This window comes from Triticum aestivum, chromosome 4D, assembly GCF_018294505.1.
Source record: "Triticum aestivum cultivar Chinese Spring chromosome 4D, IWGSC CS RefSeq v2.1, whole genome shotgun sequence".
In the NCBI taxonomy this organism is placed as follows: Eukaryota; Viridiplantae; Streptophyta; class Magnoliopsida; order Poales; family Poaceae; genus Triticum; species Triticum aestivum.
In genome coordinates this window covers 491529536-491601624 of record NC_057805.1, presented here as the reverse complement: position 1 = coordinate 491601624, position 72089 = coordinate 491529536, and the positions used below count along the sequence as shown (strand labels likewise).

Genomic DNA, 72089 nt, shown 5'->3' with positions numbered 1-72089 from the left:
GCAGTATGACTGAGGCGGTGAAGGAGGTGGCAATAGCCATCAGGGAGTGCAAGCCCCTCAACGTCCACCCTGACTTGTATGGCGCTGTCATGACCCAGGGTGGCTTTAGCGATGAGGCTCTCATGGCAGCTCTCAGCCACTAGCTTGACAACAAGGCCCAGGGTGTTGGGTTCGTTTCCATGGCAGGCGCTCACAGGGTGTTGTGGCTCAGGAGCTGGCTGGGCAAGCACTACTACTAGAGTAGTGCTGCCTGTGAGCGTGCGTGATCCCCGACGGTGATGGCGGTGGTGACGACGACGACGATGACGATGATGACGTACATTTTGTGTAGCTAGGGCTGAAAAACAATTTGATGGTCTGTATATTTTGGTGAGCTGGTATATACTAACCCCTCACGCTGATTGTGAACTTGCGGTGGTAGGACGACACCCTCTTTTGGATGTGGTGGTAGGTTAACACCAAGGTAGTGCTAGGTAGAACTTGCTATGCTGTATGATCATGCATGCTTTACTTCTTCTCTTCTGCTCCATTGTTGTTTGTGTGCTACTTTGCTTGCTACTTGTGTGCTCCATTGATTTGCCGCTTCAACTCTTGCTCTTGTGCATTGCTAGGGCAAGTGGTATGCCATGTTCATCGGTAAGGCTCCAGGGGTTTATAGTTCATGGGAAGAAGCCAGTGCACAAGTGGCATCGTATAGCAACAGCAGACAGAGAGGGTTCAAGACTAGGCAGGCAGCAGAACAAGCTTACTCCGACTAGGTGCGAAAGCACGGAGGCAGCAGTGTTGGCAGTGGCAAGGTTGGAGGTGTCAAGGTGGATCGTCAGTTTGGGCTAAAGCTGAAGAACTTCATCATCTTTGCCCAGTTCATCGCCATTGTTGTGTTGTGGCGTTGGTGTGCTAGATGTGATCATTGTGGGTAAGCTCACCAACTAGGGTACAAGGTAAGCACAACATGTACGTCGTATGCAACCAAACGCCGTGTTCATGTGCCGCTTGGGCCAATGCAGGCACCCAAACAAAGTACACTTGCGTATTACCTAATGCAGGGACACTAGATGCAGGCAACCAAACAACTTGCAGATGGCGTATTAGGGCCTGTTTTAGCTCAACTAGGCTGGGTTGAGAAGTGTATGCGATGCAGGAACTGTTCACAACGGCAACCAAACACGCCCCATGCGATGCGATACTCCAGGATGGCCATCGGTATCCTTGGCGTGGTCATCAGGTCTGGAATCATGTTGTATATCTATGGTCCAACCCTGTTCAGCACCAACGTACTTACCACGTACGTAGAGGTCAACCTACACTTCGTCATAGATCATGTAGCGCTCGGTGCGGTGAAGGTTCTTCATGTGCCCACCACCTCTCAGTTTCTGGATGTCTGTCTTCACCAAGGGGCTGCCATCGTCGGTCTTCTGCGATTTCCACTCCAGTCTGAATGTCTTGTCTCATAATGTTGTACACAATTCTATTTTAAGGGCAACTCAAACCGATCCCCAATAAGTTAACAGAGTAAAAGGCTTAGTGAAGTATATATACTCCACTAAATTTTGGCCGGACCTAGTCGATCCCCTAAACTTGACGGAGTATATTTTTCTTATTTGCATTTCAATTTCGGTCGCCGAAACAGATTTCTTTGTTTTTTTTTGGAAAAGGAGGAAATACCCCTGGCCTCTGCACTAATCGATGCATATGCAGCCATCTTATTAAAAATAAACTAACAAAGCCTTAGGGTCATGATGTCTGCTAGAAGCTACGTCGGTATTTCCCCAAAGAGGAAGGGATGATGCAGCACAACGACAGTAGGTATTTCCTTCAGTGATGAGACCAAGGTTATCGAACCGGTAGGAAAACCAAGCAACAAAACATAAACAGCCCTGCACACAAATAACAACCACTCGCAACCCGACGTGTTAAAGGGGTTGTCAATCCCTTTCGCGTAACGGTGCCAGAAATTGGCACGTGGACGGGAACAAGTTATAATAGATTGATAGATCGAACGCCAAATAAAATAAAGTGCAGCAAAGTATTTTTTGTATTTTTGGTTTAATAGATCTGAAAATAAAAGCAAAGGAAAAGTAGATCGCAAAGGCAAATAATATGAGAAAGAGACCTAGGGGCTGTAGGTTTCACTAGTGGTTTCTCTCGAGAAAAATAGCAAACGGTGGGTAAATTTTTTTACTGTTGGGCAATTGATAGAACTTCAAATAATCATGACGATATCTAGGCAATGATCATTATATATGCATCACGTCCATGATGAGTAGACCGACTCCTGCCTGCATCTACACATCGACCGCTATCCAGCATGCATCTAGTGTATTAAGTTCATGGAGAAACGGAGTAATGCAATAAGAACGATGACATGATGTAGACAAGATCTATTTATGTAGAAATAGACCCCATCGTTTTATCCTTAGTAGCAATGATACATATGTGTTGGTTCCCCTTCTGTCACTGGGATCAACCATCGTAAGATCGAACCCACTACAAAGCACCTCTTCCCATTACAAGATAAATAGATCAAGTTGACCAAACAAAACCAAATATCGGGGAAGAAATACGAGGCTATAAGCAATCATGCATATAAGAGATCAAAGAAGACTCATATAACTTTCATGGATAAAAAGATAGATCTGATCATAAATTCAAAGTTCATCGGATCCCAACAAAAACACCGCAAAAGAATTACATCATATGGATCTCCAAGAGACCATTGTATTGAGAATCAAACGAGAGAGGAAGCCATCTAGCTACTAACTACGGACCCGTATTTGTACAAAGAACTACTCACGCATCATCGGAGAGGCACCAATGGAAGTGGTGAACCCCTCTGTGATGGTGTCTAGATTGGATCTGGTGGTTCTGGACTCTACGGCGGCTGGAATTGATTTTCGTCGACTCCCCTAGGCTTTCTGGAATATTGGGGTATTTATAGAGCAAAGAGTTGGTTCAGGGGGCACCTGAGGTGGGTTGTGCTCCCCTCGGAGCCTCCTCTGGTACTTCTTTGGCCCAACAGGTGTCTTCTGGTACAGAAAAAATCTCCAAAAAGTTTCACTGCGTTTGGACTCCGTTTGGTATTGACTTTCTGCGAAGTAAAAAAGAAGCAAAAAACAGCAACTGGCAGTGGGCACTATGTCAATAGGTTAGTCCCAAAAAATTATAAAGTTGCTATAAAATGATTGTAAAACATCCAAGATTAACAATATAACAGCATGGAACGATCAAAAATTATAGATACGTTGAAGACGTATCAATATGTATGGTGGCAAATGAGGGTGGGCGGTGAAGGGCAGGTCTGTGGCGGATCCTCCCTGGACTGCTTTTGCTATTCAGGCACTAATTTCAAGTTTTGGTGTTGTTTCCTGTTCTGGCAAGCCACGTGAAATATTGTGGGAAAAGCCAAGCCGGGGATGCTATAAACTAAATGTTGATGCTGCTTTCCATCAAGACGGCACGGTGTTGTTTTGCAAGAGCTAAGATGATCAACGGAGTTTCTCTCATGCAGCCTGAGGGAAGTCAGTCGAGTTGCTCGCCATCTAGCGAAGCACTCTTATGATACTCATCCTGCTTTTGAATGGGATGGAGATCCACCACCCAATTTCATTTTTTGTTAGAGCAACTATAGCCGGGCGTCTCAAACCCACCTCATACGCTCAGGCAGGCCGCCCGATCACCGACCTGTCATATTTTTCTGACCCAGACGGCCCCCTCAAACGGGCCTGAAATGCCTGCGCTGACCGACACCCCTCATATCCAACCCAAATGCGGGGCCGATATGGGGAGCCCGGGCGCACCCGCCACGTAGGACTGGTGACGGGGTCCCGCGCGGACTCGCTCGGAAACCCGTCGGTCCGAAGGACACCTCCTCCGTCGCCTCGGTGTGAATGCAGCGTGGCGCCGCTCCGGCTCGCTGCCCGAGAGGAAATCCGCCTATTTAACCTGGCCGGAGTCCCGCAACCCTAGTCCATCCACCCACTCCCCCTCTCCGCGCCGCCTGTCCGAGCCCATCCACCTCCTCCTTCTCCCGCCCCGGCGCTCTACCCACGCTCCGGTGGTTCGCCATGGTCTGGAGTAAGATAACCTACTACACAATGCTCACGCCGGAGCGCCACGCCCAGATCCAGCAGGAGACCCGGGCGAGACAAGCTGCGCGTGCAGTCCGCATCGCTGCCTCCAGACTCGTCGGAGCCGGAGGAGGATGAGGAGCAGCCGAGGGAAGAGGAGGAGGAGGAGGAGGAGCTGGCTCCGATGAAGGTGGAGGAGGCAGAGCAGCCGGAGTAGCAGATGTCGGGCTTCAACATGGAGCAGGCGGAGGCGGAGTTCGCCGTCACGCAGTCTGACGAGATGGAGGAGCAACAGGCAAGGATGAGGCATATGTGGAGGCCAACCGGGCATTTCTACGGCGGGAGCAGGTGGCATCCGACTCGCTCTTTGCCGAACTCGACGCGGAGATAGAGGCGGAGGAGGCCGGCGCGGAGCAGCCGGAGGCGTTGCAGGAGCCGAAGCTGCAGCTGCCGCCCATGCTGCCGGAGCTGGGCACGGAGATCATCGACATGTCAGATGACGAGTAGCTAGGTGATCAACGTAGTACGTAGATTTATATTTTGCATGCCTTTGGATGGATTTGAGAATCAAGTATGAGATATCCGGATGCAATAAGTGAAATTTGAGGCGTGCCCGGTCACTGTGTGTGGACGTATCCGGGCGCGTCCGCGGTTGTTTGAGGGATCATATTTGACATATCCGATTGTAGATGCTCTTATGTAAATAAAACAATGTAACTCTTTTGGCTGAGAAATAAAATACCGAGAGGCTTTCCCTTCAAAAATGAAAAAAACAGGAAGGTCGTTTGTGAAACACACACAGAGACATGCTTACGTGCGTGCGTATTTTGTGTTGGGGTAACCTGCATATTGATACGGGCTGTTGACTGCACCTTGGGACACGATCCTCCCTTGCTCCCGTAAAAGAGAAGAGAAGCATCAACTTCACGGTACATGTTAGAGTAGTCATTATGGTATACGACTTCTAGTCCAAGTCAGTTTTGTATCCCTATCCTAAGTCGGTTTGTACCTTCTTATATACTTTTGATACCGCACAAAATCATCAATAAGCAACAGTTTTATTCAGCTTTCATGGTATCAGATACAGGTTCACCGCGGAGACACAAACTCGCAAGGACTCGCCCTAAGGTCTTTCATGCTGCGGCTCGTCCTCCTCTGTCGTCTACACCAGCGCCGCCTTCCAGGCCGGCTCCTGCCGCCGGGCCGTCCGCATCGTCATCTGTTCAACCGCCCCCAGACTGGCGTCCTAGTCCGAACTACCGCGGCAAAAACCATATCTACAGGCCGCCGTCGACTCGTTCGGTTCCGCCTACGACATCACCAGCACCGAGTCCTGCACCACCCATCAGCGCTCCATCTGCGGTTGCATGGCGGCCTCCTCATGATCCTTGGACGGGGCTTGTTCAAGCATGGCCCATGCCCTGGTCCGCTCCGTCCACCCTCGGTGCTCCGCCGGCATACTCAGGTGCCTGGCAACCCGGCCTTCGGCCGCCTACTGGTGCTCCCGGGGTTCTCAACCCCCGACAGCCGGCCAATGCCTATCACGCCGCCCCGACGTATGCTCCTTATGGTCATTACACCAGCGACGACGGCGCCTACTACACACCTCAGCCGGCCCTGCTCCCGACGCCACCCCCACCACAGCCGGCCAATGCCTACTACACTGCCCAGCCGGCCCTACTGCCTTCACCATCATATCCGCCGGCACTGCTTCCGACGCCACCCTCACCTGTGACGCCGAGCTGGGATCAAGCTGCCTTTCTCCAGGCCATGAATAACTTTGCTGCACAAGGAAACTCAGGTACGGAATGGATTTTTGATTCAGGGGCATCTAGTCATATGTCTGCATCTAGTAATTGGTTATCTTCTTGCACTAAATCTCCTTTCCCTTCCATTATCCTTGGAGATGGATCATCTATTCCTATATATTGTGTTGGTCAGGCTCAACTTCCCTCTTCCACCAAACCTCTTTTACTTCGCGATGTTCTAGTTGCACCCGCCCTCATTAAAAATCTTATCTCTGTTCGCCAATTTACTTGCGACAATCTAGTTTCGGTTGAATTCGACCCTTTTGGTTTATCTGTGAAGGATTACCTGACCAAGGCCGAGATCGCTCGCTTCAATAGCTCCAGTGATCTCTATTCTCTTAATGGAGTTCCTGCCGCCACCCCTCCAACATCCATGCTGGCCTCCGTCGATCTCTGGCATCGTCGCTTGGGCCATCCCAACCCCGCCGTCTTAGCTTCTATGCTTAGTGAATTTACCATCCCATGTAATAGGGACTCTCATAATTCTGTGTTTTGCGAGTCTTGTCAATTAGGCAAACATGTGCGTCTTCCCTTTAGTTCATCTAGTTCTTGTAGCACTTATCCCTTTGAATTAATACATTGTGATTTATGGACCTCTCCCATTGCAAGTGTTTCGGGTTTTAAATACTACCTTGTTATCCTAGATGATTTCACCCACTTTGTCTGGACTTTTCCTCTACGCAACAAATCCGAGGTCCATTCTCTTTTCCTTAATTTTCAACGCTATGTGTCTGTTCCCTTCTTCCTCCCAATTCGCTTTATCCAATGTGACAATGGTCGCGAGTTTGATAACATTAAAAATCGTACTTTCTTTTTACAACATGGCATCCTGCTTAGGTTGTCATGTCCCTACACATCCCCTCAAAATGGTAAAGCAGAACGCTCTCTTCGCACCCTCAATGATATAGTTCGCACTCTCCTCATTCAATCATCTATGCCTCCCAAGTTTTGGGCTGAAGCCCTACACATGGCCACCTTCCTTCTAAATATTCGACCTTCTAAAACTAAACCCAACACTACTCCCTATTATTCCCTCTTTCTTTCCCACCCCGACTACTCCGCGGTTCGTGTTTTCGGCTGTCTCTGTTTTCCCAATGCCTACGCCACTTCTGCAAATAAATTGTCACCACGCTCTATCCCATGTGCTTTTCTTGGCTTCTCTGACGAGCACAAAGGCTATCGCTGTCTCGACCTTCACACCGGACACGTTCATGTCTCTCGTCATGTCACGTTTGCTGAGCACATTTTTCCTTTCTCACAACGCACTACTACACCATCCAACACCCCTAGCTCCGCAAACACCCCCTCTCCCCGTCCTTTCCAACTATATACTCCCCTACCTGCCGAACACAACTTATCACCACCACCATTAACACCCACCATAGCCAATCCCAACCATACACTCACCCCACCCGAGACGTCCCCAACACCCCCGGCCCCTTTTCCCTCCCCACCACCCCCGGCCCCTACTCCCACTCCACCACCCAGCCCTGCTCCCACTCCACCACCCAGCCCTACTCCTTCGTCCGACTCTTCCGTTGCGCCGGACTCACCAGTACCCACCTTACCCCCTCGTGCTATTCCTACAGCAGCCCCGATTAATGATCATCGCATGCGTACTAGGGCCAAACCAGGATTTCATCAACCCCAAGACCGCCTAAACCTTCATACCTCCGTATCTCTCACTTCTCTTCCAAAGAATTACAAAACTGCTCTACTTGATCCCAATTGGGCCGCTGCCATGCAAGAAGAATATAATGCTTTACTTCAAAACAACACCTGGCAACTTGTTCCTCGTCCTCCCAATACAAATATTGTTTCTGGCAAATGGATTTTTTGCCAAAAGTTCCACTCCGATGGGAGCCTCTCACGATATAAAGCCTGGTGGGTTTGTCGTGGCTTTTCTCAGCAACAAGGAATTGATTACGAAGAAATCTTCTCTCCTGTTATTAAACCTAGCACCATTCGCACCATTCTTAGTGTTGCTGTCTCCTCTTCATGGCCCATTCACCAACTTGATGTTAAAAATGCTTTCCTCCATGGTTCCCTTCAAGAAACTGTCTACTGCCAGCAACCTCTGGGTTTTGAAAATCCATCCTTTCCAACTCATGTATGTCTTCTTTAGAAATCTCTCTACGGTCTTAAACAGGCCCCACGAGCTTGGTTTCAACGCTTCTCCTCCTTCATTCAAACAATAGGCTTCACTCCATCTCTCTCCGACACCTCTCTTTTTGTGTATCATCAAACTTCTGACACTGCCTATTTACTTCTCTATGTAGATGATATCATTCTTACCGCCTCCTCTCAAAAGTTCTTAGATCATATTGTCTCTCTTCTTAGATCTGAATTTTCTATGACTGACCTAGGACTCCTTCATCATTTCTTAGGCATTGCCGTTGTTCGCGATTCCTCCAGCCTTTTTCTTTCCCAACGCCAGTATATTCTTGATCTTCTTAATCGTGCTGGTATGCTTGACTGTCAATCATCTCGCACTCCTGTCGATACTAGTTTTAAACTTTCGGCTACCGGTGAACCCTTTTCCGATCCTACTCTCTATCGTAGCCTAACAGGTGCTCTCCAATATCTCACCATTACTCGTCCTGAAATCTCTTTTGCTGTTCAACAAGCATGTCTCTATATGCATGATCCCCGGGTTCCTCACTATAATCATGTTAAACGCATTCTTCGGTATTTAAAAGGAACTCTCAATCATGGTCTCCACCTCAATAATTCTTCTCCAAACTCGCTTACCGCATACTCTGATGCAGACTGGGCTGGTTGTCCTGACACTCGAAGGTCCACTTCCGGTTTTTGTGTTTTTCTTGGTAACAATTTGATTTCTTGGTCTTCGAAAAGACAGGTTACAGTCTCACGTTCGTCGGCCGAGGCTGAGTATCGCGCTGTGGCACATGCCGTTGCAGATACAATCTGGATTCGGCAGTTACTCTCCGAGCTACACAGGCCTATTGAGCAGGCCACTATTGTCTACTGTGACAACATATCAGCAGTCTACATGACCAGCAATCCAGTTCAACACCGACGCACAAAGCATATTGAGATTGATATTCATTTTGTTCGTGAAAAGATTGCTCTTGGTCAGGTTCGGGTGCTTCATGTTCCCTCTACGGCTCAGTTTGCTGACATTTTCACCAAGGCACTGCCTACTAAGCCGTTTCAAGATATCTGTTTAAGTTTCAACGTCGTCGAGCCTGCCGTTGATACTGCGGGGGGATGTTAGAGTACTCATTATGGTATACGACTTCTAGTCCAAGTCAGTTTTGTACCCCTACCCCAAGTCGGTTTGTACCCTCTTATATACTCTTGTATGCCGCACCAAATCATCAATAAGCAACAGTTTTATTCAGCTTTCAGTACAGAATCGGGCAATGTTTGTTACTGACTGACTGACAGGGGTGCTTTCAGAAAGTAACGCACCACGTGGGCGCACGTGCTGTACCACCACTAGAAAGAAAGAAGAAGGGGCTGTTTGCTTCTAGATCTAACCATGCCACACTTTGCCATACAATGTTGCCACACTTGTCTAAGGTTAGTTCTTCAAAATGAGAGCCACAAGTTGGCAAGTTTAAGGGAATCTTGTATACTTTTTGAAGGTATGTGTGTGACGCCCCCAATTTGACCGTACACTAATCATGCACGCAAATGTGTACGATCAAGATCAGGGACTCACGGGAAGATATCACAACACAACTCTAAAACATAAATAAGTCATACAAGCATCATAATACAAGCCAGGGGCCTCGAGGGCTCGAATACAAGTGCTCGATCATAGACGAGTCAGCGGAAGCAACAATATCTGAGTACAGACATAAGTTAAACAAGTTGCCTTAAGAAGGCTAGCACAAACTGGGATACAGATCGAACGAGGGACAGGCCTCCTGCCTGGGATCCTCCTAACTACTCCTGGTCGTCGTCAGCGGCCTGCACGTAGTAGTAGGCACCTCCAGTGTCGTACGTGTCGTCGTCGCCGGTGGCGTCTGGCTCCTGGACTCCAACATCTGGTTGCGACAACCAGATAGAAAGGAAAGGGGGAAAAGAGGGAGAGAGGCAACCGTGAGTACTCATCCAAAGTACTCGCAAGCAAGGAGCTACACTACATATGCATGGGTATATGTGTAAAGGGGCATATCAGTGGACTGAACTACAGAATGCCAGAATAAAAGGGGGATAGCTAGTCCTGTCGAAGACTACGCTTCTGGTCATCTCCATCTTGCAGCATGTAGAAGAGAGTAGATTGAAGTCCTCCAAGTAGCATCGCATAGCATAATCCTACCCGGCGATCCCCTCCTCGTCGCCCTGTTAGAGAGCGATCACCGGGTTGTATCTGGCACTTGGAAGGGTGTATTTTATTCAGTATCCAGTTCTAGTTGTCATAAGGTCAAGGTACAACTCCGGGTCGTCCTTTTACCGAGGGACACGGCTATTCGAATAGATAAACTTCCCTGCAGGGGTGCACCACATAACCCAACACGCTCGATCCCATTTGGCCGGACACACTTTTCTGGGTCATGCCCGGCCTCGTAAGATCAACACGTCGCAGCCCCACCTAGGCTCAACAGAGAGGTCAGCACGCCGGTCTAAACCTATGCGCGCAGGGGTCTGGGCCCATCGCCCTATGCACACCTGCATGTTGCGTACGCGGCCGGGAGCAGACCTAGCCCCCTTAATACAAGCGCGAGCTTACGGTCCAATGCGGCGCGCGCCACTCAGTTGCTGACGTCAAAAGAGCTTCGGCTGATACCACGACGTCGGGATACCCATAACTACTCCCGCGTAGATGGTTAGTGCGTATAGACCAAATGGCCAGACTCAGATCAAATACCAAGATCTCGTTAAGCGTGTTAAGTAACCGCGAACGCCGACCAGGGCCAGGCCCACCTCTCTCCTAGGTGGTCTCAACCTGCCCTGTCGCTCAGCCATAAAGTAACAGTCGGGGGCCGTCAGGAACCCAGGCCCACCTCTACCGGGGTGGAGCCACCTGTCCTTTCAGCCCCCTCATCAGAATCACTTGCGGGTACTCCTCGAGCCGACCCGACTTTAGTCACCACATGTGTCATGTATATAATGTATATAGGATATACCCGTGATCACCTCCCGAAGTGATCACGGCCCAGTAGTATAGCATGGCAGACGGACAAGAGTGTAGGGCCACTGATGGGAAACTAGCATCCTATACTAAGCAGTAGGATAGCAGGTAAGGGAAACAGCTGTAGCAACAATGACAGGCTATGCAACAGAATAGGATTAACCGAAAGCAGTAACATGCTACACTACTCTAATGCAAGCAGTATAGAGTAGAATAGGCGATATCTGGTGATCAAGGGGGGGCTTGCCTGGTTGCTCTCGCAAGTAGGAGAGGTCGTCAACTCCGTAGTCGAACTGGGCAGCAGCAGTGTCGGTCTCGTAGTCTACCGGAGAGAAGAGGGGGGAAGAAACAGTAAATACAATGCAAACATAAGCATGACGATGCGTGACATGACAACAAGCGGTACTACGTGTGTCCTAACGCGACAGTAGGTGGTACCGGCGAAGGGGGGGGACATCCGGGAAAGTATTCCCGATGTTTTGCGTTTTCGGACAAATGGACCGGAGGGGGAAAGTTGCGAGTTCGATAGGTTAGGGAGGTGTGGTGGACGAACGGACTGCGTATCCGGATCCGTCTCGTCGTTCTGAGCAACTTTCATGTTGAAAATATTTTAATCCGAGTTACGGATTAAAAGATATGATTTTCTAAAGATTTTATTAATTTCTGGAATTTAATTAATTATTTAATTTAATTCAAAATTTAGATTTATGACATCAGCATGATGTCATGCTGACGTCAGCAGTCAACGTTGACCGTTGACCTGGTCAACCTGACAGGTGGGTCCCACCTGTCAGGGGCTGTTACCTAATTAACTACTGTTTAGTTAAATTAATTATCTAATTAGATTAATTTAAACAGGATTAATTAACTTAATTAATTTAGTTAATTAATTAATTAATTAAATTTATTTTTATTATTTGTTTTATATTTATATTTATTAATTAATTTATTATTTTTATTATTATATGATTATTATTTTATTTATTTATTTTTAATCGTTTTTATTATTATTAAAAACGTTCTGGGGCCGGGCCCCACATGTCAATGGCCCTAGGAGCCTAACGGGCGAACGGGTTACGGGCATGGGGGCGCTGGCGAAACGGGGCGGAGCCCCAGGGTGCGGGCGTAACCCGCCGAGGTGACGCAGCAGAGCCGGGCGCGGGCGACCGGATCAGGGCTGGGGCGGCGACCGGAGCAGCAGAGGGTAGCATCAGCGGGTGGCGGCTGTATCGAGTGGTGGGGGCAGGGGCGCAGGTCGCCGGAGCTAGAGGGAGCGGGTGCGCACGGCAAGGCGACGACCAACGCGCGAGGCTTGGAGTCTGGGGCGCGGCTGACGCGCACGGGCGCGGCCGACGCGCGCGGGCACGGCCAGGGGCGGCTCGGTGAGCGCGAGGTCGTCGCGAGCTTCGGGCGCGAGCGGGACAACGCAAATCGACGGTGGGATCGACGGGGAAGAGGGGAACGGACATGGCTCACTGGGAGGAGGTCGATGGAGAGCTCGGAACGGTCGGAGTGGCGTCGGAGAGGTGGGCAAACGCGGTGGTGGTCGTGGCCGAGGCGGACGGGGACGATCGGCGAAGGAGAGGCGGGGACGGGGAGTCCGGCTGGGGAAGAGTTGGGGAAGCGGCGAGCGACGGCGTCGGGGTAGGCTCCGGGATGGCGTGGCGGTGGCGGGGTGGTGTCGGTGCGATGGCGCCGGGGACGCATCGGGGGCGGGCGCCGGGCTCGATCCAGATCGAGCGAGAGGGGGACAGGGGGGAGTGGGGATCGTGGGGTGGGCGTTAGGGTTTCGGTTCGGTGGGGGGGGGGGTATGTGTAGGCCGGGGTGGGCCGGCCTGGCTGGGAGATGTCCAAGTTGGGCCGGAGTCTGTTCTCTTTTCTGTTTTTACTTTTTTTTTGTTTATTATTCTTTTACTGTTTTTATTTTATTTCCCAGTATATTTACTTTTTTTTAAAATATGTAATTAACACCCAAATTGCATTACTAAATATACCTCTGCCACAATAACTTGGGCACCCAAACAAATTAGTTTAATATTTTATATTTTATAAAAGGAATTTAATTATTGGTTTTAGCTACTGTTTTATTCATCTAATAGTATTTAAATATTTTATAAAGGTGTCATTTCTCCACCAATATATCCTATGAATTATTTGCCACAATAAGAACATTTTAGTTTTTATGTTTGAAAACATTTATTGTTTGCCTATATATTAAATTTGAATTTGAATCGTCTTGAACTAACGCGAGTTTATCAACAGTAACCGGGGTGACATGGCATCGTTAACATGGGATTACTATAGCCTAATTATCCGGGCGTCACAATGTGATGTGGGACCCTAGTGTGGCTTGCCTAAGGTGTGGCTTGAACTAAACACCCACCCAAATTGATCAAACTTGCCTAACCTTAGGTGTGGCAACCTTAGGCAAACTTAGTCTTAGACCAAACAGCCCGGAAGCTTTCGAATGTCGTCGACAGCAACGGCGGCACAATAAAAGAAAGAAGAAGCTGATGCAGTGATGCCGATGTGTGGTCAAAAATATCCGTAGGGCTGTGGCCTCTGGCTTGACTTGTACTAGAAGCTGTCACGCGCTTTGCCGCGCTGCTCCTCTCTTGTTGGGTCAATTTTTTCTGGTCGTTGGGTTGCGGGAATTAGTTATGGTAGGCACGGTGTTTCTTCTTGCAATGGTTTTTGTTGGAGGCACAATTTAGATGCGGGAGGAAAAACAATGCTAGTTACATATGATACGTAATTTCAATCAAATTCACACAAGCGTCCACCACAAAGACAATTGACCATGCCATCCCATCCACCCCTCCCTTCCCCAACCCCGCGGCGCATTGGGTACCAACACCGGGTTGCTTTTCGATTCTCATAGAGTCCAATAGCACTGCTTCGTCTTCTAATTTATATATTGGGCCGATCCATTAATATAGGTTGGCCAGCTTTAGTTTCTTTCATTTTTTTTATACTCCCCTATCATGAATTGCTTGTCTCGGAAATGGCTAGTCTGCAACCAGTAATTTGGGAAGGAGGGGGTATTTGTGTTGCTTTTTTACTTAAGTTCCAAAAAACAACTAAATGTGTAAGTAATTTCACAAGATATTTTAGAAAATGTTGTTTTTTAAATATGTTTGTACATTTAAATATGTTCATGTTTCATAAAGTGTTCACATGATATGTTCACACTTTTTTAAAAATGATCATAAATTTAAAAAGGTGTACATGCTTTAAAAATGTCTGCACATTTCAAAAATTCATATAGTTACAAACTGTGTTCATGTATTGCTTCAAACGTGTTCACACATTTAATAAATGCATAAAGTTTTAAGAGTATTCATGTATCTAGTAAAAATGTTCATATTTTATAAAAAAGATTCATAAAATTTTAGAATGGTTAGGCCATCTCCAACAGTGACCTGCAAATTTCCTCTCGCATCTGTCTGCGAACAGGAGGGGGGATCAGTCCGCGAACACGGATGCGGGAGACAGCTATCCAGCCATAGCCGCATACATTTTCAGAACAACTCGAACCAACCATACAAAATTCGTTTAAACAAATCTGAATTTCATATAAACATGACGGATGTCATTCAATTACATCAAAGCAGTGCTATTCGGGCTCTAATCTAAGTGACCACCGGCGTCCGGTCCCCATATCCGGCAAACCAGCCCCGAGAACTGAAGCTTCACTTTCTCCAGTTCCGCCACGACGCTCTCCAGCTCCGCCTCCGTAACCTCCGCCTCCAGATCCCCGGGAACTGGAGCATGAACGTGTCGGCTTCTTCGTGGTCGTGGCGGCGGGACGCAACCTCGGCATTGTCCTCATCTTCCTCCTCGTCGGCCTTGCCGAACACAGCCTAGCCCACCTCGTCGTCACACTCTTTGCGGCAGCCACCACCTCCGCCACCAGTTGGCAATACCGCCAACGGGCGAGGCGGATTTCACGGGCGAAGCGGTAGGACTCGAGCAGTGCCTTCTGCTCCTCCATGTCTGCGTCTGGTGCGACCGCCCTGCCGGCGGCGAGCTGCTCCTCCGCCTGCAAATGCTCCTAGTGAAGGTGGTGGTTGTAGGCAGCATCAGCCCGCGCCTCCCGAAACTCGTCCTCCCGCTCCTCGCCGATGGTCATGGTGTAATGCACTGGCGAGGGTGGCGCGGAGGAGGAGGAGGTTGCCGTCGCCTCGTCGTCGGCACCGTCCTCCATTCGGACGTCGTCTTTCCCCGGCTGCCTGCCGGCTAGCCAGCCAGCAGCAATGGTGGCCATTTCCTTCTTCTGGTCCGGCGTCAGCCCGTCCCAGAGAGCTTTGGCCTGGGAGGGATCCATGGCGGGAGTGGTGCGGAGAGGGATCGGAGGCAGGATGACAGCAGTTATGGCCGGGATAGAGGTTTATATAGCAATGGCGAGCGGCGACGGAACATAAAGGTGGCGCCGGAGGAGATGCCATCAATGTGGGCGGCAGACAGACGGACATGCGACAGTCATGTCGTTTGAACGCGCCGCAGTCGCCTGCAATAGGAAGCGGCACGGGCGGCGTTCTCTCGGTCGGCGCGTCGCTTCAATGCCGACGCTAGTGAGCGGTCGGGTTCGCTCTGGCCGGGCATTAATGCGGCCGCAGACGCTCAGGAACGGCGCTGATCGTTTTGGGCGGGAAGCGTGCACGGGATGGAGGAGGGGCTTTTGGTGGGCCAGGACGGTCAGAAGCGGGCTTGGGAGTGGTCCGGACTCCCGAAAAGCCCTCAAGATTTGTCTCCAGTTTGCGTGAGAAATCGCGTCTGGACTGCCCTGCAGACTGATACAGGACCATGTTGGATGGCTTCCGTGGTCCGGACGTATGCGGGAGGTTTTCCCGTCTGAGTTGAAAATGCCCTTAGTGAGTCTTTAATTGGTCGGATGTGGTAATTATAATAGACCTTTTTTACCGGACAAAGGAGCATGGAAACCAGCTACCCACGTATACAAGAAAAATAGTCATGCACAAAATCAAGCTACCAACACAACGTGTCCCGGCCACTGTCTCCTGGGGCCCATGCACTGTTCACACCCCACGATTCACCAGAGGAGCCTAGTTCACGGAGCTTAGTAACTCTATAGATGCCATCCACCTCTGCTCGACCGCTCCGGCGCAACAGGGGGCTTGTCTCATCTCCAGCTCGACTTACAACAGGTCAGGTTTCCGTTCTCTCGTACGTACTTCCCCATAAAGAAATATAGAAATATAAAAGCTGGAGTCTTTGGTTTTTTGTCACACCATGAACCTATGTACTACAGACAACTGTTAAAAGATAATGGAGAAGGATTGATGGAGTCGTTGTTTATTGTTTGAGCCTCGTGGATGGACAGTGGCGAAGCCACGTTAAGCCTGTGCAGTCGTATGACTATACAGGAATTTCGTAACAAATTGACCCAGGCTGCGTACAACACGCCTCTGAACAAAAAACTGTTGGAATTTGACTACAGGCCCATGTATCATCTGATTCGTGTAACAATGGGCTAGGATCTTGTAAAGAAAAGGGCTAGGTCGTACAGGAATAGGAAGTCCTAAATATCTTCCCTGATCGTATTGCATCGCAGAAATCCCTTGATTTTCTCCTTCGACTTCTCTGCCTTCCCAACTTTCTCCTCGTCAGTTCAACCTTTTCTCCCTCCGCCACAGCCTCATCTTGTCCTCCGCCTGCAATCTTTGGCCAGGGCGTGAGGCGTGAGACAGGGCCACCTCCGGCCGTCCGGCGAGCCGTGAGCGACTCCTGTCCTCCACCTGCGATCTTCGGTCAGGATATGAGCCGTGAGTCATGGCCACCTCCGGCCGTCCAGTGAGCCGCGAGCGATGGACCGTCAATGGTGTGTCGCATAAATTGATCAATATTGCTGTATTGGTCATCGGGTCCAAAGCCAGAACGAGGCCATCTGCCCTTCCCCTTCTATTCGTAAGTTCTGTCTTTTGTATTGCTATATGTTTTTTCTCTTCCAATCATTGTCTCATACTGAAATTTATTCCAATATGTTATGCAATATGCATATATGTATCAAGATATGCATGACCACAAAGGATTGCTGCCATAAATATTTATATAAGTCATGACGTATTATGTTTTCGTTGGCTCATAATGTAACATAAAGGGGATAAATAAAGGGATACAAACTTATCTAAAAAACCTGTTTTGCGGGTACAAAGAAAATTCATTAGAAAAGATTGACATCACAATGTTTTGATCCTGGCACCGCCACTGCTCGTGGATACATATATAAGAATTCATAATTATTTTGGAGAACAAGGCAAGGTTAAATAAATCCTACGCTCTTCTATGTTTCTTAAATAAACATTATACTCAACAACGACCAGACTTGATCATGTAGTAGAGAGTACGCTAGAGTCGGCTGCGACACACACGCAACAGCAACTAGTTACTACACTAGAGTAGGCCAGGCCAAGCGGGAAAGTCGGTGCAAAACATACTCCTACATGCGCACATGCATGCATGCATTCGTGCACTCTGATCTCATCTGCTCGGTGCACCTCAACAAATGATTTCTATTCATACTCATACTCATACTCATACGAGCTCTAGTGTAGCGTAGTGTAGTGTACATTGCACCTTGGGATGGGATGGGACCCCCATGCCCTGCCTCTGCCTGCCCCACTAGTACTAGTAGCCGCCCTCGTTGACCCTTGGCCCCACACATATACTATAACATATACTACTCTCAAAGAAGAAAAAAGACATACACTATATATAACATACTTACTCTGTTTCTAAATATTTATCTTTTTAGAGATTTCAAATGAACTACCACATACGGATATATATAGACATATTTTAGAATGTAGATTTATTCATTTTGCTTCGGATGTAGTCACTTGTTGAAATTTCTAGAAAGATAAATATTTAGAAACAGATAAAGTACTATACATTTCCTTTCTTAACCTCAAGACCAACGAGGCCATTCTTTCCATTGAAAGGCCAACCACACGTTCCCAAGTTCGGACGGACGGGGTGACTCGCCTGAATAAGTGTTTATTCACAAGGTGACGTACCACGTGTCCTATCACTTACTACAGATTAAGAACCTTTGGATTCTCCATCCGCATCCGCAAACAGCTAGCGAGCGATGTGCATGCCTTTTAGCCCAGCTCAGTGGCCATCCCGGCCGATTTCCCGCCGTTTTCTTTCCCCTTTCCCTCCATTTCCCTAATGTTGCCCCCTTCTTCCCCGCCCTTCCCGTCATTCTCTCTCCGGATCCGCCCGCCATGCCACCGAAGAAGTATATCGCGACCGTCTTACCTGGTGGAGTGCGGCCTCATCTTGAACCAGATGTCGGGATCGTCGGCAACCACCACTCCTACAAAGCCAACGCGGACACCGAGCCCGAGCACTAAAGATGCGCCCACGCCGACGCCAAGCCCGAGCACTGAAGTTGTGCCCACGCCGCCGCCGACCTCGGCCAGCCCTGTGGCAGAGGAGCCTACTGTTTGTGCTCCATGTCTATTTGTTCCTACCCTTTTGATCATCGGACTTTGTGTTCGATCGCCGGCCCTGCGGCATGATGAATGCCGACCTGTGGCATGATCACCAAACTGTGTCGCTTTTTTGTAGTGGGAAAGTGGACTTTGAATTTTATATGTGTTTTGGGGGCCGAAACCTGGGAGTGCAGTTCGGAACTCGATGGCCCCCAGACCGAAAAGAGCGCCAGCGGAAAGGCCAAAACCCTTTGCCGGGTCCATTGGGGGGCCAAACGGCTGGAGATGCTCTAAACCCTTGGAGCCCTCCCGATGAACACCGCATACCACTTCTCCTAGTCGTCCACGAGAGCAACAGTTCAAGTAGCAAGCAATGGAGCTGAGAGCAATATTAAGCATGCATGATCATACGACATAGTAGTTGTCATCTTACCACCATATCAAAAGAGGGCATAATCCTACTACCGCAAGTTCGTGATCATCGTGAGTTCTTCGATGATTCTATTACTGAACCCAACTTGCAAGTTACATTGGCTATGCCCTAGAAGTTTCTATGAATATGGTTACTTAATACACTGCAAACCACTATACTAATTTTTTTAGTGTGTATATGATTTAGAAACATCTACCATGACATTTAACAATATTAATAGATATATGAACACGCGCATAGATATGCAAATATATGTGTGTATGATTTGTATCTTTATGACTTCCCCCTAGGGATGCATTTATTTGCACTCTCTAATTTTAGAGAAATGTTGTCATGCTCTGGTTTCACTTTCGTCACCTCTTTGATTGATGCAATTTTTCTTTTCTAGTTTTCCTGTAATACTAGCTTTCTATTCCTTTGTATGATTAATTATTAAAAAGGTTCCTTCGCCGTGCTTTGATAATCCTACAAACCACAGAGGCCATAGACCACCTCGGTATAGCACTAGAGTCAAACACACGAGGAGAATATATATTGTATCAGCCATGTGATTTGTTATGTCGGTGCGTTCGCATCCCAATCCCTATGCCCTAGGCTAAGTAGACCCATGAACTTTTCTTTTCTATTCACTCGGCTTAATAAGTTTTTCTTTTGTCGGAACTATTAGGAGATGCTTAATAGAGAGATAAAATTTTCAAAAATCATTTTATTTAGGCGATGTTATGCCTTTCGATTTTAGCACTATGCTCACATTGTTAGTGTCAGCGGCAGTCCTTTTTATCAACGCGGACACCATCAGGGTTTGGACGCCTCTCCACTCCGACGGAGAACACCCAAAACTAGCCACTAGTGACACAAGATTAACTAGTAAACCTACTCACCTCCCTGGTCGACAAAGTTGCCGGATCTGGGAGAGAGAGGGGTCAAAAGCGGAGGAGAGGTGGGGGTGAAGCGAGATAGGGAGGGTGGAGTGGACGATGAAGGACACCGTGAATGGGATAATTGAGAGGAAGAAGAAAAACTAAGAAAGGAGCCAGGAGAGTGAAAGAAGAAAAGCTAAGAGAGAAGCTAGCTAGGAAGAAGTGAAAGGAGAGCGAAAGAAGAGAAAGGGGAGAAAGAAGTAAAGTGAGAGGATGAAGAAGAAGAAGAGTCGGGCAACTCAACTATATGTGCACCATACGAATATCATGTCACCCGGATGACACTTCACTGGTATGTAACTCACTGGTGACGTGTAAATATGTCAGATGCCACTAGTAATATAGCTAGCTCACGAGGCATAAGTTACAGGTGACAGTTGTGTTAGAGTAGTCATTATGGTATACGACATCTAGTCCAAGTCAGTTTTGTATCCCTACCCCAAGTCGGTTTGTACCCTCTTATATACTCTTGTATGCCGCACCAAATCATCAATAAGCAACAGTTTTATTCAGCTTTTATGGTATCAGATACCGGTCCCAGGGTTTAGGGTATGGCTCCGCCAACGCCACCGCAGCCGCCGCCGCCCGGCTACTTCGAGCGCCGGGCTGCACTCATCGCCAAGGCTGCCAACGCCGCGGCCGCTTCTCTCTCGGCCCTCATCATAGCTCCACAAAACTACCCTGCACCCATCTTCGCCGCACCAATATCTCTTGCTGACACAATCTCCGACGTCAGCCCTTACATCCCCATAGTTCTTGATCTCGCCGCCCACAACTACTACCATTGGAGACATCTCTTCGATCTCCACCTCGGCCGCTGCAACCTGCGCTCGCATGTCGCCGCCAACTGTCTTCCCCGCCCCGACGATCCGCAATGGTTGAAAGACGATCTCGCGATCGTCCAGTGGTTCTACACCCGCATCACCACTGAGATCTTCAACATGCTCGATCACGACGGCGCCACCGCTACCAACATCTGGCACTCCCTCCGTTAGCTCTTCCAAAGCAACACCGACGCTCGGAAAAACGCTCTCCACACCGAGCTTCGCAATATGGTGCAAGGAGACGCCCCGGTGAACCTGTTCTGCCAGCGCGTTAAGACCATTGGTGATGAGCTCCGCGAACTCGGCGATACAGTTAGCGACTCACAGCTAATCAATATCGTCGTCGTCGGCCTCAGCGAAGACTTTGACAAGCAAGCCTCGTTCATACCGATGATACGGCCCCCTCCTACCTTCGCTGAAGTTCGTTCCTTGCTACAACTCGCGGCGGAAACACAAGCTCGCAAGGACTCTCGCCCCAAGGTCTTTCATGCTGCGGCTCGTCCTCCTCTGTCGTCTACACCAGCGCCGCCTTCCAGGCCGGCTCCTGCCGCCGGGCCGTCCGCATCGTCATCTGTTCAACCGCCCCCAGGCTGGCGTCCTAGTCCGAACTACCGCGGCAAAAACCCTATCTACAGGCCGCCGTCGACTCGTTCGGTTCCGCCTACGACATCACCAGCACCGAGTCCTGCACCACCCACCAGTGCTCCATCTGCGGTTGCATGGCGGCCTCCTCATGATCCTTGGACGGGGCTTGTTCAAGCATGGCCCATGCCCTGGTCCGCTCCGTCCACCCTCGGTGCTCCGCCGGCATACTCAGGTGCCTGGCAACCCGGCCTTCGGCCGCCTACTGGTGCTCCCGGGGTTCTCAACCCCCGACAGCCGGCCAATGCCTATCACGCCGCCCCGACGTATGCTCCTTATGGTCATTACACCAGCGACGGCGGCGCCTACTACACACCTCAGCCGGCCCTGCTCCCGACGCCACCCCCACCACAGCCGGCCAATGCCTACTACACTCCCCAGCCGGCCCTACTGCCTTCACCATCGTATCCGCCGGCACTGCTTCCGACGCCACCCTCACCTGCGACGCCGAGCTGGGATCAAGCTGCCTTTCTCCAGGCCATGAATAACTTTGCTGCACAAGGAAACTCAGGTACGGATTGGATCTTTGATTCAGGGGCCTCTAGTCATATGTCTGCATCTAGTAATTGGTTATCTTCTTGCACTAAATCTCCTTTCCCTTCCATTATCCTTGGAGATGGATCATCTATTCCTATATATTGTGTTGGTCAGGCTCAACTTCCCTCTTCCACCAAACCTCTTTTACTTCGCGATGTTCTAGTTGCACCCGCCCTCATTAAAAATCTTATCTCTGTTCGCCAATTTACTTGCGACAATCTAGTTTCGGCTGAATTTGACCCTTTTGGTTTATCTGTGAAGGATTACCTGACCAAGGCCGAGATCGCTCGCTTCAATAGCTCCGGTGATCTTTATTCTCTTAATGGAGTTCCTGCCGCCACCCCTCCAACATCCATGCTGGCCTCCGTCGATCTCTGGCATCGTCGCTTGGGCCATCCCAACCCCGCCGTCTTAGCTTCTATGCTTAGTGAATTTACCATACCATGTAATAGGGACTCTCATAATTCTGTGTTTTGCGAGTCTTGTCAATTAGGCAAACATGTGCGTCTTCCCTTTAGTTCCTCTAGTTCTTGTAGCACTTATCCCTTTGAATTAATACATTGTGATTTATGGACCTCTCCCATTGCAAGTGTTTCGGGTTTTAAATACTACCTTGTTATCCTAGATGATTTCACCCACTTTGTCTGGACTTTTCCTCTACGCAACAAATCCGAGGTCCATTCTCTTTTCCTTAATTTTCAACGCTATGTGTCTGTTCACTTCTTCCTCCCAATTCGCTTTATCCAATGTGACAATGGTCGCGAGTTTGATAACATTAAAAATCGTACTTTCTTCTTACAACATGGCATCCTGCTTAGGTTCTCATGTCCCTACACCTCCCCTCAAAATGGTAAAGCAGAACGCTCTCTTCGCACCCTCAATGATATAGTTCGCACTCTCCTCATTCAATCATCTATGCCTCCCAAGTTTTGGGCTGAAGCCCTACACATGGCCACCTTCCTTCTAAATATTCGACCTTCTAAAACTAAACCCAACACTACTCCCTATTATTCCCTCTTTCTTTCCCACCCCGACTACTCCGCGGTTCGTGTTTTCGGCTGTCTCTGTTTTCCCAATGCCTACGCCACTTCTGCAAATAAATTGTCACCACGCTCTATCCCATGTGCTTTTCTCGGCTTCTCTGACGAGCACAAAGGCTATCGCTGTCTCGACCTTCACACCGGACACGTTCATGTCTCTCGTCATGTCACGTTTGCTGAGCACATTTTTCCTTTCTCACAACGCACTACTACACCATCCAACACCCCTAGCTCCGCAAACACCCCCTCTCCCCGTCCTTTCCAACTATATACTCCCCTACCTGCCGAACACAACTTATCACCACCACCATTAACACCCACCATAGCCAATCCCAACCATACACTCACCCCACCCGAGACGTCCCCAACACCCCCGGCCCCTGCTCCCTCCCCAACACCCCCGGCCCCTACTCCCACTCCACCACCCAGCCCTGCTCCCACTCCACCACCCAGCCCTACTCCTTCGTCCGACTCTTCCGCTGCGCCGGACTCACCAGTACCCACCTTACCCCCTCGTGCTATTCCTACAGCAGCCCCGATTAATGATCATCGCATGCGTACTAGGGCCAAATCAGGATTTCATCAACCCCAAGACCGCCTAAACCTTCATACCTCCGTATCTCTCACTTCTCTTCCAAAGAATTACAAAACTGCTCTACTTGATCCCAATTGGGCCGCTGCCATGCAAGAAGAATATAATGCTTTACTTCAAAACAACACCTGGCAACTTGTTCCTCGTCCTCCCAATACAAATATTGTTTCTGGCAAATGGATTTTTCGCCAAAAGTTCCACTCCGATGGGAGCCTCTCACGATATAAAGCCAGGTGGGTTTGTCGTGGCTTTTCTCAGCAACAAGGAATTGATTACGAAGAAACCTTCTCTCCTGTTGTTAAACCTAGCACCATTCGCACCGTTCTTAGTGTTGCTGTCTCCTCTTCATGGCCCATTCACCAACTTGATGTTAAAAATGCTTTCCTCCATGGTTCCCTTCAAGAAACTGTCTACTGCCAGCAACCTCTGGGTTTTGAAAATCCATCCTTTCCAACTCATGTATGTCTTCTTCAGAAATCTCTCTACGGTCTTAAACAGGCCCCACGAGCTTGGTTTCAACGCTTCTCCTCCTTCATTCAAACAATAGGCTTCACTCCATCTCTCTCCGACACCTCTCTTTTTGTGTATCATCAAACTTCTGACACTGCCTATTTACTTCTCTATGTAGATGATATCATTCTTACCGCCTCCTCTCAAAAGTTCTTAGATCATATTGTCTCTCTTCTTAGATCTGAATTTTCTATGACTGACCTAGGACTCCTTCATCATTTCTTAGGCATTGCTGTTGTTCGCGATTCCTCCAGCCTTTTTCTTTCCCAACGCCAGTATATTCTTGATCTTCTTAATCGTGCTGGTATGCTTGACTGTCAATCATCTCGCACTCCTGTCGATACTAGTTTTAAACTTTCGGCTACCGGTGAACCCTTTTCCGATCCTACTCTCTATCGTAGCCTAACAGGTGCTCTCCAATATCTCACCATTACTCGTCCTGAAATCTCTTTTGCTGTTCAACAAGCATGTCTCTATATGCATGATCCCCGGATTCCTCACTATAATCATGTTAAACGCATTCTTCGGTATTTAAAAGGAACTCTCAATCATGGTCTCCACCTCAATAATTCTTCTCCAAACTCGCTTACCGCATACTCTGATGCAGACTGGGCTAGTTGTCCTGACACTCGAAGGTCCAGTTCCGGTTTTTTGTGTTTTTGTTGGTAACAATTTGATTTCTTGGTCTTCGAAAAGACAGGTTACAGTCTCACGTTCGTCGGCCGAGGCTGAGTATCGCGCTGTGGCACATGCCGTTGCAGATACAATCTGGATTCGGCGGTTACTCTCCGAGCTACACAGGCCTATTGAGCAGGCCACTATTGTCTACTGTGACAACATATCAGCAGTCTACATGACCAGCAATCCAGTTCAACACCGACGCACAAAGCATATTGAGATTGATATTCATTTTGTTCGTGAAAAGGTTGCTCTTGGTCAGGTTCGGGTGCTTCATGTTCCCTCTACGGCTCAGTTTGCTGACATTTTCACCAAGGCACTGCCTACTAAGCCGTTTCAAGATATCTGTTTCAGTCTCAACGTCGTCGAGCCTGCCGTTGATACTGCGGGGGGATGTTAGAGTAGTCATTATGGTATACGACTTCTAGTCCAAGTCAGTTTTGTACCCCTACCCCAAGTCGGTTTGTACCCTCTTATATACTCTTTATGCCGCACCAAATCATCAATAAGCAACAGTTCTATTCAGCTTTCAAGTTGAAAGCCACGAGCAGCGGTAGTGACAATACCAGACAAACCCTTGATGGTGCATATTATGAGGGTAGAGTCGGTTGGAAACACACCCAGGACACGTACGGTCAGAATACAGAAAAGTAACCTGCCTGCAGCCTAGGATAAGAGGCCAAGAGGGCAAGCCGGTTGCGCAACACACATGCATGCATACGTATGCTCACTATGTTCAGTGAACCTGAAGAATTGTTTTTTTTAATTCAGACGAGGTGTAGCATACGTTGCACCTTGGGACCCAGCATATATCACCATGCCGACCTTGTTGACCCCTGCCTACTCCCTCACTACCTAATAGTTTACTTGTTCTTCTTGTTGTTTCCATAAGAGGGCCAGCCTCATGTTCCCAAATTAGGACAGGGTTCACTCACTGACCTCACTCACTCACTCACCTGGGTCTGAGTGGGAGTGACGAACCAGGGGGCAACAGGTGTCCCGCTACCAGAGAGAACCGTTGGATGCGATGCGATGCGATGCTGCTCGAGAGACAGAGACAGACAGCAACCGCACCCCAGCCACAAACAGCGATGCGCAATGGCCACCCCACATGGTGATGCAGTGATGCCGATGTAAGCAAGCAAGCAACCAAGCGCGGCCACACATTGACATCGGCCGGCCAGACCCAGCCATCGGGAGAAAATATCGCCCGGGGGCCGGACGTAACTAGCCTAGCCTAGCTAGCACCAAGTTGCTGCTCGATCATGTCTAGTTGGGCTGCCCCTGCCTGCCTGCCTGCCCGGTTGCTGGTGCAAGATACCGAGGAGGCGGACGGGAAGGGACGGTGAGGTGACATAGACATAGACATACATCCCCCCGGCCCGGCCCCCGCCGTCGGCGACCAGCTTCCCCCTCCATCAAGCCTATAAGTAGACGGCCATGCGTTGCGGCAAACAACAACTCGAGAGGCACACCCACACAAGCAGCGACTGAGCGTCATCACAGGTCCAAGGTGGTTGTTGGTTGCAATGGCCGGCTGCGGAGGGAAGGATGGCCTGTACGCCGTGCTCGGCGTCTCCAGCGACTGCTCCGATGCGGAGCTGCGCAGCGCCTACAGGAAGCTCGCCATGGTACGTCCGTCCGTCCGTCCACTGCTAGCTTCCCTCCTCTGCTCTCCTCTTATAAGCTCTGTTCTGTTCTGTTCCGTTAGATTGTTAGATGATTCCTCTGTTTCACGTACCGCTGGTTAAGTAAATGGGATGTACGTTTTGCAGAAATGGCACCCGGACAAATGCGGCTCCGGCGGCGTGGAGGCCGCCAAAGCAAGGTTCCACAAGATCCAGGCAGCATACGCAGGTAATTTCGTTGCTCTTCCTTCCTTCCTTCCTCTGGATTTAATTACCCTATAGCTAGAGTAGAGAGAATGTATATTTATTTATGTACCCACGAGCGAGCACGAGAAAGAGATGAGCCTAGAGAGAGAGAGGAATGGTGACGTAGTTTGAACTTGAACATAAAGATGAACCTGAACATGCATGCAGTTCTGTCGGATCCCAACAAGCGTATCCTCTACGACGTTGGTGCGGCAAATTTGATAAATTTGATCCATAGACGAAATTAAATCACAGAATGAACTGTCTGTGAAACTATTTCACGCGGCTGACCCGTGGCGCCTAGCTCTCAGGCGCTGCACTAGTGCAACGCGTAGGAGCTAGGCGCTGCACTAGTGCAATGCCTAGGAGCTAGGCGCTACACTGTATAGTGTGGCGCCTAGCTCTCAGACGCTGCACACTGACTTAGTAATTTTCGGATCACACGGGTGCGACGCTGGCCGTGTAGCGCCTATCTGTGAGGCGTTGCACAGTGTAGTGTGGCGCCTTCGTGTGAGGCGTCACACAAAAAGGTCAGCCGCGTGAAATAGTTTTACGGACAGTTTATTTTGTGATTTGATTTCGTTCATAGGTCAAATTTGTCAAATTTGCCAGTTGGTGCCTACCACAGCGACGGCGACGATGAGGTATGTATCTATCTATGTATGTTAGCTTTCTTTATTATTGCTACTTTTATGTACATATTCTAATCAATAGTAATATATACACGTCGGCCAAAGACTAGCTGGCTCCATTACCTTACCTTACCGGTGAGATGACATCTTTGGTGCCTCACCTCTTCTTGTTGGTTGGTTCACCGTGGTGCTTTAATTTTACTTAGGGTGCTGGAGACATACTGGGAGACATCCTGGAGGCCATGAACCACACACCTCCACACGTAAGTAATCACTTCCAACTCAACTCACACTGCCGCTTATGGTTATAGTAGATATCATGGAGGTTTTTACAGAGCAGAGCAGAGCACTACTTACTTATTTGTTGTTTAATGGCGTTTCTCCTCCGGTGCTCCCCCCCCCCCCCCCCCCCGGCTGAACGCGAGGGGGAGAAACATAAGGACGGCTGAGATCTGTCAAAAACGATTCGTGAAGAGGGGCACGATCGTCTTTTTATGCCCGCGTAGAGCCCTATACGAGCCCGCACCGGCCCGATTACTTTTGGATGCTGAGGGTATACATGTATTGTACGTGGGCGTTTCGTTTTCCCTTGTCACGTGCGGCGGTCGTGGGCTAGCCACGCGGCCATGCGACGCACGAAAACTTCCAAAAACGTCCCATCCTATAAAAGGGAGGGGAACCACCACCGGCCGCATCGCCCCCACCATTTTCCCCCAAATCGGCTCACTCCCTCTCTCCTTGCCGCATCGTCTCCCCCTCGTCTCCATCGCCCCGCCACCACACCTACTCGCTCAACCCCACCGCCTCCCTCTCTCCGGCGGGTTCTCTTAGGCTTCGATGGCGCAAGGTCGTGGCGCTGCCGCCGCTACGCACGGAGTTGCGGTCGAGGCCGCGAACACCGTGGCAGATGGCGTCCAAGAAGTGGCCGCTGTCGGCGGTGCGGGAGATGATGCACCCGCAGTCGTTGGATCGGTCGCTGCGGCGGCGGATCTGGTGGAGCAAGGGGTGGTGGGCTCGGACTCCGTCGTGCCGGACCTGGTGGTGACGGCGTCTGGCGACGCACTGGATGTAGGTGCGTAGGCGAGCGACAAGCAGGTGGTGGATGTGGTAATGCTTCTCGTTCCCCTCCTCTCATAGTTGTAGTTGATAAGCAAAAGATTTAGTAGATAGGGTTTTTTATTGTAGATTTGTGATTGAATGCGGCACCCCCTTCTGTTTGTTAGGGTTTTTTGATTGAATGGGGAACCCCATTTGAGAGTTCGGGTTTTTTGTAGTTGATTCGTGCTTGAATGCTAGAGAGATCATAATGAGAGTTAGGTTTTTTATATTAGAATCTGGATTGCCTCATTTGCTCAGATTTTGTTTTGTGTTGTATATGTTGTTAGATTTGTTTTGCATATTCCCTCAGTGGGCCACGGCAGGGGCTGAGCAGCCACCCCGTGTATCTATTAAAGTTGATATTGTACAAATGAGGTTAAAATCCTACTTCGTTCATTTGAAGTCTATCAATTAATTGTTGAAATGAACACAATATGTTTAACTAGTGCACAATTTCAAAATAGTTAGGAGCTTCACTTCATTATCCATAAACTGAAATTGTAGGTAGGTTTATTTTTGATCTGTAGGATTCCTGTACTTATAAAGTGAACCATAAGTAGGTTTGCTAGACAGGCAACTATGCCAGATGACCAACTCATATTAAATTGTTGTTGCATAACTCCATGCATGAATGTCATATGAAATAGTTTCACACCTAGCACCAAAAATTGCACAAAGCTTTCCTTTCCTGAAGCTCAGGGCATTACAATATACCATCCAATATAAGGTTCAGAGAATAGGGCAGCTGATGCACCACTATGTACATTACATGAGCCAGATGAAGTAAATGCAATTACTTGTTGTCAACCACAATGGTTCACTGATATAGTTGCAGGGTACATCAAAGAATGTACTACCTCCATTGGCAGACCTGAGCACTCACAAGATTATTGTTGGTGGCCAGGCTGGCATTATAGTCTGAAGGACCACAGTCAGCATGATCTAAAATTTTAGTTTGACCAAGCTATCATTGTAGAATGCTTGACCTTTGGATACAGTTTAATTTTAGGTCAAAGAATCATTTTAGGTTATTAGAAGCACATTGCAGATTGCTTGACCTTTGCATACTGTGTTATGTAGTTAGTAGTATAATTGAATTAATTACTTATATTGCAGAATGAGGAAGATGCTGGCAACAAGAGGAAGCTGGACATCGCTAGGTTCGACGACCCGTCTGATTCTGACGACGACGAGGAGGTAATCCCAAGCTGTTTTTTGTCTGTTTATTAATCTGTGTGAGATGTTGTTTGTTGATGATGCCTTATATGAATGCCTCTAAATTGGAATGTTATGTAGTTTATTCATTGATATCATAAAGTTGTGTTGTTTGGTCATTAATTAGCTCTAAATGGCATATTTGTGGTCTTTGATCATGAAACCATATCTGAATGCACATAAATGGAAATATTGTGTTGTTTGTCCATTGAATTATTCTAAAATGGAAAGTTTTGTTATACTTTCAATTAATTCCTCTGAAAGTTGTGTTGTTTGTGCATTAATTAGCTGTAAATGGGATATGTGTGATGTTTTTTCATGAAACCATATATGAATGCATATAAATGGAACTATTCTGTTGTTTGTCCATTAAATTCTTCTAAATGGAACTATTCTGTTGTTTGTGCATTAATTAGCTGTAAATGGGCTATTATATTTGTTTGTTCATTAAATTCCAGTAAATGGCAATTATCTGAGGTTTGTTAATTACATTACTCTAAATGGGAAGTATGTATTTATGCAAATCATTTGTATGTGCAGTACAACTCTGGAGATGAGGTGGAAGAGTGGAACCACAAGTCCTTCATTGAGCATGAAGCCAACAAGATCAGGGAGAAGGGGAAGGCGGCGTACTACAAGTGGGGCAAGTTCAGGTGCCCATACTGCACCACTAAGCCAATTCCCAAGGATGGGCTGTATGAGCACCTTATGTCGCATGCACGCGGTTTAGCGAAGAGTGGGAGCGATGTGAAGATCAGGGCAGAGCATGCAGCCCTCCTGAAGGCTGTGGGTCCCATCTAGTCACCCTCTGTGAAGCTGGTAGTGGTACTAATCATCAGTATAGTTGATGATGTTTAACTTTTGCGCTAGTATGGTTGTGAACTATGAATCTGGAAGGTGGAAGTGTTTGTGAACTGTTAAGTAGTATGGCAGACTCTTAAGTAGTATGGCAGACTCTTAAGTATGGCAGAGACTTAATTAATCTAGTATGTCTCTGAAGTATATCAACTGTCTAGATGCAGGTCAGCTATGCTTTGTTGTAGTGTTTATATTCTGATGCTGCAATGATCATAGTAGGTGCTTCAATGTTGCTTGACTGATGAGACATGCTGCATACAGTGGGCATGTGCTTGCAAATGGTGTGTGCAAAGAACAAGCCTTATCTACATAGGATAGATAGTAAAAAACATTGACTTGAGGTTTTCATAAGTTAGCATGATCGAATCTTCCATTACAAATATATTATTAAATTTAGAAAATGTTGAAAATCATTTTTTGTCAATGTTCTTAAGTTAGCATGATTGAATATTCCATTTCAAATATATTATAAAAATTGGAAAATGTTGAAAATCCTTTTTTGTCAATGTTCATAAGTGAGCATGATTGAATATTCCATTTCAAATATATTTTTAAAATTAGAAAATGTTGAAAATCCTTTTTTGTCAATGTTCATAAGTGAGCATGATTGAATATTCCATTTCAAATATATTTTTAAAGTTAGAAAATTTTGAAAATCTTTTTTGTCAATGTCCATAATTTAGCATGATTGAAACTTCCATTTGAAATATATTATAAGAATTAGAAAATTTTGAAAATCTTTTTTTGTAAATGTTCATAAGTTAGCAAGATTGAATATTCCATTTCTAATATATTTTAAAAAGTGGAAATTTTGGAGGTGGTCGATAAAATCACCGCCTTCTGGAGGGACCATTTGGTCTAACTTACATGGTGATTTTTTGCACCACCTTCTTGTTGGGGATCGTAGCATAAATTTAAAATTTTCTACGCATCACCAAGATCAATCTATGGAGTTTACTAGCAACGAGAGGGGAGGAGTGCATCTACATACCCTTGTAGATCGCGAGCGGAAGCGTTCAAGAGAACGGGGTTGATGGAGTCGTACTCGTCGTGATCCAAATCACCGATGATCCAAGCGCCGAACGGACGGCACCTCCGTGTTCAACACACGTACGGTTGGGAGAGACGTATCCTCCTTCTTGATCCAGCATGGGGGAAGGAGAGGTTGATGGAGATCCAGCAGCACGACGGCGTGGTGGTGGAAGCAGCGGGGATCTCGGCAGGGCTTCGCCATGCTCAGCGAGAGGGAGAGGTGTTACGGGGGGAAGAGGGAGGCGCCAGGGGCTTGGGTGCGCAGCCCTCCCTCCCCCCTCTTTATATAGGGGCCCTGGGGGGCGCCGGCCCCTAGAGATCCAATCTCAAAGGGGGGGCGGCGGCCAAGGGGGGAACTTGCCCCCCAAGTCAGGTGGGGCGCCCCCACCCTCAGGGTTTCCAACCCTAGGCGCAGGGGGAGGCCCATGGGGGGCGCACCAGCCCACTAGGGGCTGGTTCCCTTCCCACTTCAGCCCATGGGGCCCTCCGGGATAGGTGGCCCCACCCGATGGACCCCCGGGACCCTTCCGGTGGTCCCGGTACAATACCGGTGACCCCCGAAACTTTCCCGGTGGCCGAAACTGGACTTCCTATATACAAATCTTTACCTCCGGACCATTCCGGAACTCCTCGTGATGTCCAGGATCTCATCCGGACTCCGAACAACTTTCGGGTTATCGCATACTAATATCTCTACAACCCTAGCGTTACCGAACCTTAAGTGTGTAGACCCTACGGGTTCGGGAGACATGCAGACATGACCGAGACGACTCTCCGGTCAATAACCAACAGCGGGATCTAGATACCCATGTTGGCTCCCACATGCTCCTCGATGATCTCGTCGGATGAACCACGATGTCGAGGATTCAAGTAATCCCTTATACAATTCCCTTTGTCAATCGGTACTTTACTTGCCCGAGATTCGATCGTCGGTATCCCAATACCTCGTTCAATCTCGTTACCGGCAAGTCACTTTACTCGTTCCGTAATGCATGATCCCGTGACTAACTACTTCGTCACATTGAGCTCATTATGATGATGCAATACCGAGTGGGCCCAGAGATACCTCTCGGTCATACGGAGTGACAAATCCCAGTCTCGATCCGAGCCAACCCAACAGACACTTTCGGAGATACCTGTAGTGCACCTTTATAGCCACCCAGTTACGTTGTGACGTTTGGTACACCCAAAGCATTCCTACGGTATCCGGGAGTTGCACGATCTCATGGTCTAAGGAAATGATACTTGACATTAGAAAAGCTTTAGCAAACGAACTACACGATCTAGTGTTATGCTTATGATTGGGTCTTGTCCATCACATCATTCTCCTAATGATGTGATCCCGTTATCAATGACATCCAATGTCCATGGTCAGGAAACCGTAACCATCTATCGATCAACGAGCTAGTCAACTAGAGGCTTACTAGGGACATGTTATGGTCTTTGTGTTCACACATGTATTACGATTTCCGGATAACACAATTATAGCATGAACAATAGACAATTATCATGAACAAGGAAATATAATAATAATCATTTTATTATTGCCTCTAGGGCATATTTCCAACAGTCTCCCACTTGCACTAGATTCAATAATCTAGTTACATTGTGATGAATCGTACACCCATAGAGTTCTGGTGTTGATCATGTTTTGCCCGTGGAAGAGGTTTAGTCAACGGATCTGCGACATTCAAATCCGTATGTACTTTACAAATATATATGTCTCCATTTTGAACATTTTTACGAATGGAGTTGAAGCGACGCTTGATGTGCCTGGTCTTCTTGTGAAACCTTGGCTCCTTGGCAAGGGCAATAGCTCCAGTGTTGTCACAGAAGAGAGTCATCAGCCCCGATGCATTGGGAATAACTCCTAGGTCGGCAATGAACTCCTTCATCTAGATTGCTTCATGTGCTGCCTCCGAGGCTGCCATGTACTCCGCTTCACATGTAGATCCCGCCACGACGCTTTGCTTGCAACTGCACCAGCTAACTGCCCCACCATTCAAAATATACACGTATCCGGTTTGTGACTTAGAGTCATCCAGATCTGTGTCGAAGCTAGCATCGACGTAACCCTTTACGACGAGCTCTTCGTCACCTCCATAAACGAGAAACATATCCTTAGTCCTTTTCAGGTACTTCAGGATGTTCTTGACCACTGTCCAGTGTTCCATGCCGGGATTACTTTGGTACCTTCCTACCAAACTTACGGCAAGGTTTACATCAGGTCTGGTACACAGCATGGCATACATAATAGACCCTATGGCCGAGGCATAGGGGACGACACTCATCTTTTCTCTATCTTCTGCCGTGGTCGGGCATTGAGCCGTGCTCAATCTCACACCTTGCAATACAGGCAAGAACCCCTTCTTGGACTGATCCATATTGAACTTCTTCAATATCTTGTCAAGGTATGTGCTTTGTGAAAGACCTATGAGGCATCTCGATCTATCTCTATAGATCTTGATGCCTAATATGTAAGCAGCTTCTCCAAGGTCCTTCATTGAAAAACACTTATTCAAGTAGGCCTTTATCCTTTCCAAGAATTCTATATCATTTCCCATCAATAGTATATCATCCACATATAATATGAGCTACAGAGCTCCCACTTACTTTCTTGTAAACACAGGCTTCTCCATAAGTCTGTGTAAACCCAAACGCTTTGATCATCTCATCAAAGCAAATGTTCCAACTCCGAGATGCCTGCACCAGCCCATAGATTGATTGCTGGAGCTTGCATACTTTGTCAGCATTCTTAGGATCGACAAAACCTTCCGGCTGCATCATATACAATTCTTCCTTAAGTAAGCCGTTAAGGAATGCCGTTTTGACGTCCATTTGCCATATTTCATAATCGTAGAATGCGGCAATTGCTAACATGATTCGGACGGACTTCAGCTTCGTACGGGTGAGAAGGTCTCATCGTAGTCAACTCCTTGAACTTGTCGATAACCCTTAGCGACAAGTCGAGCTTTATAGATGGTAACATTTCCATCCGCGTCCGTCTTCTTCTTAAAGATCCATTTATTTTCTATCGCTCGCCGATCATCGGGCAAGTCTGTCAAAGTCCATACTTTGTTTTCATACATGGATCCTATATCTGATTGCATGGCTTCAAGCCATTTGTTGGAATCTGGACCCGCCATTGCTTCTTCATAGTTCGAAGGTTCACCGTTGTCCAACAACATGATTTCCAGGACAGGGTTGCCGTACCACTCTGGTGCGGAACGTTTCCTTGTGGACCTACGAAGTTCAGTGGTAACTTGATCATGATCGTCATCATTAACTTCCTCTCTAGTCAGTGTAGGCACCACAGAAACATTTTCTTGTGCTGCGCTACTTTCTGGTTCGAGAGGGGTCATCTCATCAAGTTCCACTTTCCTCCCACTTACTTCTTTCGAGAGAAACTCTTTCTCCAGAAAGGACCTGTTCTTGGCAATGAAGATCTTGCCTTCGGATCTGAGGTAGAAGGTATACCCAATGGTTTCCTTAGGGTATCCTATGAAGACGCATTTTTCCGACTTGGGTTCGAGCTTTTCAGGTTGAAGTTTCTTGACATAAGCATCGCATCCCCGAACTTTAAGAAACGACAGCTTAGGTTTCTTTCCAAACCATAATTCATACGGTGTCGTCTCAACGGATTTCGACGGAGCCCTATTTAAAGTGAATGCAGCAGTCTCTAAAGCATAACCCCAGAATGAGAGCGGTAGATCGGTAAGAGACATCATAGATCGCACCATATCCAATAGAGTGCGATTACGACGTTCGGACACACCATTACGTTGAGGTGTTCCAGGCGGCGTGAGTTGCGAAACAATTCCACATTTCCTTAAGTGTGTGCCAAATTCGTGACTCAAATATTCCCCTCCACGATCTGATCGTAAGAACTTTATTTTCCTGTCACGTTGATTCTCAACCTCACTATGAAATTCCTTGAACTTTTCAAAGGTCTCAGACTTGTGTTTCATTAAGTAGACATACCCATATCTACTCAAGTCATCAGTGAGGGTGAGAACATAACGATAGCCACCGCGAGCCTCAACGCTCATTGGACTGCACACATCAGTATGTATGATTTCCAATAAGTTGGTTGCTCGCTCCATTGTTCCGGAGAACGGAGTCTTGGTCATTTTGCCCATGAGGCATGGTTCGCACGTGTCAAATGATTCATAATCAAGAGACTCCAAAAGTCCATCTGCATGGAGTTTCTTCATGCGTTTGAGACCAATGTGACCAAGGCGGCAGTGCCACAAGTATGTGGGACTATCATTATCAACCTTACATTTCTTGGCATTCACACTATGAATATGTGTAACATCATGCTCGAGATTCATTAAGAATAAACCATTGACCAGCGGGGCATGACCATAAAACATATCTCTCATATAAATAGAACAACCATTATTCTCGGATTTAAATGCGTAGCCATCTCGCATTAAACAAGATCCAGATACAATGTTCATGCTCAAAGCTGGCACTAAATAACAATGATTGAGGTTTGAAACTAATCCCGTAGGTAAATGTAGAGGTAGCGTGCCGACGGTGATCACATCGACCTTGGAACCATTCCCGACGCGCATCGTCACCTCGTCCTTCGCCAGTCTCCGCTTATTCCGCAGCTCCTGCTTTGAGTTACAAATATGAGCAACCGCACCAGTATCAAATACCCAGGAGCTACTACGAGCGCTGGTTAGGTACACATCAATAACATGTATATCACATATACCTTTGGTATTGCCGGCCTTCTTATCCGCTATGTACTTGGGGCAGTTCCTCTTCCAGTGACCGTTTCCCTTGCAATAAAAGCACTCAGTCTCAGGCTTGGGTCCATTCTTTGTCTTCTTCCCGGCAGCTTGCTTACCGGGCGCGACAACTCCCTTGCCATCTTTCTTGAAGTTCTTCTTACCCTTGCCTTTCTTGAACTTAGTGGTTTTATTCACCATCAACACTTGATGTTCCTTTTTGATCTCCACCTCCGCTGATTTCAGCATTGAATATACCTCAGGAATGGTCTTTTCCATCCCCTGCATATTGAAGTTCATCACAAAGCTCTTGTAGCTAGGTGGGAGCGACTGAAGGATTCTGTCAACGACCGCGTCATCCGGGAGATTAACTCCCAGCTGAGACAAGCGGTTGTGCAACCCAGACATTTTGAGTATGTGTTCACTGACAGAACTATTCTCCTCCATCTTACAACCGTAGAACTTGTCGGAGACTTCATATCTCTCGACCCGGGCATGATCTTGGAAAACCATTTTCAGCTCTTGGAACATTTCATATGCTCCGTGCTGCTCAAAACGCTTTTGGAGCCCCGGTTCTAAGCTGTAAAGCATGCCGCACTGAACCAGGGAGTAATCATCACTACGTGACTGCCAGGCGTTCAGAACGTCTTGAGTTGCTGGGAAAACAGGTGCATCACCTAGCGGTGCTTCAAGGACATATGCTTTCTTGGCAGCTATGAGGATAATCCTCAGGTTACGGACCCAGTCCGTGTAGTTGCTACCATCGTCTTTCAGCTTGGTTTTCTCTAGGAATGCGTTGAAGTTGAGGGCAACATTAGCGTGGGCCATTTGATCTACAAGACATATTGTAAAGGTTTTAGACTAAGTTCACAATAAATAAGTTCATCAAATCAAATTATTAACGAACTCCCACTCAGACAGACATCCCTCTAGTCATCTAAGTGATACATGATCCGAGTCAACTAGGTCGTGTCCGATCATCACGTGAGACGGACTAGTCATCATCGGTGAACATCTTCATGTTGATCGTATCTGCTATACGACTCATGTTCGACCTTTCGGTCTCTTGTGTTCCGAGGCCATATCTGTACATGCTAGGCTCGTCAAGTCAACCTAAGTGTATTGCGTGTGTAAATCTGGCTTACAGCCGTTGTATGCGAACATTAGAACCTATCACACCCGATCATCACGTGGTGTTTCGGAACAGCGAACCTTCGCAATGGTGCACAGTTAGGGGGAACACTTTCTTGAAATTTTAGCGAGGGATCATCTTATTTATGCTACCGTCGTTCTAAGCAAATAAGATGTAAAACATGATAAACATCACATGCAATCAAATAGTGACATGATATGGCCAATATCATGTTGCTCCTTTTGATCTCCATCTTCGGGGCGCCATGTTCATCATCGTCACCGGCATGACACCATGATCTCCATCAGCATGATCTCCATCATCGTGTCTTCATGAAGTTGTCTCGCCAACTATTACTTCTACTACTATGGCTAACGGTTAGCAACAAAGTAAAGTAATTACATGACGTTCCAGTTGACACGCAGGTCATAAATAAATTAAGACAACTCCTATGGCTCCTGCCGGTTGTCATACTCATCGACATGCAAGTCGTGATTCCTATTACAAGAACATGATCAATCTCATACATCACATATATCATTCATCACATCCTTCTGGCCATATCACATCACATGACACTTGCTGCAAAAACAAGTTAGACGTCCTCTAATCGTTGTTGCAAACTTTTACGTGGCTGCTATAGGTTTCTAGCAAGAACGATTCTTACCTACGCCAAAACCACAACGTGATATGCCAATTTCTATTTACCCTTCATAAGGACCCTTTTCATCGAATCCGATCCGACTAAAGTGGGAGAGACAGACACCCGCTAGCCAGCTTATGCAACTAGTGCATGTCAGTTGGTGGAACCTGTCTCACGTAAGCGTACGTGTAAGGTCGGTCCGGGCCGCTTCATCCCACGATGCCGCCGAATCAAGATAAGACTAGTAACGGCAAGTAAATTGACAAAATCGACGCCCACAACAACTTGTGTTCTACTCGTGCATAGAAACTACGCATAGACCTAGCTCATGATGCCACTGTTGGGGATCGTAGCATAAATTTAAAATTTCTATGCACCAAGATCAATCTATGGAGTTTACTAGCAACGAGAGGGGAGGAGTGCATCTACATACCCTTGTAGATCGCGAGCGGAAGCGTTCAAGAGAACGGGGTTGATGGAGTCGTACTCGTCGTGATCCAAATCACCGATGATCCAAGCGCCGAACGGACGGCACCTCCGTGTTCAACACACGTACGGTTGGGAGAGACGTATCCTCCTTCTTGATCCAGCATGGGGGAAGGAGAGGTTGATGGAGATCCAGCAGCACGACGGCGTGGTGGTGGAAGCAGCGGGGATCTCGGCAGGGCTTCGCCATGCTCAGCGAGAGGGAGAGGTGTTACGGGGGGAAGAGGGAGGCGCCAGGGGCTTGGGTGCGCAGCCCTCCCTCCCCCCTGTTTATATAGGGGCCCTAGGGGGGCGCCGGACCCTAGAGATCCAATCTCAAAGGGGGGGCGGCGGCCAAGGGGGGAACTTGCCCCCCAAGTCAGGTGGGGCGCCCCCACCCTCAGGGTTTCCAACCCTAGGCGCAGGGGGAGGCCCATGGGGGGCGCACCAGCCCACTAGGGGCTGGTTCCCTTCCCACTTCAGCCCATGGGGCCCTCCGGGATAGGTGGCCCCACCCGGTGGACCCCCGGGACCCTTCCGGTGGTCCCGGGACAATACCGGTGACCCCCGAAACTTTCCCGGTGGCCGAAACTGGACGTCCTATATACAAATCTTTACCTCCGGACCATTCCGGAACTCCTCGTGATGTCCGGGATCTCATTCGGACTCCGAACAACTTTCGGGTTACCGCATACTAATATCTCTACAACCCTAGCGTTACCGAACCTTAAGTGTGTAGACCCTACGGGTTCGGGAGACATGCAGACATGACCGAGACGACTCTCCGGTCAATAACCAACAGCGGGATCTGGATACCCATGTTGGCTCCCACATGCTCCCCGATGATCTCATCGGATGAACCACGATGTCGAGGATTCAAGTAATCCCGTATACAATTCCCTTTGTCAATCGGTACTTTACTTGCCCGAGATTCGATCGTCGGTATCCCAATACCTCGTTCAATCTCGTTACCGGCAAGTCACTTTACTCGTTCCATAATGCATGATCCCGTGACTAACTACTTAGTCACATTGAGCTCATTATGATGATGCAATACCGAGTGGGCCCAGAGATACCTCTCCGTCATACGGAGTGACAAATCCCAGTCTCGATCCGAGCCAACCCAACAGACACTTTCGGAGATACCCGTAGTGCACCTTTATAGCCACCCAGTTACGTTGTGACGTTTGGTACACCCAAAGCATTCCTACGGTATCCGGGAGTTGCACGATCTCATGGTCTAAGGAAATGATACTTGACATTAGAAAAGCTTTAGCAAACGAACTACACGATCTAGTGTTATGCTTATGATTGGGTCTTGTCCATCACATCATTCTCCTAATGATGTGATCCCGTTATCAATGACATCCAATGTCCATGGTCAGGAAACCGTAACCATCTATCGATCAATGAGCTAGTCAACTAGAGGCTTACTAGGGACATGTTATGGTCTTTGTGTTCACACATGTATTACGATTTCCGGATAACACAATTATAGCATGAACAATAGACAGTTATCATGAACAAGGAAATATAATAATAATCATTTTATTATTGCCTCTAGGGCATATTTCCAACACTTCTAATCACCCAAATTTTCTTTTACATGGTGACCCACATGTGCCAAACATGGCTATCAAAGAAAATTTGGAAAAAAAATTACAATGCCCCCTTCAGGTATAGACTGATGTTTTGACCAGTCAGTCTATATGGCAGTATAATTCAAAAAAAAAAATCAAAAAATATATAAAACCTTGGAAACCTTGCTTTGTTTGTGCAAGAGGTCATGTGTGCAAAAGTTGAGGTGATTTGGAGGTGGTCGAAAAAATCACCGCATTCCGGAGGGACCATTTGGTCTAACTTAAGCCAGTTTTTGAGCAAAGGTCATTTTTTCCACCACCTCCAAATCACCCAAGTTTTCTTTTACATGGTGACCCACATGTGCCAAACATGGCTATCAAATAAAATTTGGAAAAAAGTAATTTTACAATGCCCCCTTGAGGTATAGACCGATGTTTTGATCAGTCATTCTATAGGCAAGTATAAATTCGAAAAAATTAAAACAAATATAAAACCTTGGAAACCTAGCTTTGTTTGTGCAAGAGGTCATGTGTGCAAAAGTTGAGATGATTTGGAGGTGGTCGAAAAAGTCACCGCATTCCGGAGGGACCATTTGGTCTTTTAACCTAAGCCAGTTTTTGAGCAAAGGTCATTTTTTCCACCACCTCCAAATCACCCAAGTTTTCTTTTACATGGTGACCCACATGTGCCAAACATGGCTATCAAAGAAAAATTGGAAAAAAGAAATTTAACAATGCCCCCTTGAGGTATAGACCGATGTTTTGATTAGTCAGTCTAGAGGGCAGTATAAATTTAAAAAATTCAAAAAAACATAAAACCTTGGAAACCTAGCTTTGTTTGTGCAAGAGGTCATGTGTGCCAAAATTGAGGTGATTTGGAGGTGGTCGAAAAAATGCCCGCATTCCGGAGGGACCATTTGGTGATTTTTTCAACATAGGTGATTTTTTCCACCACCTCCAAATCACTCAATTTTTCTTGTACTTGGTGACCCACATGTGCCAAACATGGCTATGAAAGAAAATTTTGAAAAAATATATTCTACAATGCCCCCTTGAGGTATAGACCGATGTTTTGACCAGTGAGTCTCGAGGGCATTATAAATTAATAAAAAATTCAAAATATAAAACCTTTGAAACCTAGCTTTGTTTGTGCAAGAGATCATGTGTGCCAAATTTGAGGTGATTTGGAGGTGGTCAAAAAAATCACCGCATTCCGGAGGGGCCAGTTTTTGAACAAAGGTGATTTTTCCCACCACCTCCAAATCACCCTAAATTTTCTTGTACATGGTGACCCACATGTGCCAAACATGGCTATGAAAGAAAATTTGGAAAAAGAATATTTTACAATGCCCCCTTGAGGTATAGACTGATGTTTTGACCAGTCAGTCTAGAGGTCATTACAAATTAAAAAATTCAAAAAAATATAAAACCTTGGAAACCTAGCTTTGTTTCTCCAAGAGATCATGTGTGCAAAAGTTGAGGTGATTTGTAGGTGGTCGAAAAAAACACTAGAACAGTGCCCCGACGTGACGCAACGTGCGTATTGTGTCCGAATTCGTGCACACCTTGCCTGGGGGACCACATTGGCCATGCCCACGTGCTCCGAAAAAGTTGGGGTCATCTCATGCATGCCTCCACATGTACCATGTACAAGCCGGACCATTCGGGTTTTCCGGAGGGCAAGTTTGAAAGAGGTTTTCCTTGCCGGTCCCACCAAATGATCCCAAACTTTATGCACACCCTACCATGACCATGACATGCATGTGGGAGGAGAATTCATACACCACGGCCTCATTTTTGTTGAAATCCCATTAATAGCCATGTGTATTACATGTAAGTGAGCATGTGTAAAATTTATTAGGTGATTTGAAGGTCAAAACATTAACTTGTCATATATGGAAAAAAATGTGTATTGCATGCAAGTGAGCATGTGTATAATTTAGTGTGTGATTTGAAGATCAAAACACATGGCAATATGCCAAAAAAGTGCCCACCTACCAGGGCAGGAGAATTCATACACCACGGCCTGCATACGACTAGGAACCTAGCCGTTCATGGGCCACGATGCAAGCCGTGGTGCAGAATATCTCTGCTGCTAGTAGGCCCCACGGGGAAGAGGGGACAAGAGTTAGGCAATGTACTGCGTGCATATGATAGGAGCTTGGCAGGGGAGTCCCAGCCGGGTATATAAACCGGTGCGGCGCTCTCTCGCTTGGCGAGGTGGGAGTAAACTCCCACCACCCCACGGCTGTGCGCTGCGCTGTGCCTTGCGCGGCTCTGCCTTGGGCCCAATTCGGGCGGGCTGGCCCAAGGCAGCCTTACCCGCGCGCTGATCTGTTTTATATTCTCTTTGTTTTTCACTTATTAACTCCAAAATTTCTTTTCTTGTTTATATTTCTAATATTTAAAATCAAATCTCCTTTTCTCTCTATTATTTCTAACAATGTTTACTAAAATTAAAAAAATATGCCAAATTCTGTTGTGTTTTATTTCATTTGTTCGTTCTCTTTTTTATATTGATAATATTTACGAAATATAATCTAAAATGGTGTGTTTTATTTCAATTCTTCATTCCAATATTTCTTATCTTTATTATATTTGAAATATTTCTAGTTTGTAAGATAAAATGTTCTGTTTTAATCCACTTCTTCATTCTAATGTTTGTTCTCTTCTTTATATTTGAAATATTTTCAAAATGTAAGATAATATGTTATCGTTTATTTCACTTCTTCATTCTAATAGATATTTTCTTTTTTATATTTGAATTATTTTTTAAATGTAAGATAATATGTTGTCTTTTATTGCACTTATTCATTCAAAATTTTCTTCTGTTTTCTATATTCTCCTCTTTTCTTTGTTCTGACAGTTATAAATTTAAATATTGTATGATATAATGTTGTCTTTTATTTCACTTTTCATGGTTGTCTTTCCTAATTATAATTTTTTTTTCGGTTTCATAGTTGAAATATTATTAAATGAAATCTAGTTTGGACAATCGCATGTATGCCTCCACTTGCAACATGTACTAGAAGCAGGTTTTTCTTCTCGGTCTCACCAATTGATACCAAACTTTATGCACACCCTACGATGAGCATAGCAAGCATGCATGGCAACTATCGTTCATTTCCGACACTCGATGCATTTTGTAGGCGTTTTGCAGCGATAAAACCCTAGAATAGTGCCCCGACATGACGCAACGTGTGTATTGTGTCCGAATTCGTGCACACCTTGCCTGGGGGACCACATTGGCCAGGCCCACGTGCTCCGAAAAATTTGGGGTCATCTCATGCATGCCTCCACATGAACCATGTACAAGCCGGACCATTCGGGTTTGTCGGAGGGCAAGTTTGAAAGAGGTTTTCCTTGCCGGTCCCACCAAATGATCCCAAACTTTATGCACACCCTACCATGACCATGGCATGCATGTGGGAGCAGAATTCATACACCACGGCCACATTTTTGTTGAAATCCCATTAATAGCCATGTGTATTACATGTAATTGAGCATGTGTAAAATTTATTAGGTGATTTGAAGGTCAAAACATTAACTTGTCATATATGCAAAAAAAATGTGTATTGAATGCAAGTGAGCATGTGTATAATTTAGTGTGTGATTTGAAGATCAAAACACATGGCAATATGCCAAAAAAAAGTGCCCACTTACCAGAGCAGGAGAATTCATACACCACGGCCTGCATACGACTAGGAACCCAGCCGTTCATCGGTCAGGATGCAGGCCCGTGGTGCAGAATATCTCTGCTGCTAGTAGGCCCCACGGGGCAGACGGGACGAGAGTTAGGCAATGTACTGCCTGCATATGATAGGAGCTTGGGAGGGGAGTCGCAGCCGGGTATATAAACCGGTGCGGCGCTCTCTCGCTTGGCGAGGTGGGACTAAACTCCCACCACCCAACGGCTGTGCGCTGCGCTGTGCCCTGCGCGGCTCTGCCTTGGGCCCAATTCGGGCGGGCTGGCCCAAGGCAGCCTTACCCCCGCACTGATCTATTTTATATTCTCTTTGTTTTTCACTTCTTAACTCCAAAATTTCTTTTCTTGTTTATATTTCTAATATTTAAAATCAAATCTCTTTTTTCTATATTATTTCTAACATTGTTTACTAAAATTAAAAAAATATGCCAAATTCTGTTGTGTTTTATTTCATTTGTTCGTTCTCGTTTTTATATTGATAATATTTACAAAATATAAACTAAAATGGTGTGTTTTATTTCAATTCTTCATTCTAATATTTCTTATCTTTATTATATTTGAAATGTTTTTAGTTTGTAAAATAAAATGTTCTGTTTTATTTCACTTCTTCATTCTAATATTTGCTTTCTTCTTTATATTTGAAATATTTTCAAAATGTAAGATAATATGTTATCTTTTATTTCACTTCTTCATTCTAATAGATCTTATCTTTTTTACATTTGAAATGTTTTTTAAATGTAAGATAATATGTTGTCCTTCCTAATTATAAATTTTCTTTCCTGTTTGATACTTGAAATATTATTAAATCAAATCTAGTTGGGACAATCGCATGCATGCCTCCAGATGCACCATGTACTAGAAGCAGGTTTATCTTCTCGGTCTCACCAATTGAGACCAAACTTTATGCACACCCTACGATGACCATGGCAAGCATGCATGGCGAGTATCGTTCATTTCCGACACTCGATGCATTTTCTAGGGTTTTTCCGGCGAGAAAACCCTACAACACTGCCCCCACGTGACGCAACGTGCGTTTTGTGTCTGAATTTTCTAGGGTTCTTTTCCGTGACCACATTGGCCATGCCCACATGGTCCCAAAAGTTGAGGTGATAACCCACAAGTATAGGGGATCGCAACCGTTTTCGAGGGTAGAGTATTCAACCCAAATTTATTGATTCGACACAAGGGGAGCCAAAGAATATTCTCAAGTATTAGCAGTTGAGTTGTCAATTCAACCACACCTGGATAACTTAGTATCTGCAGCAAAGTATTTAGTAGCAAAGTAATATGGAAGTAACGGTAACGGTAGCAAAAGTAATATTTTTGGGTTTTGTAGTGATTGTAACAGTAGCAACGGAAAAGTAAATAAGCGAAGAACAATATGTGAAAAGCTCGTAGGCATTGGATCGGTGATGGAGAATTATGCCGGATGCGGTTCATCATGTAACAGTCATAACATAGGGTGACACAGAACTAGCTCCAATTCATCAATGTAATGTAGGCATGTATTCCGAATATAGTCATACGTGCTTATGGAAAAGAACTTGCATGACATCTTTTGTCCTACCCTCCCGTGGCAGCGGGGTCCTAGCGGAAACTAAGGGATATTAAGGCCTCCTTTTAATAGAGTACCGGACCAAAGCATGAACACATAGTGAATACATGAACTCCTCAAACTACGGTCATCACCGGAGTGGTCCCGATTATTGTCACTTCGGGGTTGTCGGATCATAACACATAGTAGGTGACTATAGACTTGCAAGATAGGATCAAGAACTCACATATATTCATGAAAACATAATAGGTTCAGATCTGAAATCATGCCACTCGGGCCGTAGTGACAAGCATTAAGCATAGCAAAGTCATAGCAACATCAATCTCAGAACATAGTGGATACTAGGGATCAAACCCTAACAAAACTAACTCGATTACATGATAAATCTCATCCAACCCATCACCGTCCAGCAAGCCTACGATGGAATTACTCACGCACGGCGGTGAGCATCATGAAATTGGTGATGGAGGATGGTTGATGATGACGATGGCGACGGTTCCCCTCTCCGGAGCCCCGAACGGACTCCAGATCAGCCCTCGAGAGAGAGATTAGGGCTTGGCGGAGGCTCCGTATCGTAAAACGCGATGAATCCTTCTCTCTGATTTTTTTCTCCCCGAACACGAATATATGGAGTTGGAGTTGAGGTCAGTGGAGCGACAGGGGGCCCACGAGGCAGGGGGCGCGCCCAGGGGGTAGGGCGCGCCCCCCACCCTCGTGCCCAGGGTGTGGGCCCTCTGGCCTTGATTCTTTCGCCAATATTTTTTATATTTTCCAAAAATAAGCTCCGTGAAGTTTCAGGTCATTCCGAGAACTTTTGTTTCTGCACATAAATAACACCATGGCAATTCTGCTGAAAACAGCGTTAGTCCGGGTTAGTTCCATTCAAATCATGCAAGATAGAGTCCCCCAAGCTTAAAGCTTTGCTTGTCCTCAAGCAATTCAGTTGATAAACTGAAAGTGATAAAGAAAAACTTTTACAAACTCTGTTTGCTCTTGTTGTTGTAAATATGTAAAGCCAGCATTCAAGTTTCCAGCAAAGATTATGACTAACCATATTCACAATAACATTTAGGTCTCATGTTTACTCATGTCAATGGCATAATCAACTAGCAAGCAATAATAATAAATCTCGGATGAAAACACTTTCTCAAAACAATCATGATATGATATAACAAGATGGTATCTCGCTAGCCCTTTCTGAGACCGCAAAACATAAATGCAGAGCACCTTTAAAGATCAAGGACTGACTAAACATTGTAATCATGGTAAAAGAGATCCAGTCATAGTCATACCCAATATAAATTAATAGCAATGCATGCAAATGACAGCAGTGCTCTCCAGCTGGTGCTTTTTAATCAGAGGGCGATGACTCAACATAAAAGTAAATAGATAGGCCCTTCGCAGAGGGAAGCAAGGATTTGTAGAGGTGCCAGAGCTCGATTTTGAAATAGAGATAAATAATATTTTGAGCGGCATACTTTCATTGTCAACATAACAACCAAGAGATGGCGATATCTTCCATCCTACACACATTATAGGCGGTTCCCAAACAAAATGGTAAAGTTTTTACTCCCCCTCCACCAACAAGCATCAATCCATGGCTTGCTCGAAACAACGAGTGCCTCCAACTAACAAGAGTCCCAGGGGGAGTTTTGTTTGCAATTAATTTGATTTGATTTGCATAAAGCATGGGACTGGGCATCCCGATGACCAGCCATTTTATCGTAAGTGAGGAGCGGAGTCCACTCCTCTTGAGAATAACCCGCCTAACATGAAAGATAAGGACATCCCTAGTTGATACATGAGCTATTCGAGTATACAAAACAAAATTTCATTTGAAGGTTTAGAGTTTGGCACATACAAATTTACTTGGAACGGCAGGTAGATACCGCATATAGGAAGGTATAGTGGACTCATATGGCATAACTTTGGGGTTTAAGGAATTGGATGCACAAGCAGTATTCCCGCTTGGTACAAGTGAAGGATAGCAAAAGACTGAGAAGCGACCAACTAGAGAGCGACAACAGTCATGAACATGCATTAAAGTTAATATACACTGAGTGCAAGCATGAGTAGGATATAATCCACCATGAACATAAATATCATGAAGGCTATGTTGATTTGTTTCAACTACATGTGTGAACATATGCCAAGTCAAGTCACTCGAATCATTCAAAGGAGGATACCACCCCATCATACCACCTCACAACCATTTTAATAGCATGTTGGCACGCAAGGTAAACCATTATAAACTCCTAGCTAATTAAGCATGGCATGAGCAACTATAATCTCTAATTGTCATTGCAAACATGTTTATTCATAATAGGATGAATCAGGAACGATGAACTAATCATATTTACAAAAACAAGAGAGGTCAAGTTCATACCAGCTTCTCTCATCCCAATCAGTCCATCATATATCATCATAATTGCCTTTCACTTGCATGATCAAATAATGTGAATAATAATAATAGTGCACGTACATTGGACTAAGCTGGAATCTGCGAGCATTCAATAAACAGGAGAAGACAAGGTAATATGGACTCTTGGTTAAATCAACAATATTGCATACAAGAGCCACTTCAACAATTTAATCATGGTCTTCTCCTATCGACCCCCAAAGAAAAGAAATAAAACTATTTACACGGGAAAGCTCCCAACAAGCAAAAGAAGAACAAGAAATCTTTTTGGGTTTTCTTTTTAATTATTACTACTACAGCAAGAAAATAAACTAGCTAAAAGCTACTACTAATTCTTTTTGGTTTTTCTCAAGGTTTATCAAACACACAAGAAGAAAGCATAAAAAAAGAAGGAAAATAAACTAGCATGGATATTACAGTGAAAAAGTATGGGCACCGACATTTAGCAATGAGTGTGTAAATGTAAATGTAATGTCGGTGAGAAATACGTACTCCCCCAAGCTTAGGCTTTTGGCCTAAGTTGGTCTATTGCCACGGCTGGGCTGGCGGATATCCAAAGTTGTAGTTGGGGTCGTACTGAGATGCAGCGGTCATTGCATCGTGTGCTGCAGCTTGGAGGCGAGCTATCTCAGCCCTCCTCTTATACTCCTCCGCCTCCTCTCTGGTTATAAAATATCTCCCCTTTGCCTGAAAGTCAAAGAAAGTAGAGGCAGGGAGAGCAACGTGATAGGTGCGTCGTCTGTGAAAGATTAGTCGGTACTGGAGGAACTGATCGTTCCTCTCAACAAACTGATGACGAACCATGGCCTCATAATCTAAATAAGCCGAAGGCAACTCAATATCATCCTCACGTATGGTTACACCAAGAAAATTAGCTAAACGGGTTGCATAGATTCCACCAAAGAAATCTCCATTAAATCTATTATTATGCAACCTTCGTGCAACAATGGCTCCCAAATTATAATGTTTATCTCCTAACACAGCACTCCTGAGAACACTGAGGTCAGGGACACATATGTGACATGCTTCATCCTTACCATTTATGCACCTACCTACGAAGAGAGCAAAATAATGTATAGCAGGAAAATGAATGCTCCCTATGGTAGCTTGTGCTATGTCTCTAGATTCCCCCACAGTTATACTAGCAAGAAAATCTCTAAATTCATATTTGCGGGGTTCACTAGTGCTACCCCATTGTGGAAGTTTGCAAGCAGTAGTAAAATCCTCTAAGTCCATAGTATAAGAATTTTCATAAAGATCAAACAGGACAGTTTGAGAATTACGTGAAGATGAAAATTCAAACCTCCGCACAAAGGAACTAGTGAGATAGTGGTACTGACGGCACTTATCGGCCTCGAAGCTCTCAAGATCAGCATTACGCAAGTATGCGTTAAATTCTTCCTTAATTCCAGCTTGATCCATGAAGTCCTCCTAAGGCCACTCACAAGGCCGTACTGGAGCGTCCCTTGGTGGTTCATCGTCAGCATCGCGCATTGCAAGCCTGGGCCCTTGCTTCCTTGAAGAACAGCCTTGGTACATTTTCCTAAACATATTTCCTCCTCTGAAAAATTTCTGAAATTTTTTGTAACTTCAAATAAAAGTGAACCAAACTCAACAAAATTGATAGCAACTACTCCTACAAGTGCCTAGGGCCTATATCATGCATTAGAACTACTTGGGACCATATAAATTTGACATGCAAGCTCAAGAACATGGTCACCTAGGCAGCACAAATTTGCAAAGAATAAAGCACTAGAACAAAAACTAATTGGACCAATGGAGGAGTCACATACCAAGGAACAATCCCCCAAAGCAGTTTTGTGACAGGTGCTTTGAGCAAGGAGATCGAAAATCGCAGCAAAATGAGCTAGAACTCGTGCTTGAGCTGGATGGTGATTTTTTTGCGAGGAAGAAGAAGTGTGTGGGTGCAGGGATAAGTGGAGGGGAGCCACCGTGGGCCCACGAGGCAGGGGGCGCGCCCTGGACCCTCGTGCCCAGGTGCTTGCTCCCCCTGCTGTGTTCTCAGTGCCAGATATTCTCAAATATTCTAGAAAAAATCATATTTCTTTTTCGGGGCATTTGGAGAACTTTTATTTTCGGGGTATTTTTATATTGCATGGATTATTCAGAAAACAGACAGAATACTATTTTTACTTTATTTAATCTAAATAACAGAAAGTAAAAGGAGGGTACAGAAGGTTGTGCCTTCTAGTTTCATCCATCTCATGCTCATCAAAAGGAATCCACTAACAAGGTTGATCAAGTCTTGTTAACAAACTCATTCCGAATAACATGGAACCGGAGAAATTTCGAATAACACTATGTTACCTCAACGGGGATATGCACATCGCCAATAATAAGAATATCATATCTCTTTTTGACAGTAGGTAGAGGAAATCCAAAACCTCCAATAATAATCGATGGAACTTTTCCAATAGAATTTATACTATGAACTTGAGGTTGTTTCCTCGGAAAGTGTACCATATGCTCATTACCATTAACATGAAAAGTGACATTGCCCTTGTTGCAATCAATAACAGCCCCTGCAGTATTCAAAAAGGGTCTTCCAAGAATAATAGACATAGTATCGTCCTCGGGAATATCAAGAATAACAAAGTCCGTTAAAATAGTAACGTTTGCAACCACAACAGGCACATCCTCACAAATACCGACAGGTATAGCAGTTGATTTATCGGTCATTTGCAAAGATATTTCAGTAGGTGTCAACTTATTCAAATCAAGTCTATGATATAAAGAGAGAGGCATAACACTAACACCGGCTCCAAGATCACACAAAGCAGTTCTAACACAGTTTCTTTTAATGGAGCATGGTATAGTGGGTACTCCTGGATCTCCAAGTTTCTTAGGTATTCCACCCTTGAAAGTATAATTAGCAAGCATGGTGAAAATTTCAGCTTCCGGTATCTTTCTTTTATTTGTAACAATATCTTTCATATACTTAGCATAAGGATTCATTTTGAGCATATCAGTTAATCGCATACGCAAAAAGATAGGTCTAATCATTTCAGCAAAGCGCTCAAAATCCTCATCATCCTTTTTCTTGGATGGTTTGGGAGGAAAAGGCATGGGTTCTGAACCCATGGCTCCCTTTCTTTACCGTGCTTCCTAGCAACAAAGTCTCTCTTATCATAACGTTGATTCTTTGATTGTGGGTTATCAAGATCAACAGTTGTTTCAATTTCTACATCGTTATCATTGCTAGGTTGAGCATCAACATGAACATCATCATTAACATTATCATTAGGTTCATGTTCATTACCAGATTGTGTTTCAGCATCAGAAATAGAAATATCATTTGGATTCTCAGGTGGTTCAGCAATAGGTTCACTAGGAGCATGCAAAGTCCTATCATTTTTCATTTTCTTCTTTTTAGAAGGACTAAGTGCATCTATATTATTTCTCTAAGAATCTTGCTCAATTCTCTTAGGACGGCCTTCAGGATACAAAGGTTCCTGAGTCATCTTACCAGTTCTAGTAGCCACTGTAACATCATAGTCATTATTCTTATTATTCAATTCATTGAGCAAATCATTTTAAGCCTTAAGTACTTGTTCTACTTGAGTGGTAACCATAGAAGCATGTTTACTAATGAGTTTAAGTTCACCCTTAACTCTAGACATATAATCACCCAAGTGTTCAAGCATATAAGAACTGCGTTTTAATTCTCTACCAAAATAAGCATTGAAGTTTTCTTGTTTAACAATAAAATTGTCAAACTCATCTAAGCACTGTCTAGCAGACTTATAGTGAGGAATATCACCTTGATCAAATCTATAGAGAGAATTTACCTTTACTACCTGTGTCGGGTTATCAAGACCATGTGTTTCTTCAATAGGTGATGAATTAAGATTATATATTTCTTCAATAGGTGGTAAATTAAGACCATGTATTTCTTCAATAGGAGGTAAATTCTTAACATCTTCAACTTTTATACCTTTTTCTTTCATAGATTTCTTTGCCTCTTGCATATCTTCAGGACTGAGAAATAGAACACCTCTCTTCTTCGGAGTTGGCTTAGGAATAGGCTCAGGAGTTGGCTCAGGAAGTGTCCAATTATTTTCATTTGTCAACATATTATTCAATAGAATTTCAGCTTCATCCGGTGTTCTTTCCCTGAAAACAGAACCAGCACAACTATCCAGGTAATCTCTGGAAGCATCGGTTAGTCCATTATAAAAGATATCAAGTATTTCATTTTTCTTGAGAGGATAGTCAGGCAAAGCATTAAGTAATTGGAGAAGCCTCCCCAAGCTTGTGGGAGACTCTCTTCTTCAATTTGCACAAAATTATATATTTCCCTTAAAGCAGCTTGTTTCTTATGAGCAGGGAAATATTTAGCAGAGAAGTAATAAATCATATCCTGGGGACTACGCACATAACCAGGATCAAGAGAATTAAGCCATATCTTAGCATCACCCTTTAATGAGAACGGAAATATTTTAAGGATATATAAGTAGCGAATTCTCTCATCATTAGTGAACAGGGTGGCTATATCATTTAATTTACTAAGGTGTGCCACAACAGTTTCAGATTCATAGCCATAAAAAGGATCAGATTCAACCAAAGTAATTATATCAGGATCAACAGAGAATTCATAATCCTTATCAGTAACGAAGATAGGTGAAGTAGCATAAGCAGGATCATATTTCATTCTAGCATTCAGAGTTTTTTGTTTAAGCTTAGCTAATAATTTCTTAAGATCACTTCTATCATTGCAAGCAAGAAAGTCTCTTTTAGTCTCTTCATCCATAACATAGCCCTCAGGCACAACAGGCAATTCATATTTATTGGGAGAGCCTTCATCATCACTTTCATCAATATTATCAGTTTCAATAATTTCATTCTCTCTAGCCCTAGCAAGTTGTTCATTGAGAAATTCACCAAATGGCACAGTAGTATCAAGCATAGAAGTAGTTTCATCATAAGTATCATGCATAGCAGAAGTGGCATCATCAATAACATGCGACATGTCAGAATGAATAGCAGAACCAGGTTTAGGTGTCGCAAGCTTACTCAAAACAGAAGGTGAATCAAGTGCAGAGCTAGATGGCAGCTCCTTACCTCCCCTCGTAGTTGAGGGATAATTTTTTGTTTTCGCGTCTTTCAAGTTCTTCATAATGACCAGCAGATATAAATCCCAAGTGACTCAAAGAATAGAGCTATGCTCCCCGGCAACGGCGCCAGAAAATAGTCTTGATAACCCACAAGTATAGGGGATCGCAACAGTTTTCGAGGGTAGAGTATTCAACCCAAATTTATTGATTCGACACAAGGGGAGCCCAAGAATATTCTCAAGTATTAGCAGTTGAGTTGTCAATTCAACCACACCTGGATAACTTAGTATCTGCAGCAAAGTATTTAGTAGCAAAGTAATATGGAAGTAACGGTAACGGTAGCAAAAGTAATATTTTTGGGTTTTGTAGTGATTGTAACAGTAGCAACAGAAAAGTAAATAAGCGAAGAACAATATGTGAGCTCGTAGGCATTGGATCGGTGACGGGGAATTATGCCGGATGCGGTTCATCATGTAACAGTCATAACATAGGGTGACACAGAACTAGCTCCAATTCATCAATGTAATGTAGGCATCTATTCTGAATATAGTCATACGTGCTTATGGAAAAGAACTTGCATGACATCTTTTGTCCTACCCTCCCGTGGCAGCGGGGTCCTAGCGGAAACTAAGGGATATTAAGGCCTCCTTTCAATAGAGTACCAGACCAAAGCATTAACACATAGTGAATACATGAACTCCTCAAACTACGGTCATCACCGGGAGTGGTCCCGATTATTGTCACTTCGGGGTTGCCGGATCATAACACATAGTAGGTGACTATAGACTTGCAAGATAGGATCAAGAACTCACATATATTCATGAAAACATAATAGGTTCAGATCTAAAATCATGCCACTCGGGCCGTAGTGAGAAGCATTAAGCATAGCAAAGTCATAGCAACATCAATCTCAGAACATAGTGGATACTAGGGATCAAACCCTAACAAAACTAACTCGATTACATGATAAATCTCATCCAACCCATCACCGTCCAGCAAGCCTACGATGGAATTACTCACGCAGGCGGTGAGCATCATGAAATTGGTGATGGAGGATGGTTGATGATGACGATGGCGACGGATTCCCCTCTCCGGAGCCCCGAACGGACTCCAGATCAGCCCTCTCGAGAGAGATTAGGGCTTGGTGGTGGCTTCATATCGTAAAACGCGATGAATCCTTATCTTTGATTTTTGTTCTCCCCGAACACGAATATATGGAGTTGGAGTTTATGTCGGTGGAGCGTCAGGGGGCCCACGAGGCAGGGGGCGCGCCCTTGGGGGTAGGGCGCGCCCCCCACCCTCGTGCCCAGGGTGTGGGCCCCCTGGCCTTGATTCTTTCGCCAATATTTTTTATATTTTCCAAAAATAAGCTCCGTCAAGTTTCAGGTCATTCTGAGAACTTTTGTTTCTGCACATAAATAACACCATGGCAGTTCTGCTGAAAACAGCGTCAGTCCGGGTTAGTTCCATTCAAATCATGCAAGTTAGAGTCCAAAACAAGGGTAAAAGTGTTTGGAAAAGTAGATACGACGGAGACGTATCATGGGGTCATCTCATGCATGCCTCCACATGCACCATGTACAAGCAGGACCATTCGGGTCTGCCGAAGAGCAAGACTGAAAGAGGTTTTCCTTCCCGGTCCCACCAAATGATCCCAAACTTTATACACACCCTAGGATGACCATGGCATGCATGCATGACAAGTATCGTTCATTTCCGACACTCGATGCATTTTCTAGGGTTTTTCCGGCGACAAAACCCCACAACACTGGCCCCACGTGACGCAACGTGCGTTTTGTGTCCGAATTTGTGCACACCTTGCCTTGGGGACCACATTGGCCATGCCCACATGGTCCCAAAAGTTGTGGTCATCTCATGCATGCCTCCACATGCACCATGTACAAGCAGGACCATTCGGGTCTGCCGGAGGGCAGGTCTGAAAGTAGTTTACCTTGCCGGTCCCACCAAATGATCCCAAACTTTATGCATACCCTAGGATGACCATGGCATGCATGCATGACAAGTATCGTTCATTTCCGACACTCGATGCATTTTCTAGGTTTTTTCGGCGACAAAACCCTACAACACTGCCCCCACGTGACGCAACGTGCGTTTTGTGTCTGAATTTGTGCACACCTTGCCTGGGGGACCACATTGGCCATGCCCACATGGTCCCAAAAGTTGGGGTCATCTCATGCATGCCTCCACATGCACTATGTACAAGCAGGATCATTCGGGTCTGCCAGAAGGCAGGTCTGAAAGTGCTTTTCCTTGCCGGTCCCACCAATTAGGAAGTCATAAATAGGAAAACATTTAATCATACATATTTGAAATGAAATTGAAAAGTATGAGAAGAAGTGATATGGAATTTATGAAACATGAAAAAACAATTAGGAATAAGAAGGAGAAAACATAAAATAACAGGAAAACCAAATTAAAAGGGAAAGAGGAACAATACATTTGAATATATAATATTGTAGAAATGATAGAGATACTATAAATATTGTTGAACATATACAAGTATACAATAACTAATAAGTGTCACAAAGATTTTTTTTTGAGGGAAGAACCAATGATATTTATTTTGAGGGAAGAAACAATGTAGGTAGGTGGGCCGGCCCAGACCGCAAATAACTGTCGGATCCATATTGTGGGGGCCCACAACGCTGCGCTTTCCATGCACGTCGATCATACGCACGTCGATCACGGGAGTAGTTGCCGTTCTGTTACACAATTCCGGGATCGTGCTAATCCTTATGTTCCTAATCCCTACGATTGAAGAGCATGTTCATCCTCGCTTGAACGGAGGAAAATATAGATCGCGAGATTGGCCAAAGGGAAGTTACGACGACCTAGGAGTCGACCTCGTATATAATCTCCACCTCCTCGCACATGTCGTCGACTAGATCGCCTCCTGCCGGCGAGTCGTCGACAGCTCCGTCTACCGCATCCCACACGCCACAAAAACCCCGAGAAGATCAAGGTCGTCCGCACGTGCTGGCCGACCTCGACGAACTACGTCGACAACGCATCGCCGACTTCTTTCATCTTCGTCGACCGATCAAGTAAGTTGTCCTCCTTACCTCGTGCCTTCATAGCAAGCTAGTTCCTCCGTCTCGTTGCTTTGATGGACTTAGGTTTACCACATACTTTCAACTAGTATCAACTCGACTAGATGCGTTCTGACCAGATGGCGTAGATGAACTAAATCTTTGGTTCTTTCATAGCATGGTAGAATAAGATGTTGTTTCTCGAGAAGCATGATGAAATAGATTTTTTGTCACATGATCCAATTATATTTTTGTCACACGATCCAATTATATTATTGTGCACATAGAACATTAAAGAGTTATAAGCATTAGATGTTGATGAACCTCAAATAGGTACCATTGCTATAGACTGTAGTTATTTACAGCTGATCAATTTGTCACCCTGTTAATAAGACAACCAGACGAATTAGTAACAGTTTACCATATTAGATTTATTGATTACATAATTTATCTCATACTCAAAGAACTTGATCACATGCAAGTAAATTCAATTACCAATTGTAGTTATTTTTTTATTGCCTCATATCAGCACACACTTGGCTGCATGTTGCAGTATACATGGTGCTAGTTTTATATTTGCATTAGTGTTATTTTTGCATTAGTGTTAGCTACTGCCAGAAAGTTTTATATTTTTACATGTCTATTGTTATTTTTGCATTAGTGTTTGCTAATGTCACGAAGTTATATATTTTCTTTCAACTGGATGGACGAGTTGAATGGAGAAATAGTATGCGCCGTTGAAAAATGGTGCAAGCTTGTTGCCGCTCTATCGAGCGGTCAACACGCTAGAGTGGCTGATACAACATTGCGCAACATGCTGCAGATACCATCTATTAAGATGCGTACCCTACTGATTAGGTATATGATTGAGAATTTTCAGGCCAGCACGGCCAGATTCATTATACAAGAGCAGGTTGGGGAGGTGACTCTCGGTGCGGTCGACGTCGAGTGCATCTTTAACCTCGAGAACCAAGGACTGTCCGCTTCAGACATTATGATTGAAGAAGGCAAGGACTTCAAGGAGCGGGTGCCGCCACAATTTCTCAGTAAGACATCAGAAAACATAGTGCTAGATAATCTCATTGAGGACATAATTAAAAGTAAAGCCACCGACGACGATTTCCTTCGGAAAGTAGTCCTTGTCCTGTTAGGAACAATTATTGCTCCCATGTCGAGCAAGATTGTGCCAAAGCAGTACTACGCTTTGGTCGATGATGTGAAACGTATTTCAAAGATTAACTGGAATGTGTTCACCCTGCGTGTTCTCCTTGATTGCCTTCGCATAGTCAATAAAGGCAAACACCTCCGCCAATGGCCGAAAGGCAATTTGGCTCTGTTGCAGGTACACATATGAGACCTGTTGCATAATGTCAATTATTATATCATTGCAATTTTATGTGATGTATTGTACTAACTTTAAATACTTATATTTTTTTCTAGTACTTGTACTGGAAGAAGGTGCAACCTGTCGAAGGCGAATGCGCCTATAATCCCAACTTGTCCATACAACCTCTTATGAGGAATTGGACAGAAGGTGCAACCACTAAGAGAGATCGGTTCGACTATGACAATGGGCGCGGTCGTGGTAACGTCAAGGTAAGTCATTGTGTTCTGTCTTTCTTAAATGTTTTGTAACTTAATAATATTTATTTTTTATTCATCACATGTACTTCAATATCGCATCCAGATCGAAAATAATATCACCCAAGAGTATAGGGCGCAGGAGCCCAAAATCCCAAATAATGCGCCTACCATGAAGCCAAAAACCAAGCCTGCAAATGGAAACGCAAAGAAGTCGACGACAGCCCCAATGTCGGAAGATTTGATGGAGCTTCTAATGAAGCGGTGCATGGACTTCATACACACCCAGATGAGGCAAATCCCTGATCAAGTTGCTGAGGTGTCACACCCTAACTTCTAGTTTACAGTATGTTTGCTGTTTTAAACCATGCAAGCATTACTAAATTTATATTTCTATTACAGCGGTTGTTGGAGAAGTTGAACAAATCAGGTGTCATGTACAAGCCGGTTGCTGCCGTGCCATCCGCGGACAATGATGTGGATGAAGAACTGGATTCGTTTGAGAACGGTCCATATGAAAAGAAGGAATTCGTGTACAAGGATGACATAGACTCACGCGGAGAGCCTGTCATTGACATGACGCAGCCTGATGAAGTGGTTCCCAACCATAAAACTGCACCTGAGGTACTATGTACATATATTTCTGTATATAATTTTCTCCTTTAATTTATTTACGTGCTGAAATGTTCACACGATTTTGTTTACCAAACAGAAAACCCCACCGAAGATGAATGGACACAAGGAAGCTTCACCTATTAAGCGTAATGATGAATGTGGCGCTACACCCGAAAACCCTTGGGTCGTTGGTACTTCTACTCAAGCACCTTCATCGGACATAGACATTTGTCCATCTTCTGTCAGCAAGTTCATGGCTAAGGCGAATGGAAAAAAGGGTGCAACAATCGATAAGGATGAGGAAGTTATGTCCGGTAAGCGCAAGCGGACCGTTCCTAAGAAATTTGAATCCCCCTACGCACTTGACAAGCCCAGAAGGCGTACCAACCGTGGTCAGAAACCCTCTGGTACTACTACTGCTAGTAGAGGTATCGTAACTAACTTTATTAATTTGTTATATACTACGAATGCATATCATCACCATTGTTGACGTTCATATTATTTCATGCAGCTCTGTTTTCTGAAAATCATGAGCCGGAGGTTGTGGCAGATGAGTTGACGCCGGAAATAATTGATGCAGCTGTTTCATTTGTCGAGTTAGTTGCTAGCACCGAGAAGAATAAGGGGAAGAAAGTTTACTACAGTGAAGGGCGTGGCATATCTCTGACTTTCAAAAGGATTCGACCGGTACTAACTCACAGATGGCTGTTGGACGATGTAAGTACTACTTGCATGTCCTGTTATTAAAATTCTCAATAATCTATGTCTCAACTTTCAACATGTAATGCCCTGATATTCTATGAAGGTTATTGATGCTTATATGGGACATTTGGAGCTGCGCGTTGGTCATGATCGTCACCTCTGTCCAGCGTGGAGGTCCAAATTCCTTGTAGATCGTGCTATCGCACGAGATGATCCATTGCCGTCGAGCTGCAACATGGATAGTGCTCTGTCCAAAGCTGGAGCAGTTAATAGAGTCACGAAAGAGTATACTGTGCATGATAAGGTACGTTATGTTTGTAATTCTTCACTACAGGACATTTCATCAAGTATTTCGTTTGATCCACAATGGTTTTTTGCACTGTAGATGTATATCGCGTTGAATATCGACAATGCCCACTGGATGACCGTGGTCATGCACTTGATCAAGCAAGAATTCCAAGTTCTCGATTCGCTCTATCCTCTGGACCTGACAGAAAAGACTGTGAAAGCACTGGTAATATAACCAACATTTGTACCATTGGTCTTACATGTTGTTTATTATTCGTCTTTAACACTATCCTCTTTATAGCGAATGGCTATAGCACACGATATGCACCTAGCAAATCTTATTACACCAGGGAAATATCCGGACGTAAGTAAGTGGCCTATCAAGGAGTATGACATGCCCCAGCAAGAGGATGGGTGAGTTAATAGGACATCATGCACATTCAAACAACAACACACATGTTCGTATTGCCCACCGCTAATGTTTGCATATGTACTAGGAACTCTTGTGGCCTTTTTGTCACAGAATGTCTAGAACATTGGGACGAGGACCGAATGACCCGCGATTTTTCACAGGTATGCTGTTATTTACGTTTGTAGACTAGCTAGTATGTCGTGTAGCAACTTCGGTTCATGTAACCTTTATGTCATTTTTGGCAGGCCACCGTTGACGCAAGGAGAAGACGTTTCGTCGCCGAGTTGATTATGTCACCTTCGAACACGATGGAGTGTGTGAAGAACAAAATTCGCGAAATCGCAAGGAAAAGGCGCGCCTGAAGAATTCATGCGGCATGCAAGATTCAAGTTTTAGTGGTTTGGATTTAGTCCGGTCGAAGGTTTCGACGGCATGATTATCTTAGGGTTTCTATCATTTTTCTGTAATAAACAGGGCATCTCGAATATTGGGACACATACATGTCTATGTGTCTGTCAGACAATTCGCTCGTACCAGACAATTCGGTCATACAATTCGCTCGGAGAAGACAATTTGGTCGTACCAATAAAGTTTTGGCTTCACTTATCAATTGTTCTTGCTTAATATTTTTCTCGTTCTCCAATTTTTTATAATTGTATTTTTCACATTAATAGTATTCGCATTCTATTTTTCTCTTCAATGCTCTCCTAAGTTTCATATAAAATTTTCACATTCTTTACTTTTTTTAAAAACTCTACCAAGCTTAGCCTTCTGCCTTAGCTATCTGCATGTCATCATCTTGCATAATCTCCTGGTAATTCCCCCTCATCACATGATTATGAAAAGTAGTCATGTTAGCTAAGTAAATATATCGAGCCAAAACGTAATATTACACAGATGAAAATTAGTCATGTCAGCTCGTTGGCTCTATCGCGTGTTATAAGGCATCATGTTTTTCTATTTTGTTTTACAAACCCATTGTTTTTTATTGTATGATAATTAACTTTTTTGTACTCACCATGATGCCAGGCACGGTCCATCTAACCATGTGAGGGGCCCCACAGGCGGCCTATCGTGCTGGCAGCGCTACACCAGCCAATTTTGCTAGGTTCACATCAATCTTTCCCCTTTTCTCATTTACCTTTCCAAATCCCTAGCCATCTCTCTCCATTTGCGCCTCCAAATCTCGACGGTGAAGCATGATAGCGAGCTGGGCGTCGGGCGGTAGTGGCTGCGGTGAGAAGAGCGGTGGCACAGGAGGCAGTGAAGGCGGATCGAGTGGAACAGGGGACGGGGGTTTCGTGGGCGGCGGCGGGCCGGGAGAACCCACGGCTAGGGTTTCTTCAGTGCTACACTTTGGTGGCAAAAAGGTAAGTTCTTTACCGTTGTTCTTTACATCCCAACATTATCGCCCACAATTCATGACCTATGGCCATGACAAGCTCCATCTATGTGGTCATCAGGAAACTCCTGGTGGACGTGTCTGCATAGATGCAGACAATGTTGGCAGCGCATTCGTGGGATGTGTGTTTGAGGTTAGTCTACTGAGCATGATCTTCAAACTAGTACTGCTATTGCGGTCAAGCTGCAAAAAAGTTTAGTGTTTAACGCTTGCAGTGACAAGTTCAGTTATAAATTGACTTGAATTGCTCATGATTTATTTAGGATGATATCACTTCTGAGTATGTTGAATGGGTTGATGGGGAGTGGGATAGCAAAGCAAAGTCAGTCATTAAGTATCTTGCCATGAAGAACAAGAAACTGGAGACTAAGATTACAGAATATGAAGCTGAAATTAAAAGGAATGAGAAAGAAAAGAGGGCAATGGTTAAGATGCACAAGGAAATATTGCTCTATAGGGATAGGATTTTAGGATTTGGAGTCTTCTGTATCTTGGCCTGCTTGCCATTATGATTGCTGTCATAGTTAGCAAGTAGATTGTGCATAAAGTTATGGACATCATTGTAATTGACATGATGAAATGCTGGTGAATTATTTGCTATTCAGTTTATGGGAAAAGTGTAACAAAGATTGCAGCATAAATAACATGGAGCCATCATGATTGGTAGACAATGCACTTTTGGCATGTTCTATATTTGGCAGACAATGCACTTTTGTCATGTTCTATATTTGGCAGACAATGCACTTTTGGCATGTTCTATATTTGGTAAGTGATGCGCATGGGCACATCACCTAGCAACACTACTGATTTATGCAGCAGCCCAGTTCATTGTCTTGTTGCAACATAGGAGCAACATCTAGCAGCACCTACACCTTTGATGCAACACTGAAGCAAAGCAACAGTACATATTCAATATTCTGAAATTTAACTGAACTTGACACTTAGGGTGAGCAGTAGATATTCAGTTCTTCAGCCACAAAGAACCCGACCAAACCGTATCGATTGCATAACTTATATGCTTACATATAAAAGCATACCTAACCAACATCAAACCCAAAATAATGTTAACTTATATGCTGAAACATATAACAGCATACCTAACTAAAGATAATCAGCAGCTTCCTCCTCCTTCAGCAACTGTGCCCATCTTCACTTCTACAGAAATTTGAGGCGGCATGAGCGGCGCACCACACACGGAGAAGCCTTCTTCTTGACCGCCGTCCTTTTCGACAGCTGCGCCACCTGATCCTGAGCCACCTGATCCTAAGCCACCTCCTCTTCTTCCACCTTCACTATGTCAGGGAGGAGGGGAAGGAGCTCGACGTCGATGGGCATTGTCTTGCCACCCTCGACAGCGACCGGCGCTACCATCTGCACGGCGTCCTCCTCGCCCTCCTCATGGTCATCAGGGATGACCAGTACCTCCTCCACGTCGTCCTCCACGACGTCACAGCCCAACGGCAGGACTGGCTTCGGCATGTGGCGGACCTGGTAGTCCGGGCTGACGGGCGCAGGGAGAGCGAGCTCGACATTGACGCGCTCCGCCCTCGACGCGACGCGTGCTGGATCTGGCCGCAGCATCATGGTGGTGGAGCGGTACATCCACCACCTTGCGCGCTGAATAGGGGAGTCGCTCAGCGTGGCCTCTCGCATTGCCCACACGAGGAGGAGAGCCGACAGGACGCCGCGGCCGTAGGGGAAGGCGCGCTTCTTCTCGGCGTCGGTGAGGACTTTGACGAGGCCACGCGCGTGGTTGACCAATATCTCCGTGCTGGGGAACCAGCCACACACCTCCGTCAACTGCGCGTCCACCCCTCGTCATCGCGGCGAGCTCCATCATCGCTCTCTGCCAGCCGAGGCTTCTCTCCATGGAGGCGGCTGCAGCGGTCGCCGGCGAGGGTTTTCTCGATCTACTGTAGGTGGGGATAAGAGGGGAGTTTGAACCGGCGCCCGTGGGAGGTGGGTGAGTGCGTGGTGGGGAGGAGAGTGGTACAGTTACTTATTTAATGGCATTTAGGACGTGGGGAGGGGAAATGTACGATATTCTTTCTACCTCCCGCCCCGGTCATAACACAGTAAATAATTTTTTTGATTTTTGTTTTGAGGGAAACATCTTACTTTATTTAAACAAAGTCTGGGATCTCATCTGCTAATACACTAAGGATACAATCAGGGGGGCGAAAGCCTCCTAACCAAAGAAACACAATCGCCTACAGCTACCTTAGCCAAAGTATGAGCCGCCCGATTAACACAGTAAATAATTGAAGCAAGTGTTCTACTCTTCTTCCTTCTCCACCGTTCTGCACATGATAAAAGACAAGCTAAGTTAATGAATGATAAAATTTTTAATAATCCACAATGCATACAAACACTTACTTCTGATTTAGTTTGCATTTCTTGCTACGTCTAGTGTGTCCTAGCAATTTGCAAGCGCTGCACCGGGTTTTCAACTCATCAAAAGAGAGTGGTCTACCATTTTTCGAGACAGGGTGGCTCTCATCTATCTTTGTTGCACCTTTGCTTGACACTTTCATAGGATCTTTAACCGCATTCATGTTGCCTTCACCATCGTCCACATATTCAACTGCACACTTACTGATGTCATTTCTTTGCTTGATCAAATTTTCCTGTAGCAGATCATACTCATGACTCTTAGCTATCACAGCCTTCAAACTCTCCTGTAACTGATCCCACAAAGCAGGGTGTTTGCATGCCGCATGCATAGCTTCTGACGCTAACACACTGACCTGGCTATATTTCATTCTTTCCCCGGCCCCAGTCCAACCAAATCCCAACAGATCGCTTGTGCACCTTGCGGGTAGTCCCAACCTTGCTTCTTTCGTGAACCAAACAAGAACTAAACACTTTGGTATTTCAGATATGTTCAAGTGCTTCAGTACATGGAATATGTGCTTGCAAGGTAGACCCTTTCGAATCATTCTTCTGCAGCTACACCTTATAGTTTCTGCGGAATTTACTGGTGTATACTCCACCCAAAAATGGCGCTTCCAGTTATTCTTCCAGGCCACGATGTACTGCTGTGATCCGTCTCCCAGCTTAATTTCTACAATCTCCATGCCGCCAATTTTTCTAAGATCATCTTGCAACATATGGAAGTTTGCTGGAGTGAAGACGTGAGAAGCAGCTATCTCAAGTTCCCTCGAGCTAGTAACTGGCACCGGTAAACTCTGTGAGGCTGTGCAGTCATCTCGCGCCTCGTTTTCACGGATACGCACAACGGCGTTCTCATAGTGCAAAATCATATCCACCAGGGTCATTTCACCGTCTAGGTGGAGGTGAAGGAATGAGTTCAGGCTTTCACTCCGCTGGTTGCTTTTCATGCCAAGCCAAAACCCCTCTGTTAGATAAGCCGCGACCCACAGTCTCCTCTTCTTATACATCCGTCTCAACCATGTTACAGTTTTTTCCGACTGGCATCTTTTGGAAAATGCGTGCCATCTCTCCTCAAACGTGGCCGTGGACGTGTTGTAGTACAGAAGAGTTCGGAACTCCTTCAAGGACTTGTGACTGAGGTGAATCTTCATATTTTTTTCTATATGCCACGTACATATACGGTGCCACACATCTGGCAAGACTTCGCGAATTGCCTTGATCATCGCAGCGTCGGCGTCTGTGATAACACTCTTAGGCATATTTTGACACATGGACCTCAAAAAAGTCTGCACAGGCCACACGTATGTCTCTTCGGTCTCATCCGAAACTATGGCACAACCAAAAACAGTGGTGTTCCGGTGATTGTTAAGACCAACAAAATGTATGAATGGCATACCATAGCGGTTCATATTGTACGTGCTGTCAAATACAAGAACGTCGCCGAAGTCCTCATAGTCATGACGAGACTGGGAGTCGCACCAGAACATCCTATTCCAATGTCCTTCCTTATCCAGCTTGTACTCGAAAAAGAAGCTAGGATCCCTCTGTTTCCTACTGGCCATGATGCCTATGGCTGTGGCAGCATCACCTTTTGAAAGCAGCTTCCTCTTCTCCCTGGCGCAAAGGTTGTATATTTCACGCCTGGTAAAACCAACACCGCCGTACCATACATGTTTGCTGATGAAGCAATCCATCATGTCGTGAACTCTAATCCCTGCAGCTCCCATGGACATTATCTCATGCTTCTGGTACTCTTTGATTTTTCTGTGGGACCAAAGAAAAGGTACCTCGTCCGGTCCTGCTAACATATGGCTATGCTTGTCCTCAAAACTTTCAACATACCAAACCCCACGCTTTTGGTCAAGCTTGACGGCTAGGTGCGCTTCGCAAAAGCAACGTGTCTCGGCTCTGAGCCTACGGCTGTGTCCTTCCTTGGTTAGCAACTTGCTGTCATGTTTCCCTTGTCTGGAACAAACAAACCGCCTATAACGCATATGATGTGACTCGGTTTTGCTATACCTTACCTTATTCTTTCTAATGCTGAAACCATTATCTCTAGCATAGCTGTTGTAGAAATCATACGCAGCATCGTGAGACGTAAAGGTCATTTCCATTATCTGCATGAACATATCCCTCTTATCATCTGCACTGGTAGTATCTTGGACATTCTTTGCCCCATCATCTTGTGTCACCTACACAATCAAACCACAGCCATGAAAACAGTTTTTTATGGTTTAACATTACTTCCAATAGAACATTGATTACACACATACCTCACTCATGGTGACCGACGACTGGGACTCCCCAGAATCAGGTGCATCTAATGATTCGTCGTTAAGGCCTGTCTCCGCGTCGGATTCACCGTAATAGTCGTACGCATTATGACATTCGAAAATGAACTGAAAAATACAACACAAATACACAATTACTTATCATATATTATTCCAGAAGAAATTCAATTTGCATGCCAACAAAAAATTTCACTTCCGTACCTGACTAATGTAATCTTCATTCGAGAGCTCCGAGTTGTTTTCCTGATCATCATCAAGCTCATCGATCTATAAATTTTCAACACAAAGATTTAATGTTGTCGGATGTCACCAAAAAATTACAACATGACAATGCCACTCACATTAAGATCGTCCCATTCGTTCCCATTCTCTGACCGATCTCCACGATCTGAATTTCATCATCTGACCAATCTTCTATCCAGTCTTTCATCAGTTCTCCAAACTCCATGTCTACCATGATATCAGTTAACTCCTCATCCGCCATTTCCTACAACCAATAATATGTATCATCACATGTGCAAACATTATCAATGATGAAATATACAACACATAGCACACGATCACGGATGTTATGTAAACAACCCCAACCGAGGCCGTTCAGATCTGCCAAACTTAGTAAGGAAGATGGCCACGGCACCCGTCGTGATCACTTTCAATCGCGAGGAACTGCACGATCTCAAAACCTAGCTAGATCTGTGATTACCTCTGCCACCGGATACCTAGGTTAGCCGCCACATCAAATAACGATACTGGTGGTGCGCACAGCCGACGGCAACCGACGCTGCGTGAACCCAGATCACGAGGAGCAGCACTACCGGAACAAGATCCACGATCGCATGCGCCGCCAGGTAGCTAGGTTACCCGCCCTGCTAGGTTAACCACTACCACTAGCGGCGGCAGTTCGTTCGATGTTGCCGCGAGCGAGACTAGAGGGGGGACGCGGGATGCGGTACCTATGCGCGCTCGTTGGAGATTTACAACGTTGCCGCGCCCGCTGTCCGACGAGATCGCTGGCGACGAGATAGCCGCCGCTGGAGATCTACTACGTGACTTATGGAGCTGCGTCAATGCTCGCGAGATTGATGGAGCTGCGTGAATGATTGGATTCGGCAGGCCTTACGTGGACGTGGGGTCGTGTGATGTTTTTTTCGGACCAGGGTACTGTACATATACGGTCTGGGTTATACAGGGCTAGACAGGGCTTGGATCTGGGCTACGGCGCGCCAGGAAAAAAACAAACTCGCGGGAACAAAAATACCCCTCCGAAATTAATACCATGCAGCAGCAGGAAGACGGCGAGGGCGAGAGCCTGGAGGACCTGCACAAGCAGTTCGACGAGCTGTTCCTCAAGCCCGACGCCTACTCCTCCAAGTCGCCGCCGCCGTCCTCTTCCTCCTCCAAGACAAGGGCAGGCAAGAAGTAGCTGGAAAGGCTCCCAAGATGAATGGATCATCTTCATACGTGGTCGTGGAGATTTCATCAATCAGAATAGATCATTGTCTTGTGTTGCCTAGCTAGCTAAACTCACAAGAGAGAAGCGCACGACAGATGCCATGTCATGCTAGGCTATTGCTAGCCATCCACGGAGAATGTTGAATGTTCAGCTAGCATAGCATTGCCTAGTCACTAAGAATTTATTCAAGCGTCATCCACTCATGCATGCCTAGTGGAATGCGAGATGAAACCTAAGAGCATGGAGTACTTTGCTTGCAATTAATGAACAACAATTGTGTCTGTTAATGAATGAAGTTCCTGTCAACTTAAAAAAACGTTTTTGCTGTGTGTTGAGCTGCAAAAACATCTTATATTTAGTTACAGAGGCAATACAATATTACTCACACTGACCCCTGCTCAAAATATACTTTTGATAGCTCAGTGCACTTGCCAAAAGCGGGTTTGGACTTTGAAGACCAGGCTCAAGTGGCCTTTTATGTTTAATGAAAATATTATTTCTACACCTAAAAATGCTAACAAAAATATACAAAAATATGAAACGACCCACACGATTAGATGCCACACAGAAATGATATTGCCAACCAGTAAGATTCTTTTTTTTTGCGGGGAACCAGTAAGATGCTTGACACGGAAACCAGATGGTAAACCTCTCCAATGCAGCATTAAAGTGCAACCCCCACCAATTATTCAGAGAGAGGGAATGAGGCCGAAGAGAAAGAAACCACCAAGAAGAACTCCTTGGGAGAATCGGGGGGGGGGGGGGGGGGGGTACCATGGATCCGAGTTTTGCACGCACCCGAGCCTCGAGCACAAGACCGGGGGAGAAATCCCAGTTAAGAAGGCCCTCCATTGGCCTAGATTAGAGGGAGCTATTGGCATGGTTAGAGGTGGGTGGAGGAGGAGATGTGGGAGGAGCCATCACCAACGATTGTGAAGGGATAATACAACAATTTCGTTGGTCCTAGCTATGGGACAACCGACATCGATGCTCGGCTGCATCAGTACCTTGTGGATTTCAAACATCTCGGAAATAACATTGCCAATGATTGCATCGAGCTCCTCGAGTTCCACCATCATCATTGAGCAAGGGGTAATCAGCTTGTAGGTGTGACCTTTTTTATCATTGGTGGTATCAATAGCAAGGAAGCCATCGGTGGACCCAATGCAGTGGTCGTGCTCCGTGAAGGGGTCGACCCTGTGGAAACAGAACAACAAGAATCCTGCCAAGAGCACAACCACATGTAGCTTGGCCAGAGTGGGATCATGCGCCATGAACGGCACATCAGTCGAAAGCGACCATAAACCCTAAACCCAATGCAGGGTGCGAAGGCCCTGTTTTTCTTCTTTCATTTGTGTTTCTTATTCTTTTCTAAAAAAGATTAGAAAAAAATCATAAATTAAAAAATGCCTTAAATCTAAAAATGTAAACAAATTTGGAAAATGTTCTAAAAATAGAAAAACTGTTCAAAAATTTAAAAAAGGTTCAGGAGTTTGAAAAACATTTGCAAAATTTAAGAAATGACACAAATTCAAACAATGTCTGGAAAATTCAAAAAAGTGAAGATTTGAATAAATTTCAATGAAATCAATAAACTATACATGGTTTTTTGAAAAAAAATAGAAAATTCATTAGTTAAAACAATATTTTCTTGAATTTTAAGGCAGTTGGTGCATTTCAAATATTCACGAATTTTACCAAATTTATGAATCTGAAAAAAATAATTGTGTAAACATCAAGAATTTTAAAACTAATTAATTAAAAAGTGAAAATAAAAAAGGGAAGAGAAACCCCAAAAAAGGAAATGGGAAAAGGAAAAAATAGATATGGAAAACCATACAAAATAAAATAGAACTGACAGAATACCTAAATAAGAAAAACCCAACCTTCCCAAACCAATGGGAAATGAGTTCAGAGAAATACCAGCGACAGGGTACGCGTTTGGTCATTAACGATGGGCCTCCCTATTTGACGCTATCTGCGTCAAAGTTGTCGGCCTTTCCCATAGGTGTCGTCGAGTGGGCTAGCCTGTCAGTAGGGAACTGTAGCGACAACACTATAGGGATTTGGTTTCTTCTCAATAAAACTATATAGCGAGACTATTTTTCTATTGTTTAGTGGGTTTTTAATTAAAATGTGAATACTGTTTTGACACTGCAAACATGTTTTCAAATTTTAAAAGAAAGTTTGAAATTTCCAAACATTTTTTAAAATCCAGAAAATTTCTGAAATCTCCAAACAAAATTTGAAAATCTCAAACATTTTTTGGAAGTTCTCAAAGAAATTTCTAAATCCTAACAATTTTCGAAACTTCAAAATTTCCCGAAGAAATATTGAAAATCATAAACAAGTTTGGAATTTTCATTAATTATGTAGTTGCCAATTCTCTTTCTCAATGCATTTTACAAGTTTGGGATTTGGAGAGAAGCTCGTTTGGTCAGCGTTGACTAACCAGCGTGTCGCTTGGTCCATTGCCACATCGACCCATGGGACCCACCAGGTTAGCCAGTGATGGGTAAGTATGTAGAAAACACCCTAGAACTTAGTGCCGGCTCATTTGCATGCCCTCTGTTCTTCGCCACACAGAGCTCTGGGAGGGGGCGATATAGAGCCGATCGGCGGTATGCGCGTGACAGCTTGTGGTCATTCTTTCCTGAAATTGGACAATAGAGGTGGTCAGCGTGGTGAAGAGGAAGGCTAGGCTAGGATAAGTTGATAAATTGCCTACCGGATACGAGGAATTGAACTTGGACCAAGGTGGAGCTCATCTCGTTGGAGATGGAGAAGAAGGGTGCAAAGCAGGGACCAGAGGCTCGACTACTCCTTGATGTGTCTAAGTACCTGTGTTTTCGAGGTGTGTGCGTGCGTACTTTTCTTCTTGGGAGTATTTGTACCCCCCTTCTTCCACCTCTTGACCTAATCTTTCTCAAGCTTTTCCCCACCTTTACCAAATCATAAAAGCTCAAGATCTCCGCCCCCTCCACCCATACACTCTGATACTTTGGGCATTGGAGGAGATTCAACCGATCTACATTCCCACCAAACCAACTTATGCTCCACCGAATCTTTCATCTTCACTAACTTTATTTTTCGAGCTTGGGCTCCTAGATGGTTAGAGGTTCCTCCATAAGATTCCTTACTTGTGGTGTGCTCTAGAGGCGTATGTAAAGTTGTGGTGGTCGCCTTCAAGACCAACCCCGAGTGATTCAAGGATCATTTGTTGGGGATACTTGGGAAGTATACGTTGAGATTTTGGTGGCGTTCCGCAAGCTTTGGCTCCGGAACCGCTCCGACAAAGATCTAGCTTTGGGATAAAATTCACGTCATTGACTCACTTATGGTTAATCCTTTCCCGCACCTTGCTTTGCTTGTTGCCTTGCTATCTAGATTGTTGCCTAGCATACCTTGCTTTAAGGTTGCTTCCATATAGGTTGTTTTCACCTAGTAGCATTTCTAGTGAACCATATCTATCCGCTTATACCTAAAATTGGCCACTAAGCTTAAAATTGTAGCCTCCTATATACCCCCCCGCCTCTAGCCAACCGTATCGGTCCTTTCAAGATCGATGACCCTTAAGTGTGTGACCTTGTAGGTTCAGTGGAATATATACATGAGGAAAACACCTTTCCGATCAATGATCTATAGACGAACCGTGGACATCCATATTGACCCCGTATACCCACACGAATGATATTTGAGTGAACCTTACCATATATTGTTCCTCTTGCTTCTTGATACTTGCTACTTGTGGGGTGCGTTGGGTTTTCCTCAAAGAGGAGAAGATGATGCAGTACAGTAGAGATAAGTATATCCCTCGGTTATGAAACCAAGTTTATCAATCCTGTAGGAGAATCACGCAACAACTCGTTAGCAGCACCTGAACACAAAATAACAAATCCTTGCACCCAACGCGAACAAGGGGTTGTCAATCTCTTGACAGTTAATTGCAAGATTAAATTATATGGTGATGGATAGACAGATCGAACAAAAATATAAAATAAAATATATAAAGTAAAATTGCAGCAAGGTATATTTAGGATTTTCAATATATGATAGAAGTAGACCCGGGGGCCATAGTATTCACTAGAGGTTTCTAACTTGAAAATAGTATACGGTGGTTAAACAAATTACTGTTGGGAAATTCATAGAAAATCAAATAATCATGACGATATCCAAGGCAATGATCATGTATATAGGCATCACAAGTAGACCGACTCCTGCCTGCATCTACTACTATTACTTCACACATCGTCCGCTATCTAGCATGCTTCTAGATTATTATGTTCATAAAGAACAGAGTAACGACTTAAGCAAGATGCCATGATGTAGACAAAGTAAACTCACGCATGAATAAACCCCACCTTTTTACCCTTAATAGTAACGATACACACGTGTCATGTCCTCTACTGTCACTAGGATTAAGCACCGTAAGATCGAACCCATCACAAAGCACCTCTCCCACTGCAAGATAAATTAATCTAGTTGGCCAAACCAAATCAATAGATCAGAGAGAAATACGAAGCTATAATAATCATGCATACAAAAGTTCAGAGAAAACTCAAATAATATTCATTGATAATCTGATCATAAACTCACAATTCATTAGATCCCAACAAACACACCGAAAAAATAAATTACATCGGATGGAACTCCAAGAACACCGAGGAGAACATTGTATTGAAGATCAAATAGAGAGAAGAAGCCATCTAGCTACTAACTATGGACCTGTAGGTCTGTGGTAAACTACTCACGCATCATCAGAAGGGCAACAAGGTTGATATAGAGCACCTCCGTGATTGATTCCCCCTCCGGCGGAGTACCGAAAAACGTCCCCAGATGGGATCTCTCGAGAACAAAGGCTTGCAGCGGCGGGTGACACTCCACTACTACTGTAACTAACTAGTGACGTGTAAATATAACAAAGGCCACCTGTAATATAGCTCACGAGGCATAAGTTATTGGTGAATAGCATACAACACTAGTATGCACTATCTCTGTCATTGTTTATTGGTCTCTTTGTATTTAGTGTTAAATTTTGACCATAGATGTAATTAACAAAATGTCAATGCATGTCAGCAAAAATTATATCATTGAAAACTATGTCAAATACGAATTCAATGATATAATTTTTGCTGGCATGCATTAACATGTTGTTAGTTAAATCTATGGTGAAAATTTGACATAAAATATGAAAAGACCAATAAAGCCGGACGGAGGTAGTAGCTCATTAAGCATAAGTTACTGATGGTGGTGATATTAT

At 45.2% G+C, this 72089-nt stretch overlaps 1 protein-coding gene across 3 annotated transcripts; it reads left to right on the top strand.

Moving 5' to 3' along the window:
- The first annotated feature begins 25760 nt into the window (after nt 1–25760).
- On the top strand, nt 25761–66799 carry LOC123100535 (chaperone protein DnaJ). Of its 3 annotated transcripts, none has more exons than XM_044522449.1 (6): nt 25761–26246; nt 26391–26472; nt 26658–26696; nt 27102–27133; nt 27328–27384; nt 66665–66799. In XM_044522449.1, the coding sequence occupies exons 1-6, from the start codon at nt 26145–26147 to the stop codon at nt 66797–66799; spliced, it is 447 nt and encodes a 148-aa protein (XP_044378384.1). In that variant the 5' UTR covers nt 25761–26144. The 3 variants fall into 3 exon arrangements, 2 of the variants coding, with proteins under 2 accessions (XP_044378384.1, XP_044378385.1); XR_006448424.1 differs by lacking the exon at nt 66665–66799 and adding exons at nt 29336–29416; nt 29975–30174 and having other exon boundaries at nt 26086–26246; nt 26658–27133; nt 27328–28228; XM_044522450.1 differs by lacking the exon at nt 66665–66799 and adding exons at nt 29336–29416; nt 29975–30455 and having other exon boundaries at nt 26086–26246; nt 26658–27133.
- The last annotated feature ends 5290 nt before the right edge of the window (nt 66800–72089 follow it).

Bases quoted from the DNA above. Each gene is read 5' to 3' on its own strand.
- LOC123100535 (XM_044522449.1), top strand. From the start codon at position 26,145: ATGGCCGGCTGCGGAGGGAAGGATGGCCTGTACGCCGTGCTCGGCGTC. The intron at 26,247-26,390 runs GTACGTCCGTCC...TACGTTTTGCAG, and splicing joins CCTACAGGAAGCTCGCCATG to AAATGGCACCCGGACAAATG. The intron at 26,697-27,101 runs GTGCGGCAAATT...CAAATTTGCCAG, and splicing joins GCGTATCCTCTACGACGTTG to TTGGTGCCTACCACAGCGAC.